Source organism: Salmo trutta, chromosome 13 (genome assembly GCF_901001165.1).
Source record: "Salmo trutta chromosome 13, fSalTru1.1, whole genome shotgun sequence".
Classification (NCBI taxonomy): Eukaryota; Metazoa; Chordata; class Actinopteri; order Salmoniformes; family Salmonidae; genus Salmo; species Salmo trutta.
Genome location: NC_042969.1, coordinates 56,547,379 through 56,618,885, shown reverse-complemented (window position 1 = coordinate 56,618,885; position 71,507 = coordinate 56,547,379). Strand labels below are relative to the sequence as shown.

General features: G+C 44.2%; 4 protein-coding genes across 6 annotated transcripts; 2 read left to right on the top strand and 2 right to left on the bottom strand.

The window, feature by feature from the left end:
• Positions 1-16,946: 16,946 nt before the first annotated feature.
• Positions 16,947-41,513, bottom strand: LOC115206115 (gap junction delta-2 protein-like). Its single transcript, XM_029772712.1, has 2 exons — positions 40,192-41,513; positions 16,947-19,407 (listed from the first exon to the last, which is right to left on the bottom strand). Exons 1-2 carry the CDS (start codon positions 40,260-40,262, stop codon positions 18,564-18,566), a joined length of 915 nt encoding a protein of 304 aa, XP_029628572.1. The 5' UTR covers positions 40,263-41,513; the 3' UTR covers positions 16,947-18,563.
• A 4,850-nt stretch (positions 41,514-46,363) lies between these two features.
• LOC115206114 (ribosome biogenesis protein NOP53) lies at positions 46,364-51,418 on the bottom strand. Its single transcript, XM_029772711.1, has 12 exons — positions 51,112-51,418; positions 50,515-50,591; positions 50,316-50,412; positions 49,588-49,787; positions 49,443-49,498; positions 49,196-49,291; positions 48,957-49,058; positions 48,709-48,855; positions 48,433-48,608; positions 48,031-48,097; positions 47,713-47,789; positions 46,364-47,116 (listed from the first exon to the last, which is right to left on the bottom strand). Exons 1-12 carry the CDS (start codon positions 51,315-51,317, stop codon positions 47,056-47,058), a joined length of 1,362 nt encoding a protein of 453 aa, XP_029628571.1. The 5' UTR covers positions 51,318-51,418; the 3' UTR covers positions 46,364-47,055.
• An 8,493-nt stretch (positions 51,419-59,911) lies between these two features.
• Positions 59,912-63,018, top strand: LOC115206112 (histone H3.3). Its single transcript, XM_029772706.1, has 4 exons — positions 59,912-60,037; positions 61,398-61,541; positions 61,668-61,821; positions 62,272-63,018. Exons 2-4 carry the CDS (start codon positions 61,414-61,416, stop codon positions 62,398-62,400), a joined length of 411 nt encoding a protein of 136 aa, XP_029628566.1. The 5' UTR covers positions 59,912-60,037; positions 61,398-61,413; the 3' UTR covers positions 62,401-63,018.
• A 330-nt stretch (positions 63,019-63,348) lies between these two features.
• On the top strand, positions 63,349-66,228 carry LOC115206113 (histone H3.3). 3 transcript variants are annotated; one of them, XM_029772710.1, is made up of 4 exons: positions 63,349-63,596; positions 65,272-65,415; positions 65,633-65,786; positions 66,033-66,228. In XM_029772710.1, the coding sequence occupies exons 2-4, from the start codon at positions 65,288-65,290 to the stop codon at positions 66,159-66,161; spliced, it is 411 nt and encodes a 136-aa protein (XP_029628570.1). In that variant the 5' UTR covers positions 63,349-63,596; positions 65,272-65,287; the 3' UTR covers positions 66,162-66,228. The 3 variants fall into 3 exon arrangements, with proteins under 3 accessions (XP_029628570.1, XP_029628567.1, XP_029628568.1); XM_029772707.1 differs by lacking the exon at positions 63,349-63,596 and adding an exon at positions 64,309-64,430; XM_029772708.1 differs by lacking the exon at positions 63,349-63,596 and adding an exon at positions 64,320-64,426.
• Positions 66,229-71,507: the final 5,279 nt, after the last annotated feature.

The following is a 71,507-nucleotide window of genomic DNA, read 5'->3' as shown; positions in this document are numbered from 1 at the left end:
ACACAAACTTTGTAGATACAAGTTCCCTCGAGCCCATAACTCCTCTCTGATCATCCAGGCCGTCTCTGAGCGAGACGAGATGTCAGGGATTCCACTAGGGAACTATTTGAAAGTAGCGTTGCATAGCATAACGTTGGATGAATAATGCATTGGAGATAAAAGGCGACTTGGTGTTATGATATGGATATAGGTCATTGTGTGATGCTACGGTTTATGGGTCTGCACATTTAAGCATCCGTCATGCCCATTGTGTGTGTAAAAGGTTCAATGACTTCTGACACTGATAAAGCTTTGTTCCAGTTGATGCTAAGGGGATCAGACTCTAAGTGGTATCAGGTGGTTTGGTTGGTGTGGTTTCATGCTTTCAGTTCAGTTTATTTGACTTTGCTAAAACAAAGAAACAGAGCTTTTAATTGCTTAATTTACACAAAGGCATTCTTTACATTACTGCTATTAAAGGTCCTCAATGATGTCACCATTGCACTTGATTCTAAGAAATGCAATTTTTATTGACTTAGCCAAAGCTTTTGATACAATTGACCATTCCATTCTTGTGGGCCGGCTAAGGAGTATTGGTGTCTCTGAGGGGTCTTTGGCCTGGTTTGCTAACTACCTCTCTCAAAGAGTACCTGTCACCAAGGCTGTACCCCAAGGCTTGATCCTAGGCCCCATGCTCTTCTTAATTTACATCAAAAACATAGCACAGGCAGTAGGAAGCTCTCTCATCCATTTATATGCAGATGATACAGTCTTATACTCAGCTGGCCCCTCCCCGGATTTTGTGTTAAATGCTCTACAACAAAGCTTTCTTAGTGTCCAACAAGCTTTCTCTACCCTTAACCTTGTCCTGAACACCTCCAAAACGAAGGTCATGTGGTTTGGTAAGAAGAATGCCCCTCTTCCCACAGGTGTTATTACTACCTCTGAGGGTTTAGCACTTGAGGTAGTCACCTCATACAAGTACTTGGGAGTATGGCTAGACGGTACACTGTCCTTCTCTCAGCACATATCAAAGCTGCAGGCTAAAGTTAAATCTAGACTTGGTTTCCTCTATTGTAATCACTCCTCTTTCACTGTCCTTCTCTTAGCACATTTTTTTAACTTTAATTTTATTTATTTAACCCTTATTTTACCAGTTAAGAACAAATTCTTGTTTACAATGACGGCCTACCGGGGAACAGTGGGTTAACTACCTTGTTTAGGGGCAGAACGACAGATTTTTACCTTGTCAGCTCAGGGATTCGATCCAGCAACCTTTCGGGGACTGGCCCAACGCTCTAACCACTAAGCTACCTGCCGCCCCAATATCAATGCTGCAGGCTAGACTTGGTTTCCTCTATCGTAATCGCTTCTCTTTCACCTCAGCTGCCAAACTAACCCTGATTCAGATGACCATCCTACCCATACTAGACTACGGAGACATAATTTATAGATCGGCAGGTAAGGGTGCTCTCGAACGACTAGATGTTCTTTACCATTCGGCCATCAGATTTGCCACCAATGCTCCTTATAGGACACATCACTACACTCTATACTCTTCTGTAAACTGGTCATCTCTGTATACCTGTCGCAAGACCCACTGGTTGATACTTATTTATAAAATCCTCTTAGGCCTCACTCCCCCCCCATATGAGATATCTACTGCAGCCCTCATCCTCCACATACAACACCCGTTCTGCCAGTCACATTCTGTTGAAGGTCCCCAAGGCACACACATCCCTGAGTCGCTGCTCTTTTCAGTTCGCTACAGCTAGCGACTGGAACGAGCTGCAACAAACACTCAAACTGAACGGTTTTATCTCAATCTCTTCATTCAAAGACTCAATCATGGACACTCTTACTGACTGTTGTGGCTGCTTTGTGTGATGTATTGTTGTCTCTACCTTCTTGCCCTTTGTGCTGTTGTCTGTGCCCAATAATGTTTGTACCCTGTTTTGTGCTGCTACCATGTGTTGCTGCTGCCATGTTGTGTTGCTACCATGTTGTTGCCATGTTGTGTTGCTACCATGCTATGTTGTCATGTGTTGCTGCCATGCTATGTTGTCTTAGGTCTCTCTTTATGTAATGTTGTGGTGTCTCTCTTGTTGTAATGTGTTTTGTCCTATAATTCTAATCCCATCCCCCGTCCCCGCAGGAGGCCTTTTGCCTTTTGGTAGGCCGTCATTGTAAATAAGAAGTTGTTCTTAACTGACTTGCCTAGTTAAATAAATCAAAATAAAATATTCACTTGCGTTACTTCCCTCTGCCCTTTATTCGTTTCAAATCTCTCTCAATCTATTCTTCCATCTTTCGTTCCCCCATTTCCGATATAGCTTTTCTTTCTCTCTCTACTTTTCCCACAACAAGCCCAAAGTGTTAAGGATGTGTACGGGAGGCGAAGTCAGGTGCAGGAGAGCAGAGTAAATTTAACAGGTGCACTTTTATTCCGGTCAAGAAATAGGCACAAAATTACATCAAAGTGCCCAAAAGAAAACACGGAACATGTACAAAAGTAAAGCGTGAACATCTCACATAACAATAAACAATTACACACAAAGACATGGAGGGGAACAGAGGACTATAAATACATGCAGTGTGATTAGATAATGAAAACCAGGTGTGTATGGAAACAAGACAAAACAAATGGACATGTGAAAAATGGAGCGGCGATGGCCGAATGCCGCCCGAACAAGGAGAGGAGCCGACTTCGGTGGAAGTCGTGACACTAAGTCACATTCCTCTTTTTCATCTCTCAAGCCCCCTTTCCCCACCTTTTTCCGCTAGAAAGCCTTTGGCTTTAACGTATAAATTCAGCATCACTGGGATATCGTTTTCTTTTCCTTTCTCCTCAGTCCCCCTCTATCTCAATACTCTGCTAGTCAGCAGGATCTATAATGCACCATGCTGCTTCTAGTGTGAAATTAGCTGTGGGAAAACACTCTAATGCGCACACACACACATACACACACACACACACATACACACATGCACTTTATCTCTCTCTCTCGTACCCACACAGACACACACACCCAACGTGTATATAGTCAAGTTACTCACTGTGTATTTATTAGTACTTGTATTATTATGTGTTATTACTTTTCTATTATTTCTGCATAGTTGGAAAAGGACCTGTATGTAAGCATTTCACTCTCTACACCTGTTGTTTACGAGGCATGTGACAAATAAAATGTGATTTGATTTGACACACATATTTAAGAAGCATTACAAATGACATTGGCTAATAAATACTTTATGACATATTCATATTCTATCCTGGTATGCAAGCAGTCATCGTCAATCATATATGCTGTCTTCTCCTAGCTGATCATTGTTTTTGTACTGCCAAGAGAGGACTGGCTCCTCCTATGCTTCGTGAGCAATTTCACCAATCTGATCTGTCTATTCAAAGCGTCTTAACTAAAACCCAATGGTTGAAGTGCATGCTTTGTTTTATAGAGTCAAATCACATTTTCAAAGTCCCTTGGTTATACTTATTTAAATATATTCCAAATTGCCATTTCTAATATCTCTACTAGGCCTATATATCACAATATGGCATTGACCTGTTATGTGAGAGCAAGTGTCATACTATGGATTATGGATTTGTTGTATAAGCCTCCAGTCTGAACTCTCATTCACCCATCCCTTGTTATTGGGCGGCCCTGTGCTCTCTCAGGTGATAAGCTGATTAATGACTGTCTAATTACAGTAAGGTAGCGGAAAGGTCAGGCGATTAACAACAGCCTCGTTAGGCTATGTTGACATCCTGCTACTGTCATCCACCCAGATATTACTGTCACAGGATGCATCCCAAGTGGCACCCTGTTCCAATGTAAAGTAGTGCACTATAAAGGCCATAAGGTGCCATTTGGGATGCAGACACACTAACAGGAAGACAGGAAGATAGTCAGTGCCCCTGGTTGCAGACTGGCTGGCCTTCCCGAGGGGCCTTTCTGAGGGGCCATGGTGGTGAGGGGACAGACTGACAGACACAGATTAGCCTTCACTCACTTTTTTTATCCATAGTTGTGAAAGTCAACCTAGACCTCTGGTGCTCCCTGCCTTTCTCCACTCTCTATCTCTTCTCTCTGTTTTCTCTTCTCTTCTTCTCTCTCTGTTTTCTCTTCTCTTCTCTCTCTGCATCTTATTGTCTCCCCTCCCTCCTCGACTACTCATTAATTCACTCTGACACAACCATAATGTCCTTCCCTCCTTCCCTCCACCACCCTAGACAGCAGATATGTCCTTCCCTCCACCACCCTAGACAGCAGATATGTCCTTCCCTCCTTCCCTCCACCACCCTAGACAGCAGATTTGTCCTTCCCTCCTTCCCTCCACCACCCTAGACAGCAGATATGTCCTTCCCTCCACCACCCTAGACAGCAGATATGTCCTTCCCTCCTTCCCTCCACCACCCTAGACAGCAGATATGTCCTTCCCTCCTTCCCTCCACCACCCTAGACAGCAGATATGTCCTTCCCTCCTTCCCTCCACCACCCTAGACAGCAGATATGTCCTTCCCTCCTTCCATCCTCCACCCTAGACAGCAGATATGTCCTTCCCTCCTTCCCTCCTCCACCCTAGACAGCAGATATGTCCTTCCCTCCTTCCCTCCACCACCCTAGACAGCAGATATGTCCTTCCCTCCACCACCCTAGACAGCAGATATGTCCTTCCCTCCACTACCCTAGACAGCAGATATGTCCTTCCCTCCTTCCCTCCACCACCCTAGACAGCAGATATGTCCTTCCCTCCTTCCCTCCACCACCCTAGACAGCAGATATGTCCTTCCCTCCTTCCCTCCACCACCCTTCCCTCCTTCCCTCCACCACCCTAGACAGCAGATATGTCCTTCCCTCCTCCACTCCTCCCCCCCATCCTCCCATCACTCTCTGTCCTCCTCTCCTCCATATCTGCTGCCAGGGGTGTATCTGTCATGTTGAAGGGTCTTGGTTGAAATGTAATTAGCTTTTCACATATTTCATAGCAATTCCTAATGAGAGTGGTAGGTTGATGTCATTAAATCACCAAGGACTGGACTAGAGAGTAGCCTAGTAGCCATCTCCTCCTCCTCCTCCACTGTGAGATGGGTACCCAGTCATAGACTGGAAATAGACTGGGGTTAGGATCATTATCTTTCTATTACAGAGGAAAACCAAGACAATCTATTCTGATTTTCCAGAATGGGGCTAGTATCGAACCGGGAAAGACAAGAGCACATAAAACCCCCAAAAATGGCTCAGAGGTCCGTCTTTGAGTACATCCGAAAGAACATCCGTGTTTTAATTAAGCACTGCCCTTCGATGCTCCCCGTTGTTTCTGATGTAACTGACCTTCCTATTGATTTTGTAATGATGTTATCTGAAGCTGCTCTCGGCCAAAACCACTTTAAGCTTGCTTTGCTATATTTTCAGTATTTCTCTCATGTCCTTAGAAACAACCACTATATCAAGCCTTATGCGTTTTGGTGTGTGTTTGTGTGTGTGTATATGTGCTTGCGTGTGTGTGAGAGATAGATACTGTTATTGAAATTGACTGCACATACAAGGGAAATGTAGAAACCGAGCTTATGCTTAATCCATTTATGATCCCTCTTGAAAAATGAAAACACTCTTATGAAACCCTCAGAGTTTTACCATAACCTAATAAAGCCAATAGACAAACAATATATTAATGGAAAATTATGGTAATGAATACCATAACTGTATATTAAGCAATGGAAAATTGAAAAAGCTATTTTGAGGTGAAAATGGCAGGATGTTCTGCTTCGCATGAGTAGTCTTAGAGATAGGCACATTAACAAATAATGTCTATCGAATGCAACACTCAGAATTATGTTGTAATACATCAAATTGAAGCTGACCGTTCAACTATTCAAAAAATATGGATTTGTTTAATAATTTATGAGTGGGGGGGGGAATTATTCTATGCTACTGTTAATGCATAGATGCAGATTTAGTGGCTGCATTTAAAATGTTACAACATCTATGGAGAATGTAACTACAGTCATTATGTTGAACCATGGAACACTGTACCAGGACTGCTTGAGTAGTGCGTTTGAGTCTGTGTCACGTGTGTGTGCTCCCTCTCCCCGGCCTCTAGGTCACCAGGCTGCTCGTTATGGCTCGCGCACCTGCCACCGTCGTTACGCGCACCTGCGCGTCATCAGACTCACCTGGACTCCATCACCTCCCTGATTACCCGCCCTACATATGTCACTCCCTTTGGTTCCTTCCCCAGGCGTTATTGTTTCTGTGTCAGTTTCACATCTGTGCGTTGTTGGTGTGTTCTTGTTTTGGATTATGTTCTGTTTATTTATTAAAACACTCACTCCCTGAACTCGCTTCCCGACTCTCAGCGCACTCGTTACACTGTGGACCCTATTAATCTACAGTATGATTTTGGTGAATATTGTATCTCTCTCGTGGGTTGTTATGTAAACTTGGAAATCCACAATATTAAATTCCTTGCGTAAAACTTTATGGATTGAGGCTTATTTTCAATGGAAGACAATCCCCCCCCCCCCCCCCGTGTGACGCACAACAATAAGACACGATCATCACTCATCAAACACTCTCAGATCTCCTGTTTTACAAGGACTACCACCACTGTCTTCTATAGTATTCCCTATGGCCCTAAAGACTTAGCAAGGACTACCACCACTGTCTTCTATAGTATTCCCTATGGCCCTAAAGACTTAGCAAGACAGCAAAGCAGTTCTATAAGTGAGGGGCTAGCCTTAAAGCAGAGGATCGAAGAATTACATAAGGACTGTACAGCTCTGAGTTGTTATGGCAGAGAGTCCAGTGTTCTTTTGGGAGATAATGTAGGTCTGTATTGTCTCCCCCTGTTCCTCTGGTTATGTAAGGACTGTCTTGTTTACAATGGGTTAGAGTTGAGTCGGTTTTAGGGTCAGAGGAATACAAGATATGGAACCTGATATACAGTATGTAATCAGAACTTCATGTTCAACTATGGACAATCTTTTTATTAATGTGACTAATTCTAAGATGCTATGTGTTTAGGTGTTTTTCTATCCTTGTGTTAACTGTAGATGTGTAGCCTATCGTATCCCAGCCCTGCTCTAAGTGGTCCATCCCCGGCCTTCACTGCTTGTCAGCCTGATGAATCTCTGCCAGATCGACATGCAGGGTGGCGTGCGGCGCTGAGGAGAGGGCCAGACATCTCCCGTGTCATGCCACGGCAACCTTGCCAACCCGTCAGCGTGTGTGAGAGTGGGCGAGGGCACCAAGGAAGGCTGGTGTTTGGTGTGTGCCACTAAGATCTGCTGCTTCCTATTAGGGCACACTTCACTTCCTCTCAGCCACCCCACAGCGACTGCCTCTGTCTCTCTTTCTCTGTCTCAGCCTCTCACTTGCACTTTCTTTGTCTCTCTCTTCCTCTGTCTTGCACTGAGCTCTCTCTGTCTCTCTCTCTCTCTCTCTGTCTGTCTCTCTCTCTGTCTCTCTCTCTCTCTCTCTCTCTCTCTCTGTCTCTCTGTCTCTCTCTCTCTCTGTCTCTCTCTCTCGCTCTCTCTCTCTGTCTCTCTCTCAACACCCTCTATTGGTTCCTGTAGTAGTGTCCTTCCTTCCCCTTCCTCCCTCCTTCTCCCCTGTCTTGTGGCCCACCCCTCCCTGCTTCTCAGCTGCTCCCCTGAAGACAAGGCAGGAGCACTCAGGCAGAACATCCAGCTTGTTCCCAGCTCTGCAGCCCTCTAACCCTGTTCCTCCACCCCTCTCCTCCACCTCCTTCCCTGAGTTGTCCTCTAGCCCTCTACTGCATCCTCACACTGCCCCTTTCTTCTCTCCTCTACCCCTTCCCTTCATCTGCTCACCCTGTTACTTTCTTCCCCCATTCCTCTCCTCCTATTCCTTTAACCCTCTCCCCTCTTCGAACCGTCTTACCCCCTCTTCATCTATCCTTGTTCTCAGTCCACTAATCCTCTCCTCCCTCTCTCATCAGCACCAGGAAACATGCTTGTTTTCATCAGGGTACATGTAACATTGATGGTTATGTACATGTTTGCACATATAGTTTTTGTTTCTCTTTGTTCTATGCACACATTTGATCATCCATATTAGATGCTGCCCTGCAGTGTATTCCATCATATGTATTTTTTAAGATAGATGATAGATAACCTAAGTCGGCGTATTACTGGGATAGTTGTAATGATTTGCCAGTTGGTGAATGTATTGATTGTTATTATGAAGATGGTTTTGATCATGGCGATGATGAGGATGATTACATTTGTGATGAATGACACGGTGATGGTGAGGATGATGATAATAATGATGAAGATGACGGAGATGTTTATGATGATACTAGTCTTGATGATGATGGGTATGGCAGTGATGATGAGGATGATGATGATGAAGATGACGAGATGGATGCTGATGTTCATGATGATACTACTCTTGGTGATGATGAGGACGAAGGCCATATTGCTGATGGTGATGACACTGGCTGTCACAGTGGTCAGGAAGTGACGCTGTCCCTCCGCCATCTGTCTACAGATTAATCCTTGCTGCGCTTAGAGATATTACTGCCAGGCTTATCGCCGTGGCAACCAGCCCTCAATCCCAATTCAGCACGGCGATATCAGAGACACACATACACACACACACACACTGCACACACTTTCTCTGTTGACAGTGCGGCTGCTTAGTGCAACAGAAATAAAAGAGGAATGCACACACACACACACACACAAACGCACGCTCACACCGAGGTTATTATAGTTTTGTGTTTTCTATTTTTTATTTAAGTTGACCAGAGCTAGCTGCTATCCCACTGGTGCCAATGCGAAAGCCATAGGATTTTGCCGAATATTAAAGGTTGTCCATAAAAACACACAGTGACTGTAGTACCCAACAACCCCTCAACCTGGCCGGGTGGTGCCAGCATAACATCCCCTCAACCTGGCCGGGTGGTGCTAGGATAACAACCCCTCAACCTGGCCGGGTGGTGCTAGAATAACAACCCCTCAACCTGGCCAGGTGGTGCCAGAATAACAACCCCTCAACCTGGCCGGGTGGTGCTAGAATAACAACCCCTCAACCTGGCCGGGTGGTGCCAGAATAACAACCCCTCAACCTGGCCGGGTGGTGTCAGAATAACAACCCCTCAACCTGGCCGGGTGGTGCCAGAATAACAACCCCTCAACCTGGCCGGGTGGTGTCAGAATAACAACCCCTCATCCTGGCCGGGTGGTGCCAGAAAAACCCCTCAACCTGGCCGGGTGGTGCCAGAATAACAACCCCCTCAACCTGGCCGGGTGGTGCCAGAAAACAACCCCTCAACCTGGCCGGGTGGTGCTAGAATAACAACCCCTCAACCTGGCCGGGTGGTGCTAGAATAACAACCCCTCAACCTGGCCGGGTGGTGCCAGAATAACAACCCCTCAACCTGGCCAGGTGGTGCCAGAATAACAACCCCTCAACCTGGCCGGGTGGTGCTAGAATAACAACCCCTCAACCTGGCCGGGTGGTGCTAGAATAACAACCCCTCAACCTGGCCAGGTGGTGCCAGAATAACAACCCCTCAACCTGGCCGGGTGGTGCCAGAATAACAACCCCTCAACCTGGCCGGGTGGTGCCAGAATAACAACCCCTCAACCTGGCCGGGTGGTGCCAGGATAACAACCCCTCAACCTGGCCGGGTGGTGCCAGAATAACAACCCCTCAACCTGGCCGGGTGGTGCCAGAATAACAACCCCTCAACCTTGCCGGGTGGTGCCAGGAGAACAACCCCTCAACCTGGCCGGGTGGTGCCAGAATAACAACCCCTCAACCTGGCCGGGTGGTGCCAGAATAACAACCCCTCAACCTGGCCGGGTGGTGCCAGGATAACAATCCCTCAACCTGGCCGGGTGGTGCCAGAATAACAACCCCCTCAACCTGGCCGGGTGGTGCCAGAAAACAACCCCTCAACCTGGCCGGGTGGTGCTAGAATAACAACCCCTCAACCTGGCCGGGTGGTGCTAGAATAACAACCCCTCAACCTGGCCGGGTGGTGCCAGAATAACAACCCCTCAACCTGGCCAGGTGGTGCCAGAATAACAACCCCTCAACCTGGCCGGGTGGTGCTAGAATAACAACCCCTCAACCTGGCCGGGTGGTGCTAGAATAACAACCCCTCAACCTGGCCAGGTGGTGCCAGAATAACAACCCCTCAACCTGGCCGGGTGGTGCCAGAATAACAACCCCTCAACCTGGCCGGGTGGTGCCAGAATAACAACCCCTCAACCTGGCCGGGTGGTGCCAGGATAACAACCCCTCAACCTGGCCGGGTGGTGCCAGAATAACAACCCCTCAACCTGGCCGGGTGGTGCCAGAATAACAACCCCTCAACCTTGCCGGGTGGTGCCAGGAGAACAACCCCTCAACCTGGCCGGGTGGTGCCAGAATAACAACCCCTCAACCTGGCCGGGTGGTGCCAGAATAACAACCCCTCAACCTGGCCGGGTGGTGCCAGGATAACAATCCCTCAACCTGGCCGGGTGGTGCCAGAATAACAACCCCTCAACCTGGCCGGGTGGTGCCAGAATAACAACCCCTCAACCTGGCCGGGTGGTGCCAGAATAACAACCCATCCCTCAACTTGACCAAGACTAAGGAGATGATTGTGGACTACAGGAAAAAGAGGACCGAGCACTCCCCCATTCTCATCGACAGGGCTGTAGTGGTGCAGGTTGAGAGCTTCAAGTTCCTTGGTGTCCACATCACCAACAAACTCTCATGGTCCAAGCACAACAAGACAGTCGTGAAAAGGGCACGACAAAACCTATTCCCCCTCAGGAGACTGAAAAGATTTGGCATGGGTCCTCAGATCCTCAAAAGGTTCTACAGCTGCACCATCGAGAGCATCCTGACTGGTTGCATCACTGCCTGGGATGGCAACTGCTCAGCCTCCGACCGCAAGGCACTACAGAGGGTAGTGCGAACGGCCCAGTACATCACTGGGGCCAAGCTTCCTGCCATCCAGGACCTCTATACCAGGCAGTGTCAGAGAAAGGCTCTGAAACTTGTCAAAGACTCCAGCCACCCTAGTCATAGACTGTTCTCTCTGCTACCACATGGCAAGCGGTACCGGAGCGCCAAGTCTTGGTCCAAGAGGCTTCTAAACAGCTTCTACCCCCAAGCCATAAGACTCCTGAACATCTAGTCAAATGGCTACCCAGACTATTCACATTGAACCCCCCCCCCCCCCCCCTCTCCACACCACTGCCACTCTCTGTTGTCATCTATGCATAGTCACTTTAATTAACTCTACCTACATGTACATACTACCTCAACTAACCGGTGTCCCCACACATTGACTCTGTACCGGCACCCCCCTGTATATATTGTTATTTTTTACTGCTCCTCTTTAATTACTTGTTACCTTTATCTCTTATTCTTATCCATATTTTTTGAAACTGCACTGTCGGTTAGGGGCTCTTAAGTAAGCATTTCACTGTAAGGTCTACACCTGTTGTATTCGGCACATGTGACTAATACAATTTGATTTGATTTGGGGGTAATTTTATGACAGGCTGAGCATTCTGAGCCCAGACTGACATCTTTCCAATAAGTAGATTAGGAGAAAAAAAACTGATTAAGCCTGTGGTTTTTGAAGGAGTTGCTTGAAGTGCATAAAGTTGGAATCAGTTGGAATCAGAATTTTTTTTTAATTTTAGTTGTCAAAGTGCCTGAAGCAGTCGTCTCTGCCTGCTGGTCGCTAGGCTATCCGAGAAAGCATGCTCATGGGAGAGGGGTAACGCCCACTTACACCGACCTGAACCGTGACCCTTTTTTTCAATGGGAAACTGCCTCTCTGCTTCATCTCAATTCCTCCATAATCTCTGGTGATATCTAGTGATAGTGATGCACAAACTAGATTCAGTAGTTTTTAAACCCCATTGAAAACCTAGATTGAAAGTTTAGGGAAAAAGACTAAAACTGAACATAATTCATATGCTTTTTATTGATTTTAAGTTTGTTTTGGAGTCAAAGATAATAGTTTCAGTATAGTTTTACTTTTTCCAAACTTGTTTGTTAATTATTTAAATGAATTTAGTTTACTAAATTGTTTTTTCACGATTCATTTTTGTTTTAGTTTCCTTTAATATCCTTGGCCCGCACACACACACAAACAGCATTCTCTCCTCCCTTTCCCTCGCTATTATCACTGATGCCATTAGTGCGAGCAACGATTTGGAATTGTTATTATTTTTGGTCAGCTTTATCATTTCATCAGCAGCACATTTTGATGTGTCATTTGATATTATGCTTTTGTTTTTCGATTCCATTCACCTGGACATTCTGACATCTCAGTATCCCATCTCTCTCTCTCTGTCTCTCATACACACGAACACATGCAGAACTTTGTTTTGACATTTTGACACCAACATCCCTTCAGATAGGGCTGCACACTATCAATCACCATAAAGTCAAGCTCAGCATGTGTAACATTCAAGGTTTTATTCAGTCTTCACATACAGTACACAAGTCAGAAACAATGGTCAAGAAGCCTTCAAATAAGGTCAGTTGGATATAAAATGAAATCTGCAGTCAAAACAACAGATTTTCCATTAAAAATCACAAACACGTGTTTTTTTCTATTTCTTGGCATATTTTTTTCACATCCATGTAGATGTTGGAGATATACAGAGCTATGATGAAACAATTAATGTTCTACAGCTAATATGTTTCCCTTTCTGCTCCTTAAGAACAAATATACCTGACGTTCAGTCATTTTGGTACCCTGTGGTTGCAACCGAGCCAAATATAGACATTACCTCGTCCTCAACCTCGTCTCGTACCTGAACGCATTCTTGATGTTCTTTTTCATGACGGAACCATAACAACCACTCCTGTAAAGTAACCTAAGTTCATTTTACAGTGCAGCGGTGTTGTTGATCAAGAATCAAAAGCTTTTTGTAAATTGTTTGACTCTAGCTCGCTAACTACGCTACTTGATGACACAAAGGGCCACTGTGTCAGGTGAGGGGACTGCTGTGGTACACGTAGGCTATACGAACTAGTAGGCATTTTCCCCACACTAAAGCTTCCCTTCTGAAAAACCTCACGGCCTTTAGCCCCGTTCTCACTAGATCTAGTAGCTCTCGGTTGAATGAAATGACCTCATCACTATTGATATCATGAGAGATTAAAGGGTTGGAAATTGCCCCCATAAACAAAATAAATATGCCTAACCCAGCTCGATGTGGCTGTTTGTGTCGACTACATCGGCACCGTGCATCGAGTGCACTTATAGCACGTCGAAGCCTCGGACTCAGCGTGTGCCATGTCCTTCACATGACAAGCCAGAGCTGGCTTCATCATGGCTCCGACTCTCAGAGTGGAGAGTGGGATGCTAAAGGAATGTAACAAGTATCATCATTCATGGGGGGACGTCATGTCCGCTGTTGCCTTGTTTAGATATTCCTGAGCAAGACTTCCGATGTGTTCGTCTTTCAGGCTAGTGAAGTTGACGGCACCGCGTATCACCCATTGGCACAAGGATAAAGGTTTGATTAAGTCCTTGAGCAACAAACATGGGTCACCACGTCCTCTTAGGGAGATAAATATTGGGATAGCAGTATGTTATGTTTTTGTTTCTATGGTGAAGGGGGATGAAGGAGACCAAGACACTTTCTGTGCTGAAACTATAAAGCCTTTGTTTATAAAACTTTCAACACAGCCGGTCTCGTTAAAATGTTTAGACGGGTCCCTTTATCTCAAGAGTGAGCGGTGCCAGGCCTGATGACGTAAACCTGGGTCCGTTACCTCTCCACACCCCCCATGCCACTGGTTTGATGCAGCCCTACATGTGAGGTTAGGACAGGTGGAGCTGGGTGTAATAGAGTGCTAGAGTGACAGTACAGCAGGTATTTAAAAGTGTCACAACCTCCAGGCTTTGCTCTCTGCCACCACAGACGGTGTCCGTTCCTGCCAATTGGAAGAGTTGTGAGCTGTCTGTAGGTCCTTGCTTCCATCTCCTAGGAAATAGTTATCTGAACTTGCCTGGTAAATGACCTTCCTTGTCACTGATTCAATGCATCACAGGATGAGGGTAGATTAGCACCAATGTTTCAGGCTAGAGGGCTGGTTGAGGCTTGGATACAAGAAGTTATGTAATAATACTAATGTGTGTACTGATTGACAATACTTTATGTGCCCGTTTGAGCTCTATGGTGTTCCCTGTTTAAGAAAGGATGCAGGTGATGTCTGATAGCGTTTAGAAAAGTTTTGTTGAATTAGTTGTAGAAATATGAATAAAAACGAATCATTTAGAAGTGCATAATTCCTGAGACTGTTTGTATGATGTGCAGTAGCCCTCAATGTGTTGACTTGAAGCAGAGGGCTACACAGTCCCTATAATGTCACTGTGTTGACCTGAAGCAGAGGGCTACACAGTCCCTATAATGTCAATGTGTTGACCTGAAGCAGAGGGCTACACAGTCCTTATAATGTCAATGTGTTGACCTGAAGCAGAGGGCTACACAGTCCCTATAATGTCAATGTGTTGACCTGAAGCAGAGGGCTACACAGTCCCTATAATGTCAATGTGTTGACCTGAAGCAGAGGGCTACACAGTCCCTATAATGTCAATGTGTTGACCTGAAGCAGAGGGCTACACAGTCCCTATAATGTCAATGTGTTGACCTGAAGCAGAGGGCTACACAGTCCCTATAATGTCAATGTGTTGACCTGAAGCAGAGGGCTACACAGTCCCTATAATGTCACTGTGTCTTAGGGCTTCACTGATTCTTTCATCAGAGCTAATTAATTACATCGCAATTCATTTACGTTACTCTGGAATGTTGTTTCCTCTATTTTGTCAATGTAGTGTTTATTTACCCTGAAACATTTGTCTTACAGTACACAAGTATAATTCAGAGTATCGGCATCTTAAGTGTTGTTATTTAAAATATTTTTTTATAGCAGGTAATTCAAAGTTTCTCAAAAGGGTGGTAAAAAACAGCAGGGCTGAACCCTACGCTATTCTGTTTAGAAATGACTAATTGAGTTGGTACTGACTTGTAAAAGAGTTGGAAATTAGAGATTCCTGACATCAAGACTTAATACACGTTTTATCTCAAAAGCTTGGACAACGACAAAAAAAACCCTCTTCTTCTTCTTTAAGATTGAGTTTTTAAAAACAGGTAGAAACATGCTTATTCTAGCCATTGTACATGCCTTAAAAAAGAATACATTTCAAACCCCATGTCATTTGCATTTCACTTTGGCAAGGGAAGGATGCAATACGTGTGCATTACATTTAAACACACTGCCCCAGTTTGCACATTGCAAATGTTTTGTTCTTTACATAGGAAAAAAACTACTTTTCCGGTTTGTCTTTCAATTACATCACTGTACAAAAACAAGAGCGACAGACAATAAAATGAATCCACAAGCCAGAAAAAAAGGAAACAAATCAAGAAAAGAAAATTGCATAATTTTCACATATAAACTGGAGAGACAATTGGACCGCTAGAACCCTGTGAAGTGTTCACTTTGGGAAGTATTCACTTTGGGAAGTGTCCTCATCCCAACCCTGTTATATACCCCTCAATGAGACCAGACAGGAGAGCAGTGGTGAGCAGCCAGAGAGCAGAGAGATGTGGGGACTGGAGAGTCCTGTATATCCATACTATACTTCAGACCAACCTTACCAAGCCATTTCTTAAAGAGAAGAGCCCAGGATCATTTAAAGAAAGCCCGGCCTTAACCTCTATTATTACACCCTCTCAGCGGTCATCTAAGAACAGGGCTCCGCCACATCCAATCCCACGGACATTCAACGAGCTCTGAAGACGGGGACTAATTCTATACTAGAGATGACCTACTAGTATCAAAGGGTGAATCACAGACAAGACTGAATGAATAAAGAGTCTTCTTTGGCCACTTCACCAGTCACACCTTAATAAGACTATACCACCACGTCAGTAGCTCAGTGAGGATTGAGAGGAGGAGCATGGATAGCTGGACTCATACATAGAGATACAACTCTAGAGGCTGATTTCATAGAGCCCCAATGCTCTTGAATGGAACAATTTGTCAGCCATCTTACATGGGGACAGTTCTGAACCGTTCTATCTCCATAAACTTGTCTCTTGGTGGTTGTAATCCTCTGTAATTGAATAACTAGCAAGGCCTTTGTTTTTAGAGACCGTGGCTCTGTCTGAGCGATGTCATGGCTTTCTGTCGTTCTGTTTAGGACATTGTTCATTTCCTGTTCTTTTCAAACAAATGTGCAACTAAAGGCTTTGTGGCTTTCCATATTCCACTGGTACTGACAGCCATATTTCCTCTCCCATGTCTGTTTTCTCTGCTTGGCTTGCGTCATCTAAATTTTGAGTGGTGTGAAATGCATGCTGGGACTGTTCCTCCCTGTCCTCCCCTCTCGGCTGGAGTTGGTTTGGCCCGGGTCCAGTTGGTGTCACTGTAAACCCAAACATCTCCAACCTGAGCAGTCTACTCTGTTTTACAGTGTACCAGACGCAAATGCCAAAAGAACACATAGTGTTGATGTCAATGTCTACCAGCAACTCCCCCCTCTCCCTCCTGCTCCCTACAGAGTGTTTTATAGAGATTACACACTCCAGGCTGTGTGTCCCTTGGCAGTGCTTGGGGTGACCCCCATTACAGGGTTCCCATATGATCCTGGGGTAGAACACCAGGAGAATGTTCCGGCCCAAGCATTTCCACTCAAGCAGAACCATGCTGATGGGGATTCTCTCTCTGGATGGGACATAAACCAAGGAGCACACACACATGCAAGCACACACACGCAGGCACAGTTCACCATACCGTCCCCCACAGTATGGTGAAGCACCGCTGGTCATGTTTGGCCTAATTATTTCATCGCCATGGACATTACTACTGCTCAGTGTACAAACCACTCCCTCAATATATCCACAAGAAGGACACCCCCCCCCACATCCCCCGCCCCCCCCCCCCCCACCACCACTTACACCTCCCTTGTCTGGCCTCACTTCAGGGTCAAAGGCCATTGTGCTGTAAATGTGGGATCCCTTTTAGAGTGTACCACTATTGTAGAAAAGCTGAACCCTGTCTTCAGTGGCGTTGAGCGAGTGTGTTGGGCTTTTATTGCTGGTGCTACAGAGCTTTCCCAACGAGAGTTTCTTTCTCTCTCCCGTCTGTCTTCAAGGATCATGGTACAGCGCTTATTGTCAATCTTTTCTTTGTCTCTTAAAGGCATGCCTGCTGATCATCACATATGAGAGAGATGCAGCACAAACCAGTAGGTGAACATGTTCTCTGTCAGGAGTACAATTCATGACAACACTTTGTTCCTTTTAGAAGCACTGCTTGTGTACATGCCTTTTTCAAATACCTCATGCGATCCTCCTCTCAGACACAAATTCAGTTCCATCGATCGGAGGCAAAATGCTTTGAAATGAACAACAAAAGTACCCTCATGAAACCCAACCATGTGTTTCTTTGCCTCCCCTCCCTCCATAAAGACAAATACATCTATTTTTATATACTCTCTCAACTAAAAGAGGAAATACTATGCAGGAACTTTCAAACAAGAAGTAAATCCAAAGTATGGTACCAATTTTGTCACGAAGAGAATAAATCAACTCATAATAATGATATCATAAACATTTGAAATTAGTAATACAATGATCTGGTTCTTCTCCATGGAGATTGCAAGGAGAAGGTTCCTCTTCTACTCTCTCTTATTCCCTATGTCTCGCTCTCATTTTATTTGTATCTTTATTTCAGTCAGTCACAAACACACACAACACGCTGGAATGCTGGAGAGATGTTGGTGTGGCGGGGAACGGTTTGTGACTGTAGAGGTGTGGTTTATGCGTGACCTCCTTGGGGTTGTCTCTAAAGTTTACACGGAGGAGAAGACATTACTGTCATACACCCTCAGTCTCAACGGTGCAGGTGCCAGCAGTGGAGAAGTAGAGAAAAAATGATTTCAGTATTCCTTCATGGTGTTTGTGTTAATAATTATTTGCCAGGAGACAAAATGTAAACAGCAGTTTCTTCTGGCACCAGCTCCAGGACTCCCGAACACTGGCTCTCTCTGTCATTGTAATCTCTGGAGACCAGCTTGAGAGGAACATCATTCTCTCTCCACACCAGCAAAGAGGGGATAGAGAGTCGACACCCTGTGTGCTGCTTGTGGAGAGTCGGATCATCGCTGTGACAGCTCTTCCGCTCCTTCCCAGTTAACGACCCCTCCTGCTCTCTTCATCACGGATGACATAAGCCAGAACAGCATCATGACATAGCATACCCTTCGGTCCCCTTCTCCACCCCACCGCCCCTGGCCCGGAAACCCTACAACAGCCAGAAGCCTCTCCTTAAAGACTTCCGTACAGCACTTTGGGAACGTCCCAATAAAAAAAATCATACACATGACAAGGTATGACAAGAACAGGTGCAGCTGGTCTCATAATAAATAGAAAATACAGCAAATATTCCTTGGCAGTTTTTTCACCGTCCCCCTCCTCCTCTTTCCATTAAAACTCTAAAAAGAGAGAGTGGAATGGAGTGGTCGTCCCACTCGTTCCCTACCCTGCCCTCGCACTTACCCAGCGTATAGACCTGTCTCCATCAGACGTAGGCGGATTCGCTGGACTGGGTCCTGCCCATGTTGGGGGGCTGCGACATGTGGGTCATGTCCTTCTTGCGGATCTCGCAGATGGACTTCCGGCGGGCCTGCACGCCCCGGATGGCTGCCTTGATCTTCTTCCAGCCCAGATGGTTGAGCTCTGCCAGGTTGAGCAGCACGCATATGCCGCTCACGGCGAACATGAAGACCAGGAAGACCGTCTTCTCGGTGGGCCGCGACACGTAGCACTCCACCTCCTTCACGCAGGGGTAGCGGTCGCACTCGAAGATGCCCGGCACGCTGAAGCCGTATAGGAAGTACTGTCCCACCAGAAAGCCGATCTCCAGTGCGTTACGGAACACCACCTGGATAATGTAGAAGCGCGAGATGCCCTCCTGCTGGCGCTGCTTGGACTTCTTGCTGTGTGTGAGCCCCCGCGGCACATTGGGGATCTCCTTGACCTCCATGCAGTCATGCTCGTCCTTCCCACCACCGTCGCCGTGGTGCACCAGGATGCCGTTGATGTTACGAAGCTTCCTGGCGCCACTTTGCCCGTAATCCGAACGCTCCAGCAGTGGGTAGAGGAAGGAGTAGCGTCTGTCACGCTGCTTGGCCGACTGGTGCACAGAGTAGGTGATGAAGCACAGGCTGGGCGTACACACCAGAATGATCTGGAAGACCCAGTAGCGGATGTGGGAGATGGGGAAGGCCTTGTCGTAGCAGGCCTGGTTGCAGCCCGGCTGCAGGGTGTTGCAGATGAACATGGTCTGCTCGTCCTCGTACACCGTCTCGCCAACGATGGCCACGATCAGGATCCGAAAGATCACCACCACGGTCAGAAGAATCCTGTATGAGAGAGGCACACAGAGAGAGAGAGAGAGAGAGAGAATAGAAAATACATACGTGTTACAGTTAACAACTGGAGGGAGTGGTGAAGAGAGAAAGGATAGTAGAAGACCAATAAAACATATTGGATTAAAGAGACTGAAGTAGCTTTGGGCACAGCAGGAGCAAGAGAGAGAGAGAGAACTTGGATAAGAGAGGTGGAGTTGTGGGAACGATGAGTAGTGATAGGTAAGGATGTCACTGTTCCTTTAGATAAGGTAGAACAAGGGATTCATCTAGAGCACATTCATCTGCTGAGCACAATATCTACAGTGCATTCAGAAAGTATTTAGCCCCCGTTTACTCTTTCCACATTTTGTTACGTTACAGCCTTATTCTAAATTGGATTAAATCGTTTTTTTTTCTCCTCATCAATCTACACACTATACCCCATAAAGACAAAACAAAAACAGGTAAATTGATGAAGAACAAAAATTATTTAATACATTTTAGAGTAAGGCTGTAAAGTAACAAAATGTGGAAAAAGTCAAGGGGACTGAATACTTTACGAATGCTTATAGTTGTCAATAACCTCTACTTCACTCTTCCTATTCAAGTTCAACCCATTTCCTAAAGCATATCAAACCAGACTTTCCAGAACACTGCACTTTGTTCTCCCACCATCATTCACCTTTTGTGTACAGGAAATAAGCACAGCAAGTATGAAATACTGTTAAACCAACTTAAAATACAGTATCCAAAAGTGTTGCTTTTGGCCAAGTGAATCATTTAAAAAATCTACTTTTACCGTCCATGTCAAGGTTTTTGCTTTGTCATTATGGGGTATATTGTGTAGATTGATGGGGGGGTGAGAGTTTAATACGTTTTACAATGAGGCTGTAACGTAACAAAATGTGGGAAAAGTCAAGGTGTCTGCATACTTTCCAAATGCACTGTATATTAGAGAAATAACAATTATTACGTGAATATTTTTTCCGTGCTACTTCCAGTCATTTTATCTCCAGCGCAACAGTCATTTAAAACAGGGACATGACACATCTCTCTGCTTCATGGTCTAATTTTAGCGTCAGGCTCATTTAACACGTAACACTCATCTCAGTCCCTGCTAAAGTGGATCTTGCTGTAATTAATTTTGTAACACACGATCTCTGTCTTCCCATTTTTCCTTTCCCCTTAGCAACCGATGACACTATGCACCTTGTCTGCAGTTTACGTGCTATTTCTGTTCGTGTGACAGAGGGGGGAGAGAGAGATTACTGTGGTAGTGGGGGTGTGAAGCAATTCACTGTGATTTTTCAGTGGTGTGCTTAATGTGACATGTTGAGACGTATGTATACAAGTGTATGCGCTGCTTTTGTATAGCGTAGGGCTACGATTTCATTATGTGAGTGGGCTTCAGAGGCACTCTCCTTTTTCACTGTCAATTGAACTCAGACACTCTCATTCAAAGCTCTCTTCTCATTCATTTTTCATACAAACACAGCAGGCATTTTAACGCGAGCCTTTTTTTTTGCAGCTCTCGAAGAGTTCAGAGCAATTCACACTTGAATTGAACCTGTATTATAAATCATCATTATTACTCCATGCGCGCAGGGCACAGGTTTACCCACCTGCGTCTGACGATACCAATCCATTGGTCCTGGAACTCATTAACAATATTGTGATAACTTTTATGAAGCGATGACAATATAACAAAGTGGGATTGTCACCTTAGTTGCCAAATAGTTGGATGCGGTTCAGCTGATGTGGGTGAATTGGTAACCTACCAATCGGAGCGGCTTTACTGGCCTGCACATGCCACAGCTGTGGTTTCAAGGGGCATATTTCATCTGACCCAAAGTCAGCTGCTACTCACATGTAGGCCTACCTCTCATCATAGACAGAGACTGCAGAGGTAAAAGAGAAGACATGCTCCCAATCCGCCCACCTGTATTCTGATGTGCCGGATGGAAATGCAGTAGAGAAAAGATGAAATGCTTTTCCCCTTGTCGCCAGTTTAGGACTGAGTATTCACTATAGCAGTTCTAGAGCATTGTGCCAGCTAGCACGGTATCAGTCACGGGATGTGAAAAAGTATTAGGTACAGAGGAAAAACATCAAATTACTGTCGAATTAGTTACAGACAGGGATTAAAAATCACCAAAGAATGCAGGAGCTAGAGATTTCCTTGACTAAAAAAAATGCCATGAGAGAACAAAATCTCATCAGGGAGAATGAATTATATAATGCTTCCACAGGCAAACCAGCAACCTTAATCTGCACCAGGGCCAATGGAAGATTCTAGGCATTAGGCCTAGTAGTTTGTTTAATGCCATCGAATAGCTTTAGATTATCTATGCCCATAACCCCCACCTGCTTCTTCTCCTCTTTTCCCTTCACTATCTCTCTTTCTGTCTTTCTGTGCTCCTGCTCCTACCATCTCACTCACTCCCTAACCCCCCTCTCTTTCACTCCCTATCTCTGCCTGGCACTGCAACAGAATAAGCTCCAAATAGAGACTATTTCTCTTTTTTGGGGGGAAGCATTTTTGATACCATTGTCGGCAGACCCTGTTTAACATTAAAAGGAAATCTCTTTTGTGAATCTTGCAAAAACGTCCAAAACTTGCTGAGTAGTACTCCTGTCCTCCCCCTCAACAGCCTGTATTTGTTTGTCGTTAAATTAACACCCTGTCTGTGTTTTCATCCAATCCCCAGTCAAAACATTATGCCCAGAACCCAAACGGCTTCTTTTAATTTGATCATGGTTTCTCTCTCAAAAGTTGATGACAAAAGTCAGGGGGAGGTTTATTTGTATCTACAGTGATCAGTAACTAACAGTGTGCACCAACATGTGAAATTATACATTCTTTTTCAGAGTGAAGCATTGTCACAACCGTCCGCACACAAACCACTGAGCAGCTTGCATTGTTTGCTTGCAAAAAAAAAAATACAGAGATGCCATTTGAAGTGATGCTGCTGTACCATTGTTGTTATGGAGGAAGAACAGCCCCTGTTAAACCATACGGTCATGAATGTCACTCTTCCCTAAGTGTTTCTTTATGTAACCCCTGGAGATAATATGTTGATTGAGGAAAGTGGGTACGAGAGGAAGGAGGGGGGCTCCCTGGTGCCTTTACCCACAAACCCCCTCCCTCCCCTCTTCTCTCCCCTCGCACCCAACTTCCTCTGCCAGTTACCATGGCAACAACCGATGGGAAGAAAAGTGAGAGGTGCTCATGAGCTCTGATTTGAGCCGAGGACCAGCTAAAGTGAAGAAAGGCAACTTAACTACCCAGCAAGCTGAGAAAAAAACACCAGCAATAACAATGCTATCAAATCATACTGGAACTGTCATCTGTGGATGGAAGCCAGATAACAGTCGTTCTACACCCAGGAGAGAACATCTCTCACGACCTGTTGTATAGAATGTTGCAGACATGGTTGATCTATGATGGAATCTTATTGATAACCACGAACACGAATGATATACACTAATATTAAAAAGACACTAGAGAAGTGTATGTGTTCCATCTGTCTTAGGCTCCCGAGTGGCGCAGAGGTCTAAGGCACTGCATCTCAGTGCAAGAGGCGTCACTACAGTCCCTGGTTTGAATCCAGGCTCTATCACATCCGGCCATGATTGGGAGTCCCATAAGGCGGCGCACAATTGGCCCAGCGCCGTCATTGTAAATAAGAATTTGTTCTTAACTGACTTGCCTGGTTAAATAAAGGTTAGATAAATAAATAGGCTAGGTCATGTTATTAGAAAGTATTCCAGTCTTTTTCAGTAAGTGATGGCTGAAAAAGCGATCCATACAAAAGAAGCTGTGAAGAGTCAAAGCTGGCTTGTTTGCCCTATGATTTAAGCGTTCCCCATGTGATACTGCTGTGTAATCCTCTTAAAGGGCTCCCTCTTTGCCTGGCTTCTGCTGCTGCTTTACCTGGCCTCATCCCTTTAACTCTCTCTATAAAGTATTTCCCTGGCTGCCTCGTGCCTGTCTTGTGTCAGGCTAACAAGGTTGAGCATCAATAGGACCTGGTTGACTTGACAGCAGGCCATTTGGCACCTAGCCCACAGCTACAGTACGTCTTCCTTCAGGTCAGGTCAGAATCTGTCCCGTTTAGCCAATACTGTATCGACTCTCCCCAGAGAATGTAGCCTATTTCCTCAGCCGCTCACACACACACACACACACACACACACACACACACACACACACACACACACACACACACACACACACACACACACACACACACACACACACACACACACACACACACACACACACACACACACACACCTATATGTCCATACATATACACACATACAGTGTATGAAATCATACACACACATGCTTACGTACTGTATATAAAACATCATCATCAGCACAGACACACTTACATTAATACACAGCCACATACCCAGTCAAGCATACACACAAAATACATGATGCAAATAGTCAGAAAGAATTATTACTGGGCTGTCCATTACAAATCCACCCACCTTAGAGAGCCCGGGAAGAACACAGGAATGTCAGACATTACAGACACAATCAGCTTTCTAAAGCTCGGCAACAGCTGTGTGTGTGAGTGTCATTGCGTATCTGTTTGCTTGGGTGTGTCTGTTGGCTTGTGTGTGTTTGCGTGTGTGTGAGTGTGGGTGGCACTCTGTTGGCAGGGGAGCGGCGCCCCTCTGCTCCTTCTGTCACCGATTGGAATGTGACAGAGATGGAGGTCCAGGATAGCCCTCAAGACCGGAACACACCCTCTGTGGCAGAGCCAGTACACACTGCTCAGTGCTAAGTGTGTGTGTGTGTGTGTGGGTGTGTGTGTGTGTCACTGGCTGTGGGTTTTTGTGTAGTTTGTGTGAGAGATATAGAGTCAATACCGTATGTGTGTGTAGATGGGTAGAAGGTAACGATCCGTGTCTGTGTTTTTTGTGTGTCTATATAGGTCTAAAGTCTATGCCGTACGGATGTAAATCTCATTTGTAGACCTCTGACGTGAGACAGTACCCACTATCTACTTCTCATGAAGTCCTACCACTGTCCTGAAAACAAACACATTCAGCCCCCCCCCATGGACACACACAAGGGAAGTAGAGTGACTGGAGCTGCATTTTGTACTGATGATTTCATTATACACAGCACAGCCGTGATTAATCCATATTTACTACCCGAGTAGCTCCAAGTACACTCACAGTCTCACAGCAGTCCTTTACAGAGTCACAGAGACCTCCACTCCACAGTAATCAACTGATAACAGTATAGGTGAGCTATAGGGCTGGTATCGTCATGGCAACACAGCCATCAGTGTAGAGTGCCGGGTTTTGGGAAGGTCATGAGGTGTGAGCTGGGAAGAGAGCAGCAGTCAGCGATCGGGATGGGAGCACGACTATAATCCACATTTAATCTGCTGTTTTGGACAATCCAGTGTGGCCCATGCCAACGCCAAAACCCAAATCACTTTCAGTCACACATGCTGGAAGCATTCTCCACTGACCCCTAGCCACACATGGTTAGCACACACTCCTCTATCGCTCCTAAATCTATTCTGAACATGTACAGTACTGAGAAGTATTCTAAATCTATTCTAAACATGTACAGTACAGAGAAGTATTCGAAATCTATTCTAAACATGTACAGTACAGAGAAGTATTCGAAATCTATTCTAAACATGTACAGTACAGAGGACCCCAGACATTATGATTCACGAGACATGTCACATCAAGATTGATGTGTACAGTTAGTGAATCAATGTAAAAAATAACAAATTGCTAGTTGTGCATTTCAGTGTAATGAAAGTCTACATTTTGGGTGAAGGTTATGCATTTTAATGCTTGTGTGTTTACCTGTTTATAGGTGGGGGGAGAAAGAGAGGGAAAGAGAAAAAGAGTGGAGGAGAGGTCAGTGACTCTGGCTGTTGAAGGGCTGTTAATGAGGGTTCAGTCCATGAGTCAGCGCTTATGACTTCCAGGGGTTATAAATGACCGTAAGACTCACAGGGAGAGAATAGAATAGACACAGTGTCCCAGACCACTCTTAATTATTATCTTATTAACGCATGTCAACAACTAAACAGCCATGGAGCCATAGATTCAGAGAGGGACATACCATGGTTTGTCAGAGATTAAGTAAAGGCCTCATCGTTTCAGCCTCACACTAGTGTTGGGCTCTCAACAACAGAAACAGTGAGTTTTCATTATCTTACTTAGCAAGAAGCATATGAAAGGTTGTATCAGTCTGTTAGGAGCCTTTTCCCTTTATTCTAAGCTTCCGTAGACTCATAATGAGATCCACTGACTGTACAAAGACACCAGTGCTCTCGCTCTATCTCTGAGAGTAAGATGGATGAAGTGTCTGTGGGTATTGATTGGCACCTGGGGTGCAGATCATATCTATCCCATACATCTCTGACACATTGTCTTATACCGCCTCTCTCAATGTTTTTCTATTTTAATAATCTCTCTCTCTCTCTCTGAACAGATAGAACTAGAAGGCCTTGAGAGGGAGGGTGGAACTGAGACACAACCTGCATCTTATCATTCTGCTGCAATGTTTGGGCTATAGGCATGATGAGGGGAGATATGGCATTAGTGTGTGTGTGTGTGTTTGTCCATTGTGTCCAACGTTGTCCCTCAGGGCTGACAGCAATAGCTGTCAGGCCTTTGTGAGTGAGCCAGACAGCTCAGTTACACACACACACACACACACACACACACACACACACACACACACACACACACACACACACACACACACACACACACACACACACACACACACACACACACACACACACACACACACACACACACACACACACACACACACACACACACACAAAAGGTGTGATGAAAAAGGGGGTGATGCTCCCATCTGAGGCCAAAGGAGAACAGACACATGGACCACTGCTCTCTCCCTGTGTGTGTGTGTGTGTGTGTGTGTGTGTGTGTGTGTGTGTGTGTGTACAATACATGTCCCAAATGTTTGTAACACAATTTACTTGGAAAGAGTGGAAATCAATTCAGTATATTCTTGCCAGTCAAATGACCTCTCTCTCTCTGCAGCATGGTGAGTTGAATGCTGAATAGTTAATGGGAAGATAAGTGAATTTGATGTTTTAGGTGGAGTGTGAAGTCATTGTCACATTTAGCATGCGGTTATTCATATTTGGCTGCTAACAGTGTGTGGCTTACTCAGTTTTGGCAGTGGAAACATTTGCCTGAGAGTGTAAGAGTAAATATAGCATCCGTACTGCAATTTGCTTACGCTTGTGTTTGTATGTTCGGCCGGCCATCTGGCTGTATGACTGTGTGTGTGTGTGTGTGTGTTGGGGGGCGAACTTGTGAGTCAGATGAGGATCTGTTTCACAAGTGTCTGTTTATGTTTGTCTATCTGTGTTGGAGGGAGCGTGGCGTCCGTCCTTTATTGGTCTGTGTAAGGTGTTTCACTGGTGTTTGTGTGCGTGAATAAGTATGTATTTGTGTGTGTGTGTGTGAGCTGTCTGGCTCTCTCATCAGCTTCTAGCACTTTGACTCAACCACACACAGCAGCTGCTGCTGTCAGCCCTGAGGGACAACGTTGGACACAATGGACAAACACACACACACACACTAATGCCATATCTCCCCTCATCATGCCTATAGCCCAAACATTGCAGCAGAATGATAAGATGCAGGTTGTGTCTCAGTTCCACCCTCCCTCTCAAGGCCTTCTAGTTCTATCTGTTCAGAGAGAGAGAGAGAGATTATTAAAATAGAAAAACATTGAGAGAGGCGGTATAAGACAATGTGTCAGAGATGTATGGGATAGATATGATCTGCACCCCAGGTGCCAATCAATACCCACAGACACTTCATCCATCTTACTCTCAGAGATAGAGCGAGAGCACTGGTGTCTTTGTACAGTCAGTGGATCTCATTATGAGTCTACGGAAGCTTAGAATAAAGGGAAAAGGCTCCTAACAGACTGATACAACCTTTCATATGCTTCTTGCTAAGTAAGATAATGAAAACTCACTGTTTCTGTTGTTGAGAGCCCAACACTAGTGTGAGGCCGAAACGATGAGGCCTTTACTTAATCTCTGACAAAGCATGGTATGTCTCTCTCTGAATCTATGGCTCCATGGCTGTTTAGTTGTTGACATGCGTTAATAAGATAATAATTAAGAGTGGTCTGGGACACTGTGTCTATTCTATTCTCTCCCTGTGAGTCTTACGGTCATTTATAACCCCTGGAAGTCATAAGCGCTGACTCATGGACTGAACCCTCATTAACAGCCCTTCAACAGCCAGAGTCACTGACCTCTCCTCCACTCTTTTTCTCTAACCCCCCCACCACCTCCTCTCACTTAAGATTCCTAATCATCTGTTGATTGTTTACCCAGGTGTTTGGGGGTACAGTAAATAGTAGAGTGGAGCCGTCACATCTGGATTAAGCCAGTCAGAACCCCACTGAGAGAAAAACACTCGGAAGTCTCTGAATGTAACAACTTTGTATAGGATATCTTTCGGCTTTTTCAAAGTGACATGGTTTATCCAAACACTCATCCATACACATAAGACAAGGGTTTATCTGGATGACTTTAACAGGGATGACAGGGAGTTTAGCGTTAAAGGATTGTAAGGATGAGTCATTTGGAATAATGGAAAGAAAATAAGAAACAGTGAGAGAGAAGGAGTGGGTTGTGGGAGGAAAGAGTGAAAGGGGAGATGGGTGGGAGATATGGAATGAGAACAGAAAACTGGAAAATCATGAAAGAGACATCCAGTGGAGAGGAAAATAAGGGAAATGAGAATATATTTGCATCGAAATGCATTTGTACACATATTTCTATACACGGTGGTGCATGTTGATAGGCACATTTATTGGCTGTAGGGCAGGGGTCAGCAACAGGTCTCCCGCGGAACCAAAACTGACCCGCACAAAAAAGTTGGTCCGCCAACGTTTTTTGGGGGGTGGATTTAATACTGAGCAAAAATATGAACGCAACATGTAAAGTGTTGGTCCCAAGATTCATGAGCTGAAATAAAAGCTCCCAAAACTTTTCCATATGCACAAAAAGCTTATTTTTCTCAAATTTTGTGCACAAATCTGTTTACGTCATTGTTAGTGAGCATTTCTCCTTTGCCAAGACAATCCATCCACCTGACAGGTGTGGCATATTAAGAAGCTAATTACACAGCATGATTATTACACCTTGTGCTTGGGATAATAATAGACCACTCTAAAATGTGAAGTTTTGTCACAAAACACAATAATACAGATGTCTCAAGTTTTGAGGGAGCATGCAATTGGCATGCTGACTGCAGGAATGTCCACCAGAGCTGTTGCCATTGAATTTAATGTTAATTTCTCTACCATAAGCCACCTCCAATGTTGTTTTAGAGATTTTGGTAGAACATCCAACTGGCCTCACAACCGCAGACTAGGTGTAACCTAGCCCAGGACCTCCACATCCGGGTTCTTCACCTGCAGGATCGTCTGAGACCAGCCACCCGGACAGCGGATGAAACTGTGGGTTTGCACAACCAAAGAATTTCCACACAAACTGTCAGAAATAGTCTCAGGGAAGCTCATCTGCGTGTTCGGCGTCGTAACCGACTTTGGTGGGCCAATGCTCACCTTTGATGGCTACTGGCACGCTGAAGAAGTTGGCTCTTCACAGATGAACCCCGGTTTCAACTGCACCGGGCAGATGGCAGATGGCAGACATTGTGAACAGAGTGCCCCATTGTGGTGGTGGGCTTATGATATGGGCAGGCATAAGCATAGACAACAAACACAATCAGCTTTAATACTGCAGATAGATTGTAGCTTCCATCAATGTTATTGTCTGCATCATTTCCAATACCCCATATACATTTTTTGTAAATATATATACAGTACATTTGGAAAAATATTCAGACCGCTTGACTTTTCCACATTTTTTTACGTTACAGCCTTATTCTAAAATGGATTAAATAGTTTCTACACACAATACCCTAGAATGACAAAGCAAAAACAGTTTGTTTTTTTTACATTTTTGCAAATTTATAAAAAATCTGAATCTGAAATATCACATTTAAATAAGTATTCAGACCCTTTACTCAGTACTTTGTTGAAGCACCTTTGGCAGCGATTACAGCCTCAAGTCTTCTTGGGTATGACACTACAAGCTTGGCACACCTGTATTTGGGGAGTTTTTCACGTTCTTCTCTGCAGATCCTCTCAAGCTCTGTCAGGTTGGATGGGGAGCGTCGCTGCACAGCTACAGTTGAAGTCGGAAGTTTACATACACTTAGGTTGGCATCATTAAAACTGTTTTTTCAACCACTCCACAAATTTCTTGTTAACAAACTATAGTTTTGGCAAGTCGGTTAGGACATCTACTTTGTGCATAACACAAGTACTTTTCACAGCAATTGTTTACAGACAGATTATTTCACTTATCATTCACTGTATCACAATTCCAGTGGATCAGAAGTGTACATACACTAAGTTGACTGTGCCTTTAAACAGTTTGGAAAATTCCAGAAAATGATGTCATGGCTTTAGAAGCTTCTAATTGACATCATTTGAGCCAATTGGAAGTGTACCTGTGGATGTATTTCAAGGCCTACCTTCAAACTCAGTGCCTCTTTGCTTGACATCATGGGAAAATCAATAGAATTCAGCCAAGACCTCAGAATTTTTTTTTTGACCTCCACAAGTCTGGTTCATCCTTGGGAGCAATTTCCAAATGCCTGAAGGTACCATGTTCATCTGTACAAACAATAGTATGCAAGTATAAACACCATGGGATCACGCAGCTGTCATACCGCTCAGGAAGGAGACACGTTCTGTCTCCTAGAGATGAACGTACTTTGGTGCAAAAAGTGCAAATCAATCCCAGAACAACAGCAAAGGACTTTGTGAAGATGCTGGAGGAAACCAGTACAAAAGTAGCTATATCCAAAGTAAAATGAGTCCTATACTGAGGATTGGCTTCCATCTGGCCACTCTACTATAAAGGCCTGATTGGTGGAGTGCTGCAGAAATGGTTGTCCTTCTGGAAGGTTCTCCCATCTCCACAGAGGAACTCTGGAGCTTTGTCAGAGTTTAGCTGTGCAGCCATCTCTAGGAAAAGTCTTGGTGGTTCCAAACTTTTTCCATTTAAGAATAATGGGGACCTTCAATGCTGCAAAACGTATTCGTATCCTTCCCCAGATCTGGGATCCCGAGTGGCGCAGCGGTCTAAGGTACTGCATCTCAGTGCTAGAGGGTCTGTTCGATTCCAGGCTGTATCACCACCGGCCGTGAATGGGTGGTGCACAATTGGCCCAGCGTCGTCTGGGTTTGGCCGGGGTAGGCCGTCGTTGTAAATAAGGATTTGTTCTTAACTGACTTGCCTGGTTAAATAAAATTAAAACATTTTAAAATGTGCCTCGATACAATCCTGTTTCGGAGCTCTACCGACAATTCCTTCAACCTCATGGCTTGGTGTTTGCTCTGACATGCACTGTCAACTGTGGGACCTTATATAGACAGCTGTGTGCCTTTCCAAATCATGTCCATTCAATTGAATTTACCACAGGTGGACTCCAATCAAGTTGTAGAAACATCTCGAGGATGATCAATGGAAAACAGGATGCACCTGAGCTCAATTTCGAGTCTCATAGCAAAGGGTCTGAATACTTCTGTAAATAAGGTATTTCATTGTTTTCATTTTTTTAATTAATTTGCAAAACTTTCTAAAAACCTGTTTTAGCTTTGTCATTATGGGGTATTGTGTGTAGATTGATGAATTTAGAATTTAATCAATTTTAGAATAAGGCTGTAACGTAACAAAATGTGGAAAAACTGAAGAGGTCTGAATACTTTCCGAATGCAGTGTATACATATATAATATATAGAATAATATATATATAAAATAATAGTGAAGACATCAAAACTATGAAATAACATATATGGAATCATGTAGTAAGCAAAAAAGTGTTAAACAAATAAAAATATATTTTAGATTCTTCAAAGTTGTCACAACGCTATCATCAAGGAAAAAGGTGTCTACTTTGAAGAATCTCAAATATAAAATATATTTAGATTTGTTCAACACTTTTTTGCTAACTACATGATTCCATGTGTTATTTCATAGTTTAGATGTCTTCACTATTATTCTACAATGTAGAAAATAGTAAAAATAAAGACAAAGCCTTGAATGAGTAGGTGTCCAAACTTTTGACGGGTACTGTGTGTATATATATATATATATATATATATATATATAAGTATGTTCACCCTTTGGAAATACCTGCATAAATTGGTCATAAAATTCCATCTGATCTTCATCTAGGTCACAACAATAGACAAACACAGTCTGCTTAAACTAATAACACACAAACAATTATACGTTTTCATGTTATTGAACACACTGTGTAAACATTCACAGTGCAGGGTAGGAAAAGTATGTGAACCCTTGGATTTAATAACTGGTTGACTCTCCTTTGGCAGCAATAACCTCAACCAAACGTTTTCTGTAGTTGCGGATCAGACCTGCACAACGGTCAGGAGGAATTTTAGACCATTCCTATTTACAAAACAGTTTCAGTTCCACAATATTCTTGGGATGACTGGTGTGAACTGCTCTCTTGAGGTCAGGCCACAGCATCTCAATTGGGTTGAGGTCAAGACTCTGACTGGGCCACTCCAGAAGGCGTGTTTTCTTCTGTTGAAGCCCTTCTGTTGTTGATTTATTTCTGTGTTTTGGGTCGTTGTCCTGTTGCATCACCCAACTTCTGTTGAGCTTCAATTAGCGGACAGATAGCCTTACATTCTCCTGCAAAATGTCTTGATAAACTTGGGAATTAATTTTTCCGGCGATGATAGCAAGCTGTCCAGGCCCTGAGGCAGCAAAGCAGCCCCAAACCACGATGCGCCCTCCACCATACTTTACAGTTGGGATGAGGTTTTGATGTTGGTGTGCTGTGCCTTTTTTTCTCCACACAGTGTTGTGTGTTCCTTCCAAACAACTCAACTTTAGTTTCATCTCTCCACAGAATATTTAGGCAATAGCACTGTGGAACATCCAGATGCACTTTTGTAAACTTCAGACGTGCAGCAATGTTTATTTTGGACAGCAGTGGCTTCTTCCGTGGTGTCCTCCCATGAACACCATTCCTGGTTAGTGTTTTACGTATATGCTACTCATCAATAGAGATGTTAGCATGTTCCAGAGATTTCTGTAAGTCTTTAGCTGACACTAGGATTCTTCTTAACCTCATTGAGCATTCTGCGCTGTGCTCTTGCAGTCATCTATACAGGACGGCCACTCCTAAGGAGAGTAGCAACAGTGCTGAACTTTCACCATTTATAGACAATTTGTCCTACTGTGGACTGATGAACATCAAGGCTTTTAGAGATACTTTTGTAACCCTTTCCAGCTTTATGCAAGTTAACAATTCTTAATCTTAGGTCTTCTGAGACCTATTTTGTTGGAGGCATGGTTCACATCAGGCAATGCTTCTTGTGAATAGAAAACTCTAATTTAGTGAGTTTTTTATAGGGCAGCTCTAACCAACGTCTCCAATCTCATCTCATTGATTGTACTCCAGGTTAGCTGACTCCTGACTCCAATTAGCTTTTGCATAAGTCATTAGCCTAGGAGGTCACATACTTTTTCCAACCTACACTGTGAATGTTTAAATTATGTATTTAATATAGACAAGAAAAATACAATAATTTGTGTGTTATTATATTAAGCACACTGCGTTTGTCTATTGTTGTGATTTAGATATAGATCAGATCAAATGTTATGACTCATTTATGCAAGAATCCAGGTAATTCCAAAGCGTTCACATACTTTTTCTTGCCACTGTATCTTTTTAAAATATATTTTCCTTTATTACGTTCCCCTAACTGTACCACCCCTCCCCTAATTGGAGTAAACTAATGGACAACAACACTTAGGCTTCCACTTCCAGCTTATACATACTATATACATTTTACGGACACAATGTATTTTTCTCTTCTTTTTTTATCCCATCCTTCAGCTACCCTCATCCCCTCCCATCTATCGCTGAAGACCATCCAGTTTTGCTTTCTAGTTGGCATATATTTTTGACTGTGCTATTTCCCAAAAAAATGTCCATTTCACAAAAATTCTGAACCTCTATACATTTTACGGACCCAATATATTTTACATTAGTGAACATGTTGTTTTTAGTCCCACCCTTCAGCTCCACTCAACCCCTCACATCTATCTCTTAACACCATCCAGTTTTGATTTCTATTTGCCATATATTTTTCATCTGTGCTGTGATGTTTCACAAAAGTTCTGAACCTTTCCAATTGCATTTTATTGATGGCAATTTGATACCGGGACGAGATTCTGAGGCCCATTGTTGGGCCATTCATCTGCCGCCATCACCTCATGTTTCAGGATGATAATGCATGGCCCCATGTCACAAGGATCTTTACACAATTCCTGGAAGCTGAAAATGTCCCAGTTCTTCCAGACATGTCACCCATTGAGCATGTTTGGGATTCTCTGGATCATGTAAGACAGCGTGTTCTAGTTCCCGCCAATATCCAGCAACTTTGCACAGCCATTGAAGAGGAGTGGGACTACATTCCACAGGCCACAATCAATAGCCTGATCAACTCTATGCGAAGGAGATGTGTCGTGCTACATGAGGCAAATGATGGTCACAACAGATACTGACTGGTTTTCTGATCCACGCCTCTATCTTTTTTTTAAGGTATCTGTGACCAATATGCATATCTGTATTCCCAGTCATGTGAAATCTATAGATTAGGGCCTAATTAATTTATTTCAAAAGATTGATTTCCTATATGAACTGTAACTCAGTAAAATTAACAGTAAAATCTTTTAAACTGTTGCATGTTCCATTTATATTTGTGTTCAGTGTAGTTTTTGGTTAAAAAAAGACCAGGAATTCAGCTAAAAAAATATGTAATTTAGGAAGTCTGTTCCCAAGTATTCCCACTAATAAAAAAAGAGACATATGTCTCAATGTCATCAAGGTTTATGATTATGTATTTGAAAATAACAAATCTCTTTTTGGGCTTAGTTGTGGTGAATTTGCAGTGTACAAATTATAATTATTTTCCAGCCCTCCGACCATTCGCTCCGATCTAGTTGCCTACCCATGCTGTAAGGGGAATAAGCGACTGTAAACACTCTAGGGGCCAATGTATCTGAAATGAGGACGGTAATAAATAGACCTGTGGGGGACTCCGCAATGATATTACCCTGAGGCAAGGCACAGAGTATGCCATGCCATGTAGGCTTGCTCCTCTACCTACAGTGCCTGGCAAAAGTGTTCATCCCCCTTGGTGTTTTTCCTATTTTGTTGCATTACAACCTGTAATTTAAATAGATTTTTATTTGGATTTCATATAATGGACATACACAAAATAGTCCAAATTGGTGAAGTGAAATGAAAAAATAACTTGTTTTAAAAAATTATAAAAAATAAAAAACAGAAAAGTGGTGCGTGCACATGTATTCACCCCTTTGCTATGAAGCCCCTAAATAAGATCTGGTGCAACCAATTACCTTCAGAAGTCACATAATTAGTTAAATAAAGTCCACCTGTGTGCAATCTAAGTGTCACATGATCTGTCACATGATTTCAGTACATATACACCTGTTCTGAAAGGCCCCAGAGTCTGCAACGCCATTAAGCAAGGGACACCATTAAGCAAGGGACACCACCAAGCAAGCGGCACCATGAAGACCAAGGAGCTCTCCAAACAGGTCTGGGACAAAGTTGTGGAGCAGTACAGATCAGTGTTGGGTTATAAAAAAATATCTGAAACTTTGAACATTCCACGGAGCACCATTAAATCCATTATTAAAAAATTGAAAGAATATGGCACCACAACAAACTTGCCAAAACTCACGGACCAGGCAAGGAGGGCATTAATCAGAGGCAACAAAGAGACCAAAGATAACCCTGAAGGAGCTGCAAAGCTCCACAGCGGAGATTGGAGTATCTGTCCATAGGACCACTTTAAGCTGTACTCTCCACCGAGCTGGGCTTTACGGAAGAGTGGCCAGAAAAAAAGCCATTGCTTAAAGAAAAAAATAAGCAAACACGTTTGGTGTTCGCCAAAAGGCATGTGGGAGACTCCCCAAAGATATGGTAGAAGGTACTCTGGTCAGATGAGACTAAAATTGAGCTTTTTGGCCATTAAGGAAAATGCTATGTCTGGTGCAAACCCAACACCTCTCATCACCCCGAGAACACAGTGAAGCATGGTGGTGGCAGCATCATGCTGTGGGGATGTTTTTCATCGGCAGGGACTGGGAAACTGGTCAGAATTGAAGGAATGATGGATGGCGCTAAATACAGGGAAATTATTGAGGGAAACCTGTTTCAGTCTTCCAGAGATTTGAGACTGGGATGGAGGTTGACCTTCCAGCAGGACAATGACCATGAGCATACTGCTAAAGCAACACTTGAGTGGTTTAAGGGGAAACATTAAAATGTCTTGGAATGGCCTAGTCAAAGCTCAGACCTCAATCCAATTGAGAATCTGTGGTATGACTTAAAGATTGCTGTACACCAGCAGAACCCATCCTACTTGAAGGAGCTGGAGCAGTTTTGCCTTGAAGAATGGGCAAAAATCCCAGTGGATCCCAGCTAGATGTGCCAGCTCATAGAGACATACCACAAGAGACTTGCAGCTGAAATTGCTGCAAAAGGTGGCTCTGCAAAGTATTGACTTTGGGGGGTGAATAGTTATGCACGATCAAGTTTTCTGTTTTTTTTGTCTTATTTCTTGTTTGTTTCACAATAAAAAATATTTTGCATCGTCAAAGTAGTAGGCATGTTGTGTAAATGAAATTATACAACCCCCCCCAAATCAATTGTAATACCAGGTTGTAAGAAAAGGAAAAATGCCAAGGGGGTGAGTACTTTTATGGTAAGTATAGTAGACCCTGTGTCTGGAAGCCATCCTTTGGGCTGGTTGCTTCAGCGCTACTATGATTAGTAAGTAATTTAACAAATCCATCAGGTTAAAATATCATACTAATTGGTGTCCAACCACATGGTTTCCACCAGGTTTAACCTGACTGGAGCATGTTCCCTCACATGTTCCATTACCTACTCCTCTATCCAAGTCGAACCCAACTCAAAATAATACGTTCATCAAATTGTATCTAACTCAAAACAAGAAGTTTCACCAACTCCTACTCCCTATGTCTGTTGCTGTCTACAATGTTTTCCCACCAACTGTCCATAGCGCTCATCAGTCATGAAGCTGGGTTATAGTCAAATCATTCTGATCTCTGCCTGTTTTGAGGCTCTTCCTTCCAACAATGGGCATCAGTGTCGAGATCAAAGGTTGGTTCAACAGGAACCCTGGTATGTGGCCAGTGTTTAGTCATGCTCTCTCTCTCTCCAGCCTGCATATCAATGGAAGGAAGCTACTATCTGATCTCAGCCAGGAATTCTATTTCCAAGTGGACGACGTCTGATAAATCATACACACACACACACACACACACACACACACACACACACACACACACACACACACACACACACACACACACACACACACACACACACACACACACACACACACACACACACACACACACACACTGTCTTGGGAAAGGAATGTGGCATCTCTCCCGCGTGTGTTAATGCTAATGCAATTAATGTGATTCATGTTGAAAAGCAGCCAGTTTGTTTTTGTGTCATCCTGAGGGAATGCACAGTGGCATCACCAGGGGGAATAAGGGAGCCATGATGCTTCCTTATTCCCTCGCATCTTCAGACAGTGACCAATGAGTAGCACCAAACCACAGTATAAGGACCAATCAGAGACTTGTGCTCAGGGGAATTTCCAGTTTCCACAATGTTTCTAAACAGCAATGATGCCAAGGTCGGATGTCATGTCATGGAGAGCCATCACTGTCTACCGCGGCTGAACAATAGTGAAGGCAATTGCCAGATAACATGCCAGTTACTTAGAGTAAAAGGGTTCTTCATTTGTCCCTATAGGAGAACCCTTTTTGGTTCAGGCAATGAACTCTTTTAGGTTCTAGATAGCATCTTTTTTTCTAAGAGTGTAACAATGGATGAAAAGCAAACATGACAAAATGAGTCAGCTACAAAACAGCTGCTTTAACTCTAACACTCCTCTTGCTTATGTTTATATTACCATCTTACACTTTCACACCATTGTCAGAGAGAGAGGACAGTTCGTACACTGACACTGTAACCATAGAAATAGAACTACTACAACAGAAAATCAGAACAATTACTTGAATATCGGAATACCATTCTAGTAATTACATTTCTATGACTGTAACCAGCCTCTGCAGACTGACGCGATGGCGCCTGCCTCTGTCAGAGAGTGAATAACACTTTGCTCTCACTCCTAGCGTGGTGACTAATTCAGATGATCAGTGTGGATCATGAATGAGTAGGGGAGGTGTGATCCTTCATAGCACCACTACTGCTGCCGGATACAGGCTGACTGGTCTGTCTCCTAATGGAAGCGCAGATCCGTGGAAGCCAGGGGGCAGGCAGTTTTGGCACTATGCATAATATACTGTAATTCTATAGCGCTAGTTCTGGAGGAACATTCATATAGACACACTGATTATGATAGTGTTATGAATGTGTTATGAAGTCCTTATGTAGGTACCCTTCAAATAATGTGTCACCCTATAATGAATGTGCTGAATAGTTGATAATGTAATGTATACACTCAAAGTATCTACTCTTGTATGACAAATGATGGACAACTAGCTATAGGGCCCAGTACTGTATTATGAGGTAGCCTACAGTCAATATTGGATGTTGGTTTTAATCTCTCTCTCTCTCTAGGCTTACAGTAGATTTGGCAAGACATGATTTTGTGATGAGAAAACATCAACAATGACTGACAGTGACAGCTCTTTTGTACTTCGCTGAGCTGCAGTTGCACTTTTAATCCTCCACTGCATTAGGACAACCAATGACATAAGAACCTTACAATTAATTTGTGATATAGTTCAAAACATACACTGCCGTTCAAAAGTAATTTACAACATTAACAATATCTACACTGTATTTCTGATCATTTTGATGTTATGGGACATTTCTAAGTGACCCCAAACTTTTGAACGGTAGCGTATATGTAATATAATGATATAATAACTCAAAAGCTCAGAGATTTCTCTTTACTAAGTAACAAAATGTACACCCCAAAATGCACCCTATTCACTTGATAGTATACTACATTACTTATGACCATGGTCATACGTAGTGCACTATACACTGAGTGTACAAAACATTATGAACATTATGCTCTTTCCATGACATAGACTGGCCTAGCTGAATCCAGGTGAAAGCTATGATCCCTTATTTATGTCACTTGTTAAATCCACTTCAATCAGTGTAGATGAAGGGGAGAAGACAGGTTAAAGAAGGATTTTTAAGCTTTGAGACAATTGAGACATGGATTGTGTATGTGTGCCGTTCAGAGGGTGAATGGGCAAGACAAAAGATTGAAGTGCCTTTGAATGGGGTATGGTAGTAGATGCCAGGCACTGTGGTTTGTGTCAAGAACTGTAACGCTGCTGGGTTTTTCCATGCTCAAGAGTTTTCCGTGTGTATCTAGAATAGTCTTGACACAACTGTGGAATCAACATGGGCCAGCATCCCTGTAGAACGCTTTCAACACCTTGTAGAGTCCATGCCCCGACGAATTGAGACTGTTCTGAGGGTAAAAGGTGGAGGGGTGCAACTCAATATTAGGAAGGTGTTCTTAATGTCTGGTATAGTCAGTGTGTAGGGAATAGGGAGCCATTTGGGATGCACAAAAAGCCAAATGAGCACACTTTCCACGGCAGTCTTGGAGCATTCATTTATCTTTATGCAGATGTCAGGGAGGACCAGTGACCACACTGCCCATAATGAGGACACAACCAACCCTACAGCTTTCTGTAGTGACTTCCCAGAAGACACACCAGAGAGGGTGTGAGAGAGCAAGGGAGAGAGAGAGAGAGAGAGAGCAAGAGAGAATACAGAGTGAGAGGAGCAAGTGAGCGAAAGTCAAATGAGGTCTCTGCATCCTCGTGCTGTTTCAAACTCTGACAGCTGAAGTCCCTTGGACCAATGGCATCTCTCCTCTCCCCCGTTCTCCCCCGTCCATTCTCCCCCTCCCTCCATCATACATCCCATCACTTTGTCCACAGGATTAAAACAAAGCCTCTCAGCTTCTGATCAGCCACTTTGGACAGGAAGCTACAGACTCAATCAGACCATATTTGCAACACATAGAGATGACACATAGAGGGGAAGGTTCATTGAGAGCCTCAAACTGACCATGCAGAAGAGAATATCCTCGCAATAAGCCCCCTATCCAATACCTAGCTTACAGTATATTCAAATCATCCCCATCAAAAACGATGGAGCATAGAGTGCCTTTTGCAGCCAACACCAGAGACATTTATTAACAATCTGCCCTTTTAAAATGGTAATGTATGTTCTTATTTTATTTTTGTATCATTTTAATGTTATGGCCATTGTGTTTGCGATTGAGCCTTCGGAATGGAATCCAAAGACAAAGTGAATGTGACATAAAAGCTTTTGAATGTAATGTAATTTAACCTCTAGATCAGGTCAATTCAAATCTGGACTTTGAAGCCAGTTCCACTACTGATTTTCAATATTTCCCTCTTAACCAGGGACTGATAATGACCTGGGACACCAGGTGGGTGCAATTCATTATCAGGTAGAACACAACCGGCAGTACTCTGGACCTGCAGGCTCAGATTTGAATACCCCTGCTCTAGATACCAGTATGCTGCTTACCTTCCGATCATGGTGGAATGCTGCTGGACGGCAGCCTCCAGGAGGCGCTCCAGGATGGTCCACTCCCCCATGATGGCCGTGGTTCCTCCTCTGGGCACAGGAAACCCGCTGTAGGCCCTCCTTCAGGGCTTCGAGGTGCCCTAGGCTCACCTGCGTCTACCCACCGGAGGGGAAGCGAGAGTGCTGCTGCTGGGTGGGACTGGGGGCAGAGGGCGTCCTCTACTACAGCTCACTGGGCCCCCATGGCTGCCTGGTGGATATCCATGGACCCTGACTCCACCCCCACCGCGCTGACCTGAGATGACTGGACCGGTGCTTCTCTGTGTGCCGGCGTGCAGACGCGCGCACGTACAAGCACTGTATCTGGTGGCAGAGTTGGTGTCCCTGTTTTCACTTGTTCTGTCCTCACGTGGGTTCTCTCTCTCTGCGATCCTGCCCTCTAGGTGTACCTGGCCTTTCTACCTATCTCTGTCTCCAGCTGCCCTGCTGCTTTCACACACACACACACACACACATACACACACCTGCTCGCTACCACAACACACATAGAAGAGCCTCACACTCTCTCCCCAGCTGTCGTAATCCCTCAGCCACTGTGCTGTGTCTGGTAAAACACAGTGAAACCAGGCTCACACACTCTAAACGCCCTGCCATGCACTGAGACTTACAGTGTGCAGGAACAGTGATTCATCGCACCCAGTCTCACACGCACACTTCATGCTCACACGCTCGCACATTGTCCTCAACAGTCAAAGATCAGCGTCTGTCTTCTCTCTCCACTCCTCCCTCATCCTCCTCTTCCCTCCCTCCACTGTCTCTCCTCCGTCCTCTCTCTCTCCTTCCCTGTGGCTAGTCTTGTGCTTCTCTGCCTCTCTCTCCACATCTCCCGAACAAGCTGCTACCTACCGCTCTCCCTCCACATTGTCTAGTTTTCTGCTTCACCCTCCGTCTCTCATCTCTCCTCGTTCTGTTCACACTGTCAGCGGAGTAGTGTACCTCTCTCTCTCTCTCTCTCGTTTACTCGCTCGTTCTCCCCCTCTCTCTGGCAGAGAGCGAGAGCAAATTGCTGCTCTGCTTGTAAGGAAAGCTCCCCACTGGTTTCTCTCAGCGTGCTAGAGGAATAATACCTCTTCTTCTTCTCCTCCCTCCCTCTGCTGCTTCTCTGCCTTCATCTTGCTACCCTCAGTTTGACTTCAGACTCTCTCCGTCTCCACCTGCCCACTCCCTCTCTCACTCTCTTACACTCTCCGTCTATCTGCAGGCACCCGGCTCGTGCGTGTCCAGAGGATTAGAGAGGAATCATCGCTCTGCTCCTCCCTCCCTCCCTCCTTCCCATGCTCTGTTTATCCCCTCCTCTCTCTCTCTCATCTTTCACTGTTCCACTCCAAATACAACACAACCGACACACAAACCATTTTCCATTATCACTCTTTTCCAGCCTTGCTTTTCATCCATCCCTCAATTTTTTCCACCTACTGGTTTGCCTGTTCTACCTCTCCTCTCACCTTCTGGGTGTACACAGAGCGTTCACATTGACAACTGTGTTTATTGGCACTGGCATGGTGTTGGGGGATGCAAATGTAGAATACTGTCATGGTCACCTTTGCTGTTATGGTCACTCTCAAATGCACAAACACTTGCTAATTCTCTGGTGGAAGAAGAGGGAGACGAGATATAGCAGAGATATTCGACGTTTGGAACAGCGTGGGAAGTCTAATGCTGCAGTGACTGTGAGAGTCTGTTGGATTTAGAGTCATTTACTCAGGTGATGCACCCACCTCTCTCTTCAGGATCCAGACCCTTATCCTCCCAGACTAATACAGACGTGGGACTGACTTGTAAGCTATTGTATGTACACAGTTCATATCTCTATGTTACCCATCCTCTCACATTCAAGAAAGCATCCACTGTGAGGTTCAGGTGAAGACCAGAAATATCTTCCAAGAGGGTCTTTGACATAATCATGTCCTGAGCGAGTGACCTATGGTCAGTACCAGTGCAATCGGTAGGGGATGAGGTGTTCACCTTCACTATTCATGTGTATTTGAGAAAGGACAGCTTGAAGAGTGGTATATAGGACTACAGGTGAGAGGACTGATGGTTGCAGACTCAGCACATCGATGTGCTCAGGGAGCCGCGAGACACACTATAATGAAGTGATGCAGGTGAGCAGTGGTAGCGTTCATAATGTGTACCGTTCTGCTCCACTCACGGCACACCATTGACATCTACCTCATGCCACTGCAATCTGGCTCCATCAACGGCTCGCACATGTAGTGAGGGAGAAGAGGAGAAAAACAGGAAAACCATCGCTCTCAAACACACACGGAAATCTGTACACTCAAAATGACTGAAGGTCATGGTGAACCAAGATGGCTGGTAGCATTGATAGATTAAACGAGAACATTATTGTCCATTGCATTGTGAAATAGAAATGTGCCTTTTTACTGCCATTTCTGTCGACGGCCATAACATAGGTATGGTTTACTACAGGCACAGTCTCAGAGGCACCAGTGTGTTGAGTGTAACTACTGTGGGTAGGGTGATGTGGGCACCGGAGGTTGCTTGGCTGGAAGGCACAGGGATTAGCGGTGCGGGGAGGGATCAGAGGCGGGTGGTGGGCCACTCTTTAGGTAAAAGATTACATTTGCACCCCGATTAAGGGATAAGCAGCTTTGTCGGAGCTCCAGGCACCCACGGGACCAGGGGATACTGCCATACTGCCTGGCCAGGGGTAATTAAGGTTTAAGGCCTCCCCTCCCTGTCTGTGTCCTCCTCCGTTCCACAACTCCATTTTAATGCCCATGATTTTGAATGAGATGTTCAACGAGCAGGTGTCCACATACTTTTGGCCATGTAGTCAAATTTTTATGGACTCCGTGTGAAATAATAGTAGCTGACATGATTTTTGAATGACTACCCCTTCCTCTGTCCCTCATACACCTGTAAGTTCCCTCAGTCAAGCATTGAATTTCAAGCAGATTCAAGTACAAAGACCAGGGACCTTTTTGACAGCCTCAAAGACGGACAGTGATTGGTAGATGGATAAAAATAAATCAGACATTGAATATCTCTTTAAGCATGGTCAAGTTAACAATCATGATATGGGTGATGTATTAAACCACCCAGACACATCAAAGATGCAGTCGTCCGTCTGAACTGAGCTGCAGGACAGGAAGGAAACTGCTCACGGATGTCAGCATGATGCCATTGGTGATTTTAAGAGTTGGCTGTGGTGGAAGAAAACTGAGAATGGATCAACATGTGTGTGACTCTACAATAATGGCAGTGAAAAATATACAGATTAAAAAAGATTCCAAAACATGCATATATATATGTATGCAACAAGGCATTAAAGTAATACTGACAAACAGCAAAGGAATACACTTTTTGGCCTAAATGCAAAGGATCATGTTTGGGGCAAATCCAACACATTACTGAGTAACTGCCTCCTTATTTGCAAGCATGGTGGTGGCTGCATCATGGTATGGGTATGCTTGACATTGGAAAAGACTGGGGAGTTTTTCAGGATGAAAAGAAACAGGATGGAGCTAAGCACAGGCAAAATCATAAAGGAAAACCTGCTTCACACCAGACACTGGGAGATGAATTCCCCTTTCACCGCAACAACCTACAACACAAATCTACATAGGAGTTGCTGACCAAGACAGTGAATGTTTGAGTAGCCAGGTTACAGTTGGCTTCACTATCTATGGCAAGACTTCAATTTTGTAGTCAAGAATTTTGAAAAGAATGGCCAAATATTGCACAATAAAGGTGCGCAAATACCTTAAGAGATTTTTCCAAGACTCACAGCTGTAATCGCTGCCAAAAGGTGTTTCTAACATGTATTGACTGAGGGGGATGAATACTTATCTAATCAAGGTAGTGTTGTTTTTCATTCATCTTAAAAAATATACTGCTCAAAAAAATAAAGGGAACACAAACACAATGTAACTCCAAGTCAATCACACTTCTGTGAAATCAAACTGTCCACTTAGGATGCAACACTGATTGACAATAAATTGCACATGCTGTTGTGCAAATGGAATAGACAACAGGTGGAAATTATAGGCAATAAGCAAGACACCCCCAATAAAGGAGTGGTTCTGCAGGTGGAGACCACAGAACACCTCTCAGTTCCTGTGCTTCCTGGCTGATGTTTTGGTCACTTTTGAATGCTGGCGGTGCTTTCACTCTAGTGGTAGTGTAACAGTGTAGGTTCCGTCCCTCTCTTCGCCCCAACCCGGGCTCGAACCAGGGACCCTTGCACACATCAACAACTGACACCCACCGAAGCATCGTTACCCATCGCGCCACAAGAGCCACGGCCCTTGCAACGCAAGGGGAAACCCTACTTCAAGTCTCAGAGCGAGTGACGTCACTGATTGAAACGCTATTAGCGCGCACCACCGCTAACTAACTAGCCATTTCACATCGGTTACAGTAGCATGAGACGGAGTCTACAACCCACACAAGTGGGTCAGGTAGTGCAGCTCATCCAGGATGGCACATCAATGCGAGCTGTGGCAAGAAGGTTTGCTGTGTCTGTCAGCGTAGTGTCCAGAGCATGGAGGCGCTACCAGGAGACAGGCCAGTACATCAGGAGACGTGGAGGAGGCCGTAGGAGGGCAACAACCCAGCAGCAGGACCCCTACCTCCGCCTTTGTGCAAGGAGGAGCAGGCGGAGCACTGCCAGAGCCCTGCAAAATGACCTCCAGCAGGCCACAAATGTGCATGTGTCTGCTCAAACGGTCAGAAACAGACTCCATGAGGGTGGTATGAGGGCCCGACGTCCACAGGTGGGGGTTGTGCTTACAGCCCAACACCGTGCAGGACTTTGGCATTTGCCAGAGAACACCCAAGATTGGCAAATTCGCCACTGGCGCCCTGTGCTCTTCACAGATGAAAGCAGGTTCACACTGAGCACGTGACAGACGTGACAGAGTCTGGAGACGCCGTGGAGAACGTTCTGCTGCCTTCAACATCCTCCAGCATGACCGGTTTGGCGGTGGGTCAGTCATGGTGTGGGGTGGCATTTCTTTGGGGGGCCGCACAGCCCTCCATGTGCTCACCAGAGGTAGCCTGACTGCCATTAGGTACCGAGATGAGATCCTCAGACCCCTTGTGAGACCATATGCTGGTGCGGTTGGCCCTGGGTTCCTCCTAATGCAAGACAATGCTAGACCTCATGTGGCTGGAGTGTGTCAGCAGTTTCTGCAAGAGGAAGGCATTGATGCTATGGACTGGCCCGCCCGTTCCCCAGGCCTGAATCCAATTGAGCACATCTGGGACATCATGTCTCGCTCCATCCACAAACGCCACGTTGCACCACAGACTGTCCAGGAGTTGGCGGATGCTTTAGTCCAGGTCCAGGTCTGGGAGATCCCTCAGGAGACCATCCGCCACCTCATCAGGAGCTTGCCCAGGCGTTGTAGGGAGGTCATACAGGCATGTGGAGGCCACACACACACTACTGAGCCTTATTTTGACTTGTTTTAAGGACATTATATCAAAGTTGGATCAGCCTGTAGTGGGGTTTTCCACTTTAATTTTGAGTGACTCCAAATCCAGACCTCCATGGGTTGATAAATTGGATTTCCATTGATTATTTTTGTGTGATGTTGTCAGCACATTCAACTATGTAAAGAAAAAAGTATTTAATAAGATTTATTTTATTCAGATCTAGAATGTGTTGTTTAAGTGTTCCCTTTATTTTTTTGAGCAGTGTATATATAATTTCCTCCACTTTTACAGTATTTTGTGTAGACAATGGACAATAAAATCCATTTGAATCCCACTATGTAACACAAAATGTGAAGAAATCCAAGGGCCGTGTACTTTCTATAGGCACTGAATAATAAGTTTGAGCCACTATTTTCGCAAAGGTCACGCGACCACCAAGATATATTCATATACCACAAGCACCGTGGATACACTGTAAACTAGACCCTTTAAACATTGTTGAAATTGTAAAATATTTTTGTAAGCAATGTATTGGTTTTTAAGCTGTTGAATACAGACTTCTGGTGCCATCTGGAGACGTATGCTTGTGGTCGAGACAATTGTAAGAAATCATATGAAACTTCTTTGCAATCATACTAGACACCTTAATAATGCATGACTCATTTGTTGAGAAGCACAAACAGATTTAAATAGCATAGTCAGAGTAAAAATAAAAGCAATTTAATTCATTAACTTGCTTTAATGAAATCAAGTCAGATTACAGCAAATAAAGTGATTTTGAACACAACAGATGTAACTGAAAGAATGTACCCAGGTCCAAATCTTGACAAGTGGCTTTAAACGTTAGTCTGCCGTTAACAGTCTTGTTATTCACTCAGGAATCCACTCCTTCTAATGAGGGCATTAATCTTGATGGTTTTGCAAGAACGAAAGACAAGATCACCAACTGGGAGAGGGACAGGAGAGAGGGACGGGAGGGACAGGAGAGAGCCCCCTTCTGAAGCCTAACGTTCCCAACTGATGTTGACAGACCCAGAATCAGTGGATTTAAATATCCTGCAAATTAACTCATTTGACCTCCAAATGCATTAGAACTGACCCTGAATCTGTATGACTATCTGGATTGGGCTGGTTCGTGTTGCATATAGGTGCGTGAAAATATCAAGGCATGGCAAATAATGTTCCAAATCGTGGTGACTTGGATCTTCAATATTTCCCAACAACACAGATTTAAAAGGGTGGCAAATCCATCACTGACTTAAAATGGGCTGAGTTGATTGGAGACATTTGAGGGGGCAAATAGTAGCTCTCTGGCTGGCTGCCGCCCAGTGGCGGTGGGTGCCGCTGTGTTATGAGTGACATCACAGCCCTGAACAGTTCCATAGGTTGGTTTGGTCTCTAGGTGATCTCCTTGAAGGCCCTCTTCTCAACATACTTCAACTTGTGTCTCCTCTTGAACCTGCGGGAGGAGGCGGAGCACACGATCAAAGCACTTCAATGGCTTATAAAATCAAGACTATATTCTCTTGTATAAGAAAAACAAAAGGAGATGGAGGGAAAGCAACACAGCACATTGCCCTCAGTTCCCAGGAGGCTGTTTACACAACAGCTCCCCGAGTTCCATGATTGTCTTCACATTTCCGTGGAAATACTGTGAGCGCAAGGATGGGTTCATCACTGGACACCGTCATGCTTAAGCTGACTGAACCAAAAGAGGGGTATACTACAACACGTTAGCCAGCTAACTTTGATAAAACAACAAAAGTAACTATTTTCTGGTTCATTAAGACAGCTAAATGTGTGTTTGGTTGTTGGGTCAATTAGACCAAGGCAATTTCAAGCTCACCTTTCTAAAAACGCTATTTCACAATATTATGGCCTACGCATAGATCCTGCTTTGTAGTATTGCTCTCTGGAAACAGCCAATAATGCAAACACAAATCTAGAATGTTCTACTATGAAAGTTATGAGTTAATGACATACAAACTACTATGTATAAATATATATCTGATATGAGATGCTGTTTGTTTTACAGAAAGGGAGAGAATAACTTACTTGGCTCGTTCTCTGGGCTCAATCATGTTCCTCTTCTGCATACTCTTGAAGCGGTCCTTGAGGACACTGCCCTCTGGCTGCAGGACACATAATTACATGTGGAGAAGGGAAACATGTCAGTAAATCCATATAAATAACTAGTGCTCTGATGAAGGACCTTGCTCTGAAAGGGGGCAGCATTAGATATTATTGTAAAATTAAGTTGCTATGCTGTAACTTTTTCAGCATTTCAGTTCCACATATATGTACATGGGTTCAAAAGGCCAGCCCAGTGTGAATGTATTGTAGACAGTGAGGGGGATACAGTCAGTCACAAACCTTGAGTGTCCGCAGGGAACCAGAAATCTCATCGCTCAGCTGGATCTCTAGATCCTGAGCCTGGAACCTAGGGAGATATGTGGGGGACAATTTCAGACAGAGTATGACTATCACAGACAGCACAACGGCACAGCCGAAACTCACACTAAGGGGAAAGCAACACTATGGAAATGAGGCTAAATCATTTGGCTTGGAATGGGGTATAGGTTTTTCTGGAGCCCATTGTTACAGAAATGTCAAGGGCTTCTTCCAGTTCATACTAGGATGCGTTTTACTTTACCTGCTTTTCAAATTGGCCAGGAAGCTCTATGGGGGACCTGTTGCATCTCACTCTAGATATACATTGTAATAAATAACCAAGATGGTAGATGAGAATAGTGGCATTCCTGTGGAGGTACTGACTTGAGTCTGCCGAGACGTCGGGGCATGGACTTCTCTGCCTCCTGGTTGGCCTTCCGCTGGGCCACCCTCTCTCTGGTCCGCTGCTCCCGCCTCTTCAGGGTCGCCTGGATGGAGCGCAGCTGGAAGAGCTGCTGCTTCTTGTCAGTGAACACCCTTGCCGCCTGCTTCTGTTGCGACTGCACAGCAAGAGAGACACCATCAGTCAGATCCTAAGCTAGCACATGGAGGGGAAAGGCTAGAGTACATTAGGGGAAAGGGCATTGAAGTCTTGCATGCCTTTATCTTGTCGGCTCGCTCTCTCTTCCTTTCTTTCTCTGTCTTTTTCTCCTGCTGCAAGCCGCCACGAATAGAAACATCCTCTTCCTCCTCCTCATCTTCGTCCTCTTCCACTAGCCCTTCCACTAGTTCCTGGAAGACTGTCTCCTGCAGAGAAACAACAGAGGAAGGTCAGGCAAAATGGAGCTGAAGGACCACATACTGGTCTGAATTGTGTAATGGTGAAGGGGGGGGGTCTGTTGTCGTACCTCAGTGGCAGTATCCTCTCGTTTGACAGCCAGCTGTCTCTCTATTCTCAGCTCCGCTTTCTCCCTCTTCACCTCCACCTCATGGGCCTCTAGTAACAAGGCCTGGGAGAAAGAGGTCAGCACTTCAACACATCAACCACGGCATTACTCAACACGAAGAGACAGAACACCACACACATCATGGGAGCAGAAACATTGACATATTGGAATTTAAATCACTGTTAAGTGTATTAAGTTACCTGATGGGAGAAGAAGTCTGGGTTGTAGGAGCCTCCAGGGGCTATGACCTCCACTGCCGGGAGAATAGAGGGCTTTGCGTTGAGCTTCTCTGGTCGCTAAGAGTGAACAAGAGCTTTTAAAACTTCATGTTAAGACAGAGTAAATATACAAACACTCCTATTTGCCTAAGTATCCCTTTTCACTATACAGCACATACAATACTGAGAGACTATAAACTTTAAGGGAGTGACCATGCTGCAATCTCACCTTCACACGGCTTTTCCCTGTTTGCTCAAGGTAGTAAGGATCTGCTGTCTCTTTGGCTGCAATATGAAGAAAAGATGGTCACAAACACTGACAATACAACTCCAACAATTTGACTTAGTTTAGCATTTTGAATAGCCAAACGTACCCTCTACTCCCCACAAGTCATAATAGGGTCTGTCTGGGAAGTTGTTGGCTGCCGTCTTTGCCTTTGACGTTTTAGTTGCCGGTCTGCGGTTCAAGAGCCGTTTCTGTCTCTTTGGCAACACACCCATGGCCGCCAATTTCTCTGCATTCTCAGCAATGCGACGGAGTTTCTTTGCGTTCGGTTGCTGGTGGGCCAAAATACTGGGGGAGAGAGGAGGAGGGAACTGAATTTTAAAGTAGTGTCCTAAAGACTTCTGTGTGTACAATCACAGCTTATTATGAGAAATAAGCTAACCAAAGTACACTTGTGTACTTATCAAAATATAGCCTTGCTGCATGGATCCAGTTTACAAAGTGAGGAGAAATTTGGGTAGTATTAGTTTGTGCACACATTAGCAAAACCTGTCGCAACAGAAAACAAAAACAAATATTTCTTATTGGACAAGTTCAGGTAGTCCCTTCTCGTTTGTTTCCATTTTATTACTAGTAAATACGACCCAGTAGAGGGGAAAACAGCACATTGCCCTCAGTTCCCAGGAGGCTGTTCACACAACAGCTCCTGAGTTCCATGATTGTCTTCACATTCCCAAGGAAATACTGTGAGCGCAAGGATGGGTTCATCACTGGACACTGTGCAACCTGACTGAACCGGCCAAACCATCTCCAGCTAAGGGCCAGGGAAGGATGGGGGTGAGAGGGCAATTGTCAGGGTATATCAGAAAAACTCACTCTTTAGGCGGAGGGACAAGGGAGTCATGCTGCAGGATCAGGTCTATCCTCAGGGGCCGTGACTTTGACTTCTTCCCCTTCTTTCCCTCTTGGACTTCTAGCATCAGACACAGAAAACAAACTTCAGTGATTTGACACTCCAAACATTAACAAAGTTGAAGCAGAAAATATATTTTACGTAAACAGTGGTATTTCTTACCTGGCTGGACACTTTTTTTCTGCTCTCCTATGTCCACAAAGAACAGGCTATCATCTGGCTTCTCAGATATCAGTCCTCTGTCGAATAAATTATAATTAATTAATATATATATATATATATATATATATAAAAAAGTTAACTAGGCAATTACATTTGAATCAAAATATGTAACTAAGGCATAAAGCATGTGTTAAACTGTAAATATAAGTAGGTAACGTTACATAAAAGCAGCCGAATCATAACGTTACTAGTAAACCGGTCAAGAAACGATTCAGTTTAGGTGTGTTGCTCAAATTTGGATAATTATGAGGGTGATTATAGTTAGGAAATTGTTTTTTTTTTAAAAACGTAGTTATCTAGCCAACTCCCTTGGTTAACCAGCTTAGCTTGCGTGCTAATTAGAATAAACAAGCTAGCTAGCAAGGTACAACTTCCATTTGTGCAAGATGTTGACTTAGATCGATTGACATGCAAAACTAGCTAGCTAAAATAATCACAGATGTTTGATAATGTCGCAATACCTGCTAAATAATCGCTTATTAGCAGGTAATAAAAACTAGCAAGACAGCTAGCTCTGTTGGCAAACATGCTGCTCACCCTGTAGCTCTTTCCTGAAGTCTCACGTCATCCAAAAACTCTTCAACATCTTGAATATCACTGTGTTTGTTCCAATTCTTTTTCTTATTCTTATTCACACGCTTTCTCCGGCCACTGTTCAAGTCATCTGATCCGGCCGACGATTCAAAAGATATGAATCCTGGCTGCAACGCTGCCACGCGTTTGAGTCTCTTCACCGCCGCCATGCTGGATCAGCCTTCTTTTCTTTCATGAGGTTTAACGGCAGTTGGCATCCAATAAATGTTGCATTACCGCCACCTACTAGACTGGAGTATAACTCCCTTATACCTTGCTTGAAAAAAATATAAAATATATAAATACAACAAATACCCTACCATCTAACACTAGTAAAAATGTATAACAATAATGTACAAATAAAATACCATACTCCACTATTGAAATATATTTAGTCCTACTTCAGGCCAACAGCCTGAAAGGATGGGACACCACCACTTAACACACCCTGTAACTCTTCCGATGTCAAGTCTCACACACCCAAATACTTCTCTGTAGCTGCCACCACAACCTTTATTTTCTGGGACTTACATTCCATCCCTGCAGTACAGTTGATAACCATTGATATAAATGCCAAAAATCCAATCTTACTGAAACGTATATCACTTGTTGGTTTATCCCTATGTACTGGTACAGATCTACTACTCACACCACTCCTCTCAGTATCCCTCCCCCTTGACCCATCTTCCTCTACTTTCTTCACTGCCTCAGCATATGACAACTTCTGCACTACTCTAACCTTGGAAACCTCAACCTGCCTCTCTCCACAGGACATTTCTGATCCCCAGCCCAATGGGCACCCCTACAATTAACACATACCACTACTTTCCCCAATGCTATGTATTCCTTTGTCTCATGCCCTTCTGCACACTTCTCACACCTAAAAACCTCCCTCCTACACACTGATTCCACATGCCCATAAGCTTGACACCTGTAACAACGTAAAGAATTGGGCACAATAGCTGTTAACATCACTTTGTCCAAAAAGATTCAACATCAAAACTCAAAAGAACAGACAATGACTCTTCTGTTCCTCCACTCATGCCACTGTCTGCATCGCACCAAACGATGAGCAACACAAACACCGGGAATCTCTCCCTTCAGTTGGTCAGCTTTCACATTTACCGCTACCCCATTAAATCAGTCCTTTCAATGGCACCCTTTTCTTGAGTGCAAAACAATTTTCATCTCTTGCCCCATTCGTTTAATACAGAGCACATGCTCCCTCTGACCAGCATAAACACATACAATTATCATCAGACCACTTCTGGTTACCTTCACCGACTCCACAGCACCTAACTCGGTTTTCACCCGCCCTGAGACCACAAATGGATCAGTCAAAAGGCAAGGGTCCACCTTTTCCAAAAACTTCATTCCTACTGTCAGACTCATCTTTATCCTGACCCTCGGTGCAAGTCTCGGGCTCCAAGAACTTCACCACACCTACCACCTCCGATACTTTGCCCTCATTCACTTCCATTTCTCCTCCTGTCTTCAATTCACTCTGCTTACACTTTCTACCATTCTTCTTTAACAAAGAATCTCCCTTTTTTCCGGCCATTTTTAACCTACTCAAGCTCACCCTCTTCCTCCCTCTGTGTCTTAGACTTCCTCTGTCTCTCTTTTTCCCTCCATTCTTCCTCCGTATTCCAAGTATACGTCTCCTTCTGATAATACTGCACTTCTCCTGACATACATCTTGTTCTTGCCTTGTCAGGGACGCCATTTAACCGGCTGTCACAATCTCCGTACAATCATGCTGGATCAGCTTCGTCTTCGGTGGGGATTATTATTACCCACCCACCCACCCACCCACCCAAAGCTTGTGTTCTGTCTTCGCTCATGTTCCCAGCATGCCGGTAAAATCCCTTTCGCAGGATGAGAAACCCCATGTACGTGTAGGGTACCCAATCATTTATTTCCAGCTGCTGTCTCCTAATCTGCAATGGCATATCCCCAATCTCCACCTGTAGTGCAGCCACCGGGCCACGCCCCATTATATATTCTGAGTCCTTGCCCCTGTATGACATCTAGCCTTTCCAATGAGGTCCGGGCTGCCGAACCATGCGCCATACTGCCATAGTCTATTAAAGATCGGATCAATGCAAAATACATGGTCCTCAATGAGGAACGCCCAGCCCCCTGCTCCTTCCCTGTCAGACAGCGCATCACATTTAGCACCTTCTTACACATTACCACCACTCTCTCAATGTGTTCTGCCCAGGTCAGTCTAGTGTCAAAGTACACCCCAAGGAACCTAAAGACCCCCACCCTGTCCAAGTTTCTCCCATATAACCTGAAGCATACCTCCTCTCCCACCTTCCTCCTGGTAAAGAACACTGTCTGAGTTTTCTCTACAGAGAACCTGAATCTCCACATTAATGCCCACCACTCTACCTCATCAATTGCTTCCTGTACCTTCCTGACTATGTAATGGCATATTTCTTCCCCTCTTCCATAAGGCCCCATCATCTGCAAATAACGACCTCCCAATATCCGTCTGTAACTGAGAGTAAACATCATTGATCATGATTGAGAACAACAGAGGACGAATCACGCTCCCCTGTGGTATCCACCAGGTAGCTGCCTGATAGAGACCCTCACCTGGATAGACCTTCCAAACAGGAAATCCTTTATCCAGTTGTACGTTCGTCCTCCTACCACCATAATATCAAGCTTGATTAACAACCCCTCGTTCCACATCATATCATACGTCTTCTCCACATCAAAAAAGACAGCTACAACAGTCTCCTTGTTCACCTGAGCCTTCCTGACCTCTGCTTCTATAAGCAGAACACTGGGTCCATAATTCCCCTTCCTGAACCCACTCTGGCGATACTAGCCCCCTGCTCTCCAGGAAGTAAGTTAGCCTCTCCGTAATCATACGTTCCATAATCTTACATACATGTGATGTTAAAGCGATTGGCCGATAGCTTGTTGGCCTCGTTGGATCCTTTCCTGGCTTCTGGATTGGTACCACTATTGCCTCCTTCCAACTGCCTGGTAGTTTCCCCTCCTCCCACACTCTGTTGTACAACACCAGTACCTTATCCAGTGCCTCATCACTAAGATGGGCCAACATAACATAGCACACCTCATCTTTCCCAGGTGAAGTTAACCCAGCCTTACCCTTTTCACCTCTGCCATGGTATATGATGCATTCAACGCATCCTTTACATCCTCCCTCCTATCCAGCATTGCAGGATGCTCCTCTCTCGTTCTCTCTCCCCCTCTGCCCCTCCTTCTGACCCCACTCATCCTCTTTATCATCCTCCACAGGTGTCGTCCTTCCAATGGTGTCACAGAACCGACGCCAACATGACCTCTTTGCATGACGGATTGTTCTCCTCACCAGGGCCTGGGCCTGTTTATACTGAATCAGACTGATGGATAGTTCTCCTCACCAGGGCCTGTTTATACTGAATCAGACTGACGGATAGTTCTCCTCACCAGGGCCTGTTTATACTGAATCAGACTGATGGATAGTTCTCCTCACCAGGCCCTGTTTATACTGAATCAGACTGATGGATAGTTCTCCTCACCAGGGCCTGTTTATACTGAATCAGACTGACGGATAGTTCTCCTCACCAGGGCCTGTTTATACTGAATCAGACTGATGGATAGTTCTCCTCACCAGGCCCTGTTTATACTGAATCAGACTGACGGATAGTTCTCCTCACCAGGGCCTGTTTATACTGAATCAGACTGACGGATAGTTCTCCTCACCAGGGCCTGGGCCTGTTTATACTGAATCAGACTGACGGATAGTTCTCCTCACCAGGGCCTGAGCCTAGCCTGTTTATACTGAATCAGACTGACGGATAGTTCTCCTCACCAGGGCCTGTTTATACTGAATCAGACTGACGGATAGTTCTCCTCACCAGGGCCTGGGCCTGTTTATACTGAATCAGACTGACGGATAGTTCTCCTCACCAGGGCCTGTTTATACTGAATCAGACTGACGGATAGTTCTCCTCACCAGGGCCTGGGCCTGTTTATACTGAATCAGACTGACGCATAGTTCTCCTCACCAGGGCCTGGGCCTGTTTATACTGAATCAGACTGATGGATAGTTCTCCTCACCAGGGCCTGGGCCTGTTTATACTGAATCAGACTGACGGATAGATCTCCTCACCAGGGCCTGGGCCTGTTTATACTGAATCAGACTGACGGATAGCCTTCCCTGTAGCTCAGTTGGTAGAGCATGGTGTTTGCAACGGCAGGGTTGTGGGTTCGATTCCCACGGGGGGCCAGCACAGGAAAAAAAACAAAAAATGTATGAAATGTATGCATTCACTACTGTAAGTCGCTCTGGATAAGAGCGTCTGCTAAATGACTAAAATGTAAAAAAAAAAAAAATATGTAAAAAATGTCAAGCTGTCAGGCATTCCCTTGGCAGCAAGAGCCTTTCGGTGGATGCTGCAACATACCCAAGTGGCGTTGGGAGCAACTGCTTGCACGTACGTTACCACTTCACTATGTCTCCCTGTCATGGCTTTTGTGCCAACGTAAAACACCAAATAATGCATGCAGAGCAGAATTAGGCCAATACCCGCTAATGATCAAAATCCTGAAAAGAGCTGTTAAATTCTACAACCACCTAAAAGGAATCAATTCCCAAACCTTCCATAAAGCCATCATCTACAGAGAAATAAACCTGGAGAAGAGCCCCCTAAGCAAGCTGGTCCTGGGGCTCTGTTCACAAACACAAACAGACCCCACAGAGCCCCAGGACAGCAACACAATTAGACCCAACCAAATCATGAGAAAACAAAAACTAATTACTTGACACATTGGAAAGAATTGACCAAAAAAACTGAGCAAACTAGAATGCTAATTGGCCCTAAACAGAGAGTACAGTGGCAGAATACCTGACCACTGTGACTGACCCAAACTGAAGGAAGGCCGGAGGGAGGACGAGATGTGTCCGTGGATGGAGTAGGCAGGGTGGGTGTTTGGAAGGGCAAAGCTTGATCAGTTTCAGGAGCTGAGTAAGGAGGTGATGGCTCGGGTGGATATGAGAGGGGATGTGGATAGTATGAATAACTGGGTGAGAACAGCGTTAGTGGGGGCAGCTACTGAGGTTATACCTAAGAGTTCAGGGAGGAGGAGGAGGAAAGCAGTCCCATGGTGGGCAGATGAGTGTGGGGCAGCGGGGAGGAGTAGGAATAGGACATTTAGAGTACTGAAAAGGATGCATAACTTCCAACATCTGATTCAGTATAAACAGGCCCAGGCCCTGGTGAGGAGAACTATCCGTCAGTCTGATTCAGTATAAACAGGCCCTGGTGAGGAGAACTATCCTTCAGTCTGATTCAGTATAAACAGGCCCAGGCCCTGGTGAGGAGAACTATCCGTCAGTCTGATTCAGTATAAACAGGCCCTGGTGAGGAGAACTATCCGTCAGTCTGATTCAGTATAAACAGGCCCAGGCCCTGGTGAGGAGAACTATCCGTCAGTCTGATTCAGTATAAACAGGCCCTGGTGAGGAGAACTATCTGTCAGTCTGATTCAGTATAAACAGGCCCAGGCCCTGGTGAGGAGAACTATCCGTCAGTCTGATTCAGTATAAACAGGCCCTGGTGAGGAGAACTATCCGTCAGTCTGATTCAGTATAAACAGGCCCAGGCCCTGGTGAGGAGAACTATCCGTCAGTCTGATTCAGTATAAACAGGCCCTGGTGAGGAGAACTATCCTTCAGTCTGATTCAGTATAAACAGGCCCAGGCCCTGGTGAGGAGAACTATCCGTCAGTCTGATTCAGTATAAACAGGCCCTGGTGAGGAGAACTATCCGTCAGTCTGATTCAGTATAAACAGGCCCAGGCCCTGGTGAGGAGAACTATCCGTCAGTCTGATTCAGTATAAACAGGCCCTGGTGAGGAGAACTATCCGTCAGTCTGATTCAGTATAAACAGGCCCAGGCCCTGGTGAGGAGAACTATCCGTCAGTCTGATTCAGTATAAACAGGCTTGAAATACGTTTTGGACACAACAGTGAAAATGGTCAACTTTGTTAAAGCAAGGCCCCTGAACTCTTGTGCACTATGCAATGATATGGGCAGTGACCATGTAACACTTTTACAACATACAGAAGTGCGCTGGTTATCAAGGGGCAAAGTATTGACACGTTTTTTTAAATTGAGAGACAAGCTTAAAGTTTTCTTTACTGACCATAATTTTCACTTGTCTGACCGCTTGCATGATGACGAGTTTTTGACACGACTGGCCTGAATCTAGGATTACAGGGACTCCACAACTATATTCAATGTGCGGGACAGAATTGAGGCTAAGAAGGAACTCTTATCCGTCTGCATTAACAAGGACAACACACAGGTCTTTCCATCATTGTATGATTTTTTTGTGTGCAAATGAACTCAAGCTTACGGACAATGTCAAATGTGATATAGCGAAGCACCTGAGTGATTTGGATGCGCAATTACGCAGGTACTTTCCCGAAACGGATGACACAAACAACTGGATTCGTTATCCCTTTCATGTCCTGCCTCCAGTCCACTTACCAATATCTGAACAAGAGAGCCTCATCGAAATTGCAACAAGCAGTTCTGTGAAAATTTAATTTAATCAGAAGTTACTGCCAGATTTCTGGATTGGGCTGCGCTCAGAGTATCCTGCCTTGGCAAATCACGCTGTTAAAACACTGTTGCCCTTTGCAACCACATACCTATGTGAGAGTGGATTCTTGGCCCTCACTAGCATGAAAACTAAATACAAGCACAGACTGTGAGTGGAAAATTATTTAAGACAGACTCTTTCCAATACAACCCAACATTGCAGAGTTATGTGCATCCTTTCAAGCACACCCTTCTCATTAACCTGTGGTGAGTTACTCACATTTTTCAATGAACAAATAAAGTTATGTAAGATGGCTAAGTAAAGAGCAAAATGACTGATTATTATTATATTATTATTTGTGTCCTGGTCCTATAAGAGCTCTTTGTCACTTCCCACGAGCCGGGTTGTGACAAAAACTCACACTCATTCTTATGTTTAATAAATGTTTAGGTTAGTGTGTGTGTGGCAGGCTTACAATGATGGCAGAAAACAACAGTTGAGAGTGCGCTGACCCTAGTGCTAGAGGGGGTACAGCTGGAGGTTGAATGTTTGAAGGGGTATGGGACTATAAAATGTTTGGGAACCACTGCTCTAGGACATCGGTGTCTAGATGGAATTTGTATTCGTGGTCCTGGGAAATTGACCTTTTTTGGAACACCATTATTTTTGTCTTACTGAGATTGACTGTCAGGGCCCAGGTCTGACGGAATCTGTGCAGAAGATCTATCCCCCACTCACAGATTCCTACCATCACACTAGATACCAGAGTGAGGTCTAAGGCAGACTCTTTCCCTGTGGCACTACATCAAACCTGGTCCCTCAGCCATCATTCAGGCACACCAGATCTTTCATTTCTATCAGATTTTCCATAACTTGGCCATTTCCATCCATCCTAACTCCACCCCTTGTTGCTTGCAAACGTTGAACAGTCACTCCTCTCAAGTTGTCCCTTACCTCTTTAGTGCTGTCACTCACAGGCCCTCCTGTTATCACCCCTTTAATCCACTGCTTCCCTGCTTGATCAGTCCAGCTGCTCGACGCCACCATACACTTCCCTATGTGCGTCCCTCTGCGCCATGTTCTTACCGTACACCAACAAGCTCCCATCTCTTAACACTTTAGCATTACAACTTGCCCAATCAACTCCTTTATCACAGCCGTCAACTTTATCGGACTCATCGCCCCAACTCCTCTGTCCTCCCTAAACATCAGAACCCCTTTATGTTCCTCCTGACCTCCATGCTCCCCTCGCGTCTTATCTTGCCCTTCCTACCACCGAACTGCCGCTAGTGTTGGAAACTATGTTGCTCTCCTCAAACTTCCTTTTCTGCCTCCATAGACCTCTCGCTCCGTTTCAAACCCCCTACACTTTCTCTCCCGCTTTCTTTTTCTTACTCCCTCCTTTATTTCTACCACTATGCTCCATACTTGCTTTACTTTCTTCTCCATCAATATCTCTTACCATATCTGACCCAGTCTCAGCACAGCCGTGCGAACTGCCGCCACACCGAGTAAAGTTTGATTGTTTGTTTATCAAAGATTGACCGCTAGACACAGCTTTCAGCCTCTCTGGCCGAATCTACTAGCAGAGCAGTACCCGGGAGTTCAACGAGCGTCAGCGGAGCCCTCCGACGTCTCCAGTCCATGCTCGGCTGGATCAGAACGAAGTGATGGGCCTCTATCGCCACCTCGAGGAGGGCTTGTGTAAAAACCACCCCTGGTAATAAGATATTTGTAGGCCCAAAATGTATAAAATGATACGATTTTTGCTAGGTATTTTAGTACTTTTGTGATTTAAAACTTGTATATAATACTAAAGCAATGTTTGTCACAATACACAAACCTTCCAAGAAATGTCATCTGAGAATCTAAGTTGTTTGATTTCTTACATTAACAACTTTAGGTAACTGAAATCCAGTAATTACTAATTTTGTAATTATAGACATTTTGTCTCGTACACTCACGTTGAATCACGTGTCCCATAAAACACCTTCAATTAGTCCATAATTGTCTTACATTTAAATGGTCAATATCTGCCAATGCAATAAATGGACATTTAAAAAACATCGCACATTATGTAGTATATCACGCTTTTCTGAATGTACTGATCATGTCTTTCAGTTAAGATGATTGATAATTGACTGAATGGGTCTATAGATAAACGTGCAGAAAAGTTGGTCTCTCTTGTCGCAGCAGATGCATTGTGGGTAACCTGCCATTTTAACCCAATATAGGACTCCATTCTGTTGTGGGAACAACGCAATAAATAAGGACACGAGACCAGTTTCACATTTAAACATTAGCTGTTGTATCAAAGGTAAGTGTCGCGTTTGAAATATTTAAAAATATATATTGTGTATTTGTGAATTTTCACTTTTTTGTTCTTTAGATAGTTATCTTTTTGCAACTAAATCCGCAATCATAGGGAAACCCAAGCTCGACGACCGAAAAAGCAAGCTATTATCTGCTTGTAGTAACTAGAGACCAAAACACTCCTGTCGAATTTGACACGGTTATGCACCGGTTCTGAGTGATCTTCTGAGTACTGAAGTTTTTCAATCGATTCCTAGTGGTGTCTAGAACAATCTTCAATGTGTTTATTAGTATAAAGCAGCAATGTCATCGTTTAAATGTCGTTTTAATTGTCACCCTCTTGTAAAACACATTCGAATTTTCCTTCCCGTTAATACGTTCCTGTTACAGCAGCCATCGTCTCCAATGCGTAAGAGGCGGGGACCTATTTGGTGAAAAACATTGCTCATTGGCGGACAAGGAAGAAAATCCCGCCCATCAGATCACTTAACAAGTCCCGATTGGTAGTTGTAAGAAACCTTTACGCTGTAATTCGCTCAATTTGATGTACATCTTTGCGTAATTGAGCCACAGACTTGGGTATAATCAGCGTTGTAAACAAATATCAAATTGTAAGCATGTTCTTGATTGGTAGGTTATTTTAAGTGGTATCGGCTACTAGTTACCTGTCAAATTGTCCTCTATAATTTTTGGATTAACCAGTACTAACTCAGTAACGTAATCTGATTACTTCCTTTTACATTTGGATTAATTTTCCTTTAGAAACGTAAATAAACAAAAGATCCATCGAACGCTTTTTGTGTGTCATCCTAGTGGTCTCAATTTATGGTCAGGTGGAAGAAATTTAAACGTGCCTTTTTTTTTTCAATTATGAATTGAAAGTCATTGAAGGGTGTCAATGTATTGTCATAACATTCTTTCTAAATGTAACTGTCTTCTTTTGAAAAAGTATCTGTAATCCGATGACAATATTTTTGCTTCTAACGTAACATTAGTTAACTTCTAACAGATTATTCCAAACCCCACTTATTGGATAGTGTATCCAATCATTAAGACCAAACAATGCACTTTTATGGGTTCATAGAGCTAAAATGTCTCACCTAAAATCAAATGCCTCTCATGAAAGCTTGGCATTTGGAAGTATGTTGACATGTCGCATTGTGGCGTTTTCAGCAGGCTAACATGGTTTTGCGCTGCAATTTGATATCTAGTTGGTTACACTTCCATTTACGTCATTTAGCAGATGCTCTTATCCAGAGCGACTTACAAATTGGTGCATTCACCTTATGATATCCAGTGGAACAACCACTTTACAATAGTACATCTATAATTAACATTCCTGTCTCAATTTTGCCTTTATTCAGGTAATTTGTAGGAGCCATGGCCCGTACCAAGCAAACAGCCCGTAAATCTACTGGAGGCAAAGCCCCACGTAAGCAGCTGGCCACCAAAGCTGCCCGCAAGAGTGCCCCTTCTACTGGCGGGGTCAAGAAGCCCCATCGCTACAGGTGATGGAGAGTGACAACGCGTAGTGCCTGAACAGACTTTGACCCACCTGGTGTCGTGGTCTCCTTTAATAATTTTGTGTAGGTAAAGGACCGGTGGTTAATTAATTACTGCGTGTTTTACTCCAGGCCTGGTACTGTGGCCCTGCGTGAGATCCGTCGGTACCAGAAGTCCACTGAGCTGCTGATCCGCAAGCTGCCCTTCCAGCGCCTGGTGAGAGAAATCGCTCAGGACTTCAAGACTGACCTGCGTTTCCAGAGTGCAGCCATTGGAGCCCTGCAGGTCAGGGTTTATGATTTTCCTTAACCCACCAAATAACACTAAAGCCAGACCTATTGGGAATCTGTACACTCAAAGGGAAACTTCGTAATTTTGGCAATGATGCCTTTTATCTTTTGCTGATTCGGATGAACTACTGAATGCCATATGTCTGTCCAGTATGAAGAAGGTTAGTTAGTATTAGCACAATGACTGAAAGTCTATGGGTATCTGCTAGCATGCTCGTAGATATAATTAACTTTTAGTCATTGCACTAATGCTAGTTAGCATTGGCTCAAACTTTCTTCATACTGACTCAGGGGAAGTGGATAAAGGGCCTCATTGCCAAAATCCCAAAGTATCCCTTAAAAGGTGGTGACCTACTGGCAGTCCTCTCCCCAAATGATGCATTGGTTCATACCAAGTTAGAGCTTATGCATGTCAGCTGAATTTAACTTGTTTTTTTGTCTGCAGGAGGCCAGTGAGGCTTACCTGGTTGGTCTGTTTGAGGACACCAACTTGTGCGCCATCCACGCCAAGCGTGTCACCATCATGCCCAAAGACATCCAGCTGGCCCGTCGTATCCGTGGGGAGCGTGCTTAGACGCCTCATTTTTACCTCAGCCTGTCTTTTCCTCCCTTCCCACGTATCCTTATAAGGAGCTTGATTTGAGTAATTATGTGACACAAGTAAAGTGTGTGTGTGTAGTCTTGTCCCCCTTAGTTCGCTTAGCAGCAGAGTTTTAGGGTACTTTGTATCTGTTTTGAAGCTGATCTGAGTCACACCTTTAATGTGTATGCAACTCGGCACAGCAAAGGGTGCATGCATGAAGCATCTTGGGCAAGCATTTCCCCCTCCTACTATTGATATTATAACAGGGTTGGTTTTCTAATTGGTATACATGTGGTGTTTTTACATGTACCCTTTATAATTTTTTTTACAACTAGTGTTTCTACTGTTTACATGATACATTTACAAATGGTTAATTCTGTGCTGAAATTGATCAATAAAAATATGACTTTGCATGATTCAAAATATTGCATAGGCCTATATGTAGCACAATGTTTATGTATTTTTCCCATGGTTTTTATCCAGATTATTTGAGTTCCTTTCTCAGGTTGTGATACCCTTTTCATACTGATTTCTCCTTTTTCTTTTTTTAAGCAGACATTTGTAATATCCAGAATTCTCATACAAAGGTGATAAACTAATGTTCCACAACTGGTTGAGTGAAGTGATTGGCCTGTACTGAGTTGTATGCTGCTGGCAATGGTATTTTAATCGATTTACTGTACATTTTAACTAGTGAACCGTTTCATATTATTTGAACTGTCATATTCACTGGAAACCGTGGTAGGGGAAAAGTACCCACTTGTTTTACTTGACTACAAGTAAAGATACATTTTTTAATAGAAAATGGTGAGTGAAACTCACCAGTACAATACTACATGAGTAAGTATTCGGTTTTAAATATACTTTAACAAAGTGTGAATTTCAAATTCCTTATCTGCACACGGCACCGTTTAACTTTTTTTTTACGGATAGCCAGGGGCACTAACACTCGGACATCATTTACAAGCATGTCCAAAATCTTTACATCACATTCATACTCAGACTTTCCTCGTCTTAATATACTTCTTAATTCCATTTTAAGATGTGAATTGTTTAGCTATTACTGCACTGTTGGAGCTAGGAACACATTTCACAACACCCGCAATATCAGCTGCTAAATATGTGTATGCGGCTGTTTTGTGAGTGCCTGATCAGAGGGAGTAGGGATGACCAGGGACGTTCTCTTGGTAAGTGTGTGAATTGGACCCGTTTCCTGTCCTAAACATTAAAAATGTAACGAGTACCTTTGGGTGTCGGGGATAATGTGTGGAGTAAATTATTATTTTTTTAAATCCAATTGATAAAATACCCCAAAAAACTAAAGTAGTACTTACGTATTTTTACTTAAGTACTTTACACCACTGATTGGAAACCAGACCTTTGACATTGCAGGCTGACATTTGCACAAGACTTGTGATTGTAAGGTTGTACGATATCGAAATTCACAATTACTTCAGCATAACAGCTTTCTTGAGCATGGCAAATTGAAAAGCCAAAACGTTTCCACATCTTGAGAAAAATATTGATAGCAAGTAGGCTACTATGTTCGCATATGAAATTTGGAGACTGATATAAAGTATCATTCAGTGGCGTACAAAAAAATATCCAAAGATGTGTCTGAAGCATTGGCGGTTCTTGACCATTTCAACGGGGGGGGCAAGCTTGGGCCAGTTGTACTGTTAGAGGGGCCAGCTCCAATAACGGATGTAAAAAAAAAAAGCGATAGCAAAAATGTATGTAAAAATGATTTCATACTCCACATTTAGGGGGGGGGGGGCACAAGGGGGTCCAAAATTGTCACAGGGGCACTGCCCCCCAGAACCGCTAGTGGTCTGAAGCGCCACAAATGAAACGAAACAATAAATGTTTGTATACACTATGGCATTCTGGGAGAAATGATTGACATAGCGGCCATTTTCCCGCTGGACGGTTGTTCCCATTGTGGATACGAGGAAGAAAATACTGACACCGCCAGACAAGCTAAACACTTCTCACATTCTTTTTAACCACTTTTGGTGTAGGTAAGTCAAACACTCGACTGCTTTTAATTTACGTGATCTTCACATTTGAAAAGTTTCAGTTTGCATCAATTGTGGTGTTATTTTGTTGGAAATCCATCTAATTTTCGTCGTAGAGAAAAATAACAAACCCGACTGTCGAAACCGCACAGAATTGCAGCCTTTTCTACAGCTAGTGCAACTGGATAAAAAAAAATTCAAATTATGCGCGGGTTCGCTTCGGTTGTACGCAGGCATTGGGGTTCGAAGTCCGTTTCTGTGCCTTCATACGAGTTCTCTGAGATGTCTTCTTTTACGTATATTAGTTGTTAGATGATATTGTCAAACAGCTGTTTATTTAAATATCAAAGTTTTAGTGGTACTCCTTTGCTCTTCTGCCTCTGGTCTTTATCCCGGTTGCGCATCAAGCAGCCGCCATCGTCACAGCGGAGTGGGCGGTCGCTACCAACAACGCCTAGGAGCTGTAGATCCCGCCTCCTCGTCATAGAACACACGCTGATTGGGCTTAGTCATATATTTACACAATTAGATTGACTAACCAACCAATGCCGTCGTTTTCCCCCATTGATTGATTGATTGGCCCACTGTCGACTTTGATTGGGAAGATTCATGTTGTAGCCTCTCAACACTTTTTTTGGTTCTAGATGTGTTCAATGACAGTGAGTGGAACACCCAATTATTGTACAGAAATAGTCTTGTTTCACAAGGCTTTTCACATTTTGTGAAAGTTTTGAATCAGCCGAGGTAATGGATGAATACAAATTCAGTTACTTATTATCAGGTATAATTGCAATGACTAAAAGTTTAAGCTATAGTAATTATTGTGGTTCTCCCCTTTGTTCAGGTGATTTATAGGAGCCATGGCCCGTACCAAGCAGACAGCCCGTAAATCTACTGGAGGCAAAGCCCCACGTAAGCAGCTGGCCACCAAAGCTGCCCGCAAGAGTGCCCCTTCTACTGGCGGGGTCAAGAAGCCCCATCGCTACAGGTGAGAGTGACAGAGAGGCTGAAAGGTCTTGCCAAAGCTGCCCTCTGTCTCTGAGCCACACTACTGGCCCTTATTATGACTCCATCACCGCCTGATGCAAGAGAGAAGGATTTAGGCCTAAAGAGTTTGATGACATGTTTGACTCTGGATTTTTGTAATGAATCCATACAGTGGTGTTAGTCATGGGATTGTTCTAACTGTGTGTGTTTCCTTCCAGACCTGGTACTGTGGCCCTGCGTGAGATCCGTCGTTACCAGAAGTCCACTGAGCTGCTGATCCGCAAGCTGCCCTTCCAGCGCCTGGTGAGAGAAATCGCTCAGGACTTCAAGACTGACTTGCGTTTCCAGAGTGCAGCCATTGGAGCCCTGCAGGTCAGTGCTAACCCCAACTAAGGGATACAAGCTTTCATAAACCACATATCTCAAGTTTGAGGCATGAGGACAATAATTGCATAATGCATTATTACTTTAAAAAAAAAAATCACACACTGAAGAGGAATGCTTCGATCATGTGCCTGAATGTATGACAATATATAATTTTACAGGTTGATATTGTACACACATTTTTAAGTGTGTTGTTGTGAGCCATTTCTCCAACCTGTTCTTTGTTGTCTGCAGGAGGCCAGCGAGGCTTACCTGGTTGGTCTGTTTGAGGACACCAACTTGTGCGCCATCCACGCCAAGCGTGTCACCATCATGCCCAAAGACATCCAGCTGGCCCGTCGTATCCGTGGGGAGCGTGCTTAGACGCCTACCTGATTTACCTCTCCTCCCCTCACCAGTCTGCCCTTTCCTCCCCCTCCCTTCCCTCCCTCCCTTCCCTCCCCCTCCCTCCCTGCCCTCCCCCTCCCTCCCTTCCCTGCCCTTCTTTCCCTGCCCTCCCTTTCCTCCCTTCCCTCGCCCTCCCTCCCTTCCCTCGCCCTCCCTCCCTTCCCTCGCCCTCCCCTCCCTTCCCTCGCCCTCCCCTACCTCCCCTCCCTCGCCCTCTCCTCTTATGTTGGTAGTGATATAGAGAAACAATGATTATGATAAGAATAACATGTATAGTGGTGTTTTCTTAGTACTCTCGGCAGAAGACTATTATGGGTACTCTTTTGTGCATGTACCTGCTTGTTGCTGGTCAGATCCCCCACCACCACACCATCAAATCAGATGTTCCATTGTCATGATGCCGTGTGGAGAGATCAGATTAAACAGAAGACAGGGAATCTGACATAGGTTGTGGTCACAGGAGGATGGGGTTAGGTTTTTGTCTGCAGAGGGGAGTACCTCTTTCTCTGCAGGGTGCTAGAACAACTGCCCTAGTCCCTTCCTCCTTCCCCACTCTTCCAGTGAAATAGAGACTGAGCTGGTATCTTTCATGGCAACACATGAACGAGAGTCCAGCCCCCCACCCTCCCCCTTTGTGTGTGAGCGTGTAGATTCTGATCAGCACAGCAAATTGTATACAATTCAAAAACATCTCTAGAGCAATTGTTTATTATTACAATATTGATCATTATCATGGGTATTATGTTTATTTTATATGCTTATGGAGGTAGAGGGGATTCAAATAAAATTTTGTACAGAAAACAAAATCGATGTAAGCTATCGTTTCTACAGGTGTTGAAGCTTGTGATTTGTTTTGGCTGTCCAAGGGGATTCTAGATTGTTCATTCTCATTTCATTGCCTCATATGATTGGCACTATTTTCCCTTTGTCTTTGAATTCTCAAATTTGGCTTCTGCGATAAATAATTGGAGACAGCATTTTAAGGCTTTTGCAAACAAATAGTGAATCCAGTGTTCTTCTTTGTGATCACTCCTTCTGAGGGGCCTTGTTGTGAGGTTTATGGAGCTGGTGGTCAATGCTCTCTTGCAAACCAAAAACAGTCTTAATTGGTAAAGTGATCATGTATGTTAATGTTATGTGAGCTGTAATTGGAATGGTCACGGATATTTAGACCTCCCCCTTCGCTTCTCAGGTTGATGTGTCACCCTTTTAACTTAAATCATTTTCATTTCTTAATTTGAATTTGAAATGTTGAGATGTTTAAATAAAACAATGTTTGAAATTTCCAGATTTCTCATATGTGGTAATAAATGGATGTTACACACGTCTGTCAGTTTTGTTTAGTTCATTGACTGTGAATCAGTTACTACTAACATAGATATTTAATATTATGGCCAGAGCTGTAAAAAGCACACATTTGATCAATTCAAATGTTATTTGTCACATACACATGTTTAGCAGATGTTACTGCAGGTGTAGCGAAATTCTTGTGAACGATCATGAGTTAGGTTTGTTTGCTATTGCCATCCCAATCTGGTGTTTTTCTGAATGCGTTAACGATCTCAGTCAAATGTTGTTTCAAGTAAAGGACAAAATAGATGATGTGTGATTTATATATATATATTTATAAATCCTTGTATGAAGGACTTACAGAAAGGGTCCAGTACAGAGTTTTGAGGCAATGGAGAAACATAAATAATAAATAAAAATAAAAAACATGGTTTATTCTCTTAATTTTTGGAGCTAAAAAAACGATCAATAGAGGGCAGTAAAGTACCACATTTGAACAACGAGCCATATAGACAAGCCATACTCTGAATGAAGTGAAGTCCATGGATGGAGGGGTATCCATAGAGCCCTATACTAAACATTATTTTAGGTATCCCTTCAACAGTATTCAGACCATTGGAGCTGTGCTGCTCTATCTGAGATAAAACTGAAACCTTACATTAACATCATTGTATCAGCTATTTGTTCTCAGCTGTGGTAAGTTAGGCCTAGAGCACAGTGTCATTCTGTGTCCCTGTTTTAATGAGAAGTCTTCAGATCTGAGAGAGAACATCCGTATAGAGAATGTTCAAAAAGTGCTCTGTTTCTTTATTTGTTCAGTCATCACATTGATAACCACCTTAACACTAGCATAAAAACTGGGCTCAGCCTCAGAGACCCTTGCATTCTCCTCAACATTCACAGCAATTTTTTTTCTTCCCTATTCTGTTTTATTGTAAAAGTTGTGAAAGTCTGTCCTAATGAACTGCTAGAAGGGAACAGTTAAAGTGAAAATACATGATTGAGGCTGCAAGCATGCAAGGGCCTCAGAATAACACATCTCCCACAGGGGTGGAAAATGGACAGGACAAATCAACATAAAGATTGAATCTGTCTTCTTGACCTTTAGAATTCCCCACTGAACAAGTATGTCTGAAGTTTTCCACCATGTTGCTTACCATGTTCAGGAAACTAGTAGAAACCTGTTCATTATGGTAATTCAGGCAAAGTCCACTTATTTCCTACTCACATACCTATTTGTTATTTAGATTTACATTAGAATCATTTAGCAGATGCTCTTAACCAGAGCAACTTACAGTAGTGAATGCATACATTTCATAATTTTTTTAGTACTGGCCCCCCATGGGAATTGAACCCACAACCCTGGCATTGTACACACCATGCTCTACCAACTGAGCCACAGGGAAGACATTGGAGCTGTTATATCATAGGTGTAGTTTGCAGACCTGTTCATTTTAACAAGTCTGCAAACAAATCTGCTAATAATATAAAAAAGTTGCACCTGATTAGAAATGCCTAACATGGTTGTTGCAGCAGGACAGAAAATCGTGGTCTATATATACTGCTCAAAAAAATAAAGGGAACACTTAAACAACACAATGTAACTCCAAGTCAATCACACTTCTGTGAAATCAAACTGTCCACTTAGAAAGCAACACTGATTGACAATACATTTCATATGCTGTTGTGCAAATGGAATAGACAACAGGTGGAAATTATAGGCAATTAGCAAGACACCCCCAATAAAGGACTGGTTCTGCAGGTGGACCACAGACCACTTCTCAGTTCCTATGCTTCCTGGCTGATGTTTTGGTCACTTTTGAATGCTGGCAGTGCTTTCACTCTAGTGGTAGCATGAGACGGAGTCTACAACCCACACAAGTGGCTCAGGTAGTGCAGCTCATCCAGGATGTCACATCAATGCGAGCTGTGGCAAGAAGGTTTGCTGTGTCTGTCAGCGTAGTGTCCAGAGCATGGAGGCGCTACCAGGAGACAGGCCAGTACATCAGGAGACGTGGAGGAGGCCGTAGGAGGGCAACAACCCAGCAGCAGGACCGCTACCTCCGCCTTTGTGCAAGGAGGAGCAGGAGGAGCACTGCCAGAGCCCTGCAAAATAACCTCCAGCAGGCCACAAATGTGCATGTGTCTGCTCAAACGGTCAGAAACAGACTCCATGAGGGTGGTATGAGGGCCCGACGTCCACAGGTGGGGGTTGTGCTTACAGCCCAACACCGTGCAGGACGTTTGGCATTTGCCAGAGAACACCAAGATTGGCAAATTCGCCACTGGCGCCCTGTGCTCTTCACAGATGAAAGCAGGTTCACACTGAGCACGTGACAGACGTGACAGAGTCTGGAGATGCTGTGGAGAACGTTCTGCTGCCTGCAACATCCTCCAGCATGACCGGTTTGGCGGTGGGTCAGTCATGGTGTGGGGTGGCATTTCTTTGGGGGGCCGCACAGCCCTCCATGTGCTCGCCAGAGGTAGCCTGACTTCCATTAGGTACCGAGATGAGATCCTCAGACCCCTTGTGAGACCATATGCTGGTGCGGTTGGCCCTGGGTTCCTCCTAATGCAAGACAATGCTAGACCTCATGTGGCTGGAGTGTGTCAGCAGTTCCTGCAAGAGGAAGGCATTGATGCTATGGACTGGCCCGCCCGTTCCCCAAACCTGAATCCAATTGAGCACATCTGGGACATCATGTCTCGCTCCATCCACCAACACCACGTTGCACCACAGACTGTCCAGGAGTTGGCGGATGCTTTAGTCCAGGTCTGGGAGGAGATCCCTCAGGAGACCATCCACCACCTCATCAGGAGCATGCCCAGGCGTTGTAGGGAGGTCATACAGGCACGTGGAGGCTCACACTACTGAGCCTCATTTGACTTGTTTTAAGGACATTACATCAAAGTTGGATCAGCCCGTAGTGTGGTTTTCCACTTTAATTTTGAGTGTGACTCCAAATCCAGACCTCCATGGGTTGATAAATTGGATTTCCATTGATTATTTTTGTGTGATTTTGTTGTCAGCACATTCAACTATGTAAAGAAAAAAGTATTTAATAAGATTATTTCTTTCATTCAAATCTAGGATGTGTTGTTTAAGTGTTCCCTTTATTTTTTGAGCAGTGTATATATTCTCCAGTTCAGGAATAGCTGTCCCTCATTCCTAGTTTCCACCGACACTGACCTAATCCAGCCACCGGATCAGTGTCCTTGTCAATTACTGTCCCACACCTGACAATCTGTACACACACAGACACACTGAAATATATACAGTACGTATAGCTACCATACAGATTAACACCAGCATAAACACACAGCAGTAGGCATTCTACAGACAGGAGAGACCAATATAAAAGCAGGCTAGGTACGTTTATTAAATAAATAAATACTGTATATACCTTTGGAAATATTCAGACCCCTTGATTTTTTCCACATTTTGTTAGGTTACAACCTTATTCTAAAATGTATTAAATTGTTATGTGTCCTAATCAATCTACACTAAATACTCCATAATAAGAAAGCAAAATACGTTAAAAAAAAGTTTTACTCAGTACTTTGTTGATGCACCTTTGGCAGCGATTACAGCCTCATGTTTTCTTGAGTATGACGCTACAAGCATGGCACACCTGTATTTGGGGAGTTTTTCCCATTCTTCTCTGCAGATCCTCTCAAGCTCTGCCAGGTTGGATGGGGAGTGTTGCTGCACAGCTATTTTCAGGTCTCTCCAGAGATGTTTGATTGGGTTCAAGCCCGGGCTCTGGCTGGGCCACTATAGGACATTCAGAGACTTGTCCCAAAGCCACTCCTGTGTTGTCTTGGCTGTGTGCTTAGGGTCTTTCTCCTGTTGGAAGGTGAACCGTTGCCCCAGTCTGAGGTCCTGAGCGCTCTGGATCAGGTTTTTATCAAGGATCCCTCTGTACTTTGCTCTGTTCATCTTTGCCTCGATCCTGACTAGTCTTCCAGTCCCTGCCGCTGAAAAACATTCCCACAGCATGATGCTGCCACCACCATGCTTCACTGTAGGGA

What these genes read in the sequence shown, in the direction of transcription:
- LOC115206115 (XM_029772712.1), bottom strand. Translation starts at nt 40,262, where the DNA reads ATGGGGGAGTGGACCATCCTGGAGCGCCTCCTGGAGGCTGCCGTCCAG. An exon ending in CATTCCACCATGATCGGAAG is followed by an intron (nt 19,408 to 40,191) that starts GTAAGCAGCATA and finishes TCTCTCATACAG; the next exon opens with GATTCTTCTGACCGTGGTGG.
- LOC115206114 (XM_029772711.1), bottom strand. Translation starts at nt 51,317, where the DNA reads ATGGCGGCGGTGAAGAGACTCAAACGCGTGGCAGCGTTGCAGCCAGGA. An exon ending in CTTCAGGAAAGAGCTACAGG is followed by an intron (nt 50,592 to 51,111) that starts GTGAGCAGCATG and finishes TTTATTCGACAG; the next exon opens with AGGACTGATATCTGAGAAGC. An exon ending in GAGCCCAGAGAACGAGCCAA is followed by an intron (nt 47,117 to 47,712) that starts GTAAGTTATTCT and finishes CTCCTCCCGCAG; the next exon opens with GTTCAAGAGGAGACACAAGT.
- LOC115206112 (XM_029772706.1), top strand. Translation starts at nt 61,414, where the DNA reads ATGGCCCGTACCAAGCAAACAGCCCGTAAATCTACTGGAGGCAAAGCC. An exon ending in AAGAAGCCCCATCGCTACAG is followed by an intron (nt 61,542 to 61,667) that starts GTGATGGAGAGT and finishes GTTTTACTCCAG; the next exon opens with GCCTGGTACTGTGGCCCTGC. An exon ending in CAGCCATTGGAGCCCTGCAG is followed by an intron (nt 61,822 to 62,271) that starts GTCAGGGTTTAT and finishes TTTTGTCTGCAG; the next exon opens with GAGGCCAGTGAGGCTTACCT.
- LOC115206113 (XM_029772710.1), top strand. Translation starts at nt 65,288, where the DNA reads ATGGCCCGTACCAAGCAGACAGCCCGTAAATCTACTGGAGGCAAAGCC. An exon ending in AAGAAGCCCCATCGCTACAG is followed by an intron (nt 65,416 to 65,632) that starts GTGAGAGTGACA and finishes GTTTCCTTCCAG; the next exon opens with ACCTGGTACTGTGGCCCTGC. An exon ending in CAGCCATTGGAGCCCTGCAG is followed by an intron (nt 65,787 to 66,032) that starts GTCAGTGCTAAC and finishes TGTTGTCTGCAG; the next exon opens with GAGGCCAGCGAGGCTTACCT.